Here is a 72,089-nt window from a genome sequence, read left to right as displayed (position 1 = left end):
ATAAATAAATAAATACAAAAAAAAAAGAAATGAATTGTAATCTGTAATGAAAAGGTGATGGAAGTGAACAGTACACAGGAAGAAGTAAGTCATCTTAGAATTTTCTAAGTGATGAGCAACATGACTGGGTAAATTATAAGTGAGAAAATATCTTGATAATGTCTTTGCCCTACAATAGTGTCTTTGCCCTGACTCCTCTGGCTTCAGATAGAAAACTCCTGTTTCTTTCACCTGTGACATAAGGGTGCCTGTAAAGAAACTCAAGTTTCTTTAAACACATTTCAAATGTCATTCTGATCAAATCATTGTTATTAGATGTGAGTTCTTTGATCCTCCAGTCTCTACCCCACCTTCTCAGGCCTCAGCTTTCATTCTTGGCTGTAGTGGGATTTCCTTTTTTTGTTTTTGGATTATTTTTCATCCGTTTGTTTTGCTTTTGTTTTGAGGCCACACCGAGTGCTGCTCAGAGTTTACTCTTGGCTCTGTGATCAAGGTGATTCCTGGTCCTGATGGAGCTCCGGGTACCAAATGCAGTGCTATTGTTTGAACTTGGGTCTGTGACATGCAAGCCAAGTGACTTACCATCTGCATTACCTGTATTATTTCTCTGGCTTAGGATTCCTGTTTTTAATCTCTACCACAGAGCCCCCTGCCTATAAAATCTCAATCTAAGTGTCTAATTGTATCACTGTCTTCCTGTTGTTCATCAATTGCCTCGAGCATAACCCCAGTAATGTCTCCTTCATCCTAGCCCTGAGATTTTAAAAAGTACCACATTTGAGGCTCTTTCAGAGTCAGGTGAATGAGACCCATATTTGTTACTGGTTTTTGGCATATTGAATATGCCACGGGAAGTTTACCAGTCTCTCCCATGTGGACAGGATACTTTTGGTAGCCTGCCAGGTTCTCCAGAGTAAGAATTAGATGATAAGATGTCGCTTCTGGGAGCAGGGTTTTATAGTCTCTGGGTCTTGGCCAGAGACTATTGATGGGATTACACTATTGATAGGGCCCGGGGCAGTTGGTGAGTGTAATGTCTACATACTGGAAGATGGGAGGTCTGGGTGGAGGAGGCCACAGTCCCAATCTGAGCAGACTTGGAGATCTATGCCTCGGGTCCCGCACACCTGGGTTCCTCGACTGGTTCCTTCATGCATGAGGCTCATCCGAATGTGTGAAGAGTGGTCTTAAGCATGGCTGTGGCTGGAACCGGAGGCCTTCAGCTGCCGGGGCTCTGCTCAGGGTGGGGAGGGAAACTCAACAAACTCTTATTGTAATTGATCAAATCAATCTAGATATCTACAAAAGAACTTAAAACATAACCGTGAACTCAAAGTTTCTGCTTCATATTTTACTTTTTCTATATTTTCTAATTAAATAAATGATACCACTATTCATTTATTTTTGTTGGGAAATGAGTTACTTGAAACTCTTCCCCCTTTTGTGTTACCTATTGCTATCACTGACAACATTCAAAACTATCTGTTTACCCCTCTGCTTAAAATACTCAGGGAGTTACCAATATGATGCTGTAAACTCTACTTGGATTAGAAACCTCCTGAAGCCTTGGTGTTCACTATTCCATCCTGCTTCATCTCCTATCTAAGCTCTAGAACACAAGAGATAGTTGTGGTGCCCTATACAGATCATGCCTTTTTTTGTCTTGCTGTGGAACTTAGCAAGTCCATAGTGAAGCCTCTCCAACAGTCATTCTGCTCTTTCCAAGTGACCTGCAGGGTCACTAAACTGGCACGAGCCCCCATCAGTTCACATGATGTAGATAACTGCCCTCAGAGTCACAATTAAAACTAAGTTCCTGATGTAGCTTCCCTTTCATGTTCAGGAGCTTTATTCTGGAGACCCTATAGATAAGACCATGGCAGAGCTTACTGAAGCTCCTCTATTTTTGTTTGGCTTGGGGCCATATCAAGTGATGCTCAGGGGTTACTCCTGAATCTGCACTCAAGAATTGCTCCTTTTGGGTTCATGTCTAATGGTAATTGATGAAATTGATCTAGAAATCTACAAAAAACCTCAAAATATAATGGTGAACTCACAACGTCTACTACATATTTTACTTTTCCTATATTTTCTAATTGAATAAATGACACCACTACCCATTTATTTTTCTTGGTAAATAAGAATTACTTGAATCTCTTCCCCATTTTTTGTTACCTATTTCTATCACTAACCACCATTCAAAACTATCTCATTAACCCTCTGCTCAATATTCTCAGTGACTTACCAATAAGAGTGCTAGGAATCAAACCTGAGTCAGACGAATGAGAAGCAAATGCCCTCCCTGCTGCATTATGTCCTTGACCCAGAAGCAACTTGAGTTTTTGAGTTTTAAACACATTCATCTTGTAAATAAGATACAAGAACCATTCATTTTGCCTGGGAAATTAAAAGCACTTTACCTACCATGGTCTCTAAGATATGAGTTCCTGCCACTCTCTTTTTCTCTGGATCTTGACTTAACCTTTGTGGTCTCCAAGGCATATGATAAACTTCCTCCAGGATCTGTGAGAAACAAATCTTTCTATTTTACCTCTTGCAACTTTTTTTTCTGGACAAGGTTTCACTGTCCAAAGTCTACAGTCTCTAAATTACAAATGCTAACAAAGTCACAACATTCTTCTGCAATAATTTTCCAGAAATAAATTTATCCCACCCACTGCTACACACTTAACTTTCAATGCTGCCTAAAAGTAGATTCCAAGATGGAAAAGTTGTGAGTTGTTTATACTGAAAAGTTCCTGCAGGATGAACACCTGTAGAGAAGTTCAGACAAAGGTTTGGGCAGAGATGAGTAGAACTACTCAACTCTACTCTAGCTCTGGAGTGAGAATGGACTTTTATCACTTTTCTGCCTTCAGGCCAGACAAAAAGAGCTTTTAATTATGCTCTTTCCTCATTAACAAGTGTGTGAATGCCAACAAGGAAGCTTTCTTATGATAAAGGAAAGTTCTTGGAATACTTCCAGTATCTAGGGAAGATGCCTTAATCCAGAAGGGAAATCTTTCAGAATTCACTACAGCATCTATTACATGTGACATCAATTTACTAACATCTCTTAAGACTAAGCCACTTGACTCCCTCACAAATTAAGAAGACATCGCAGGCATTGTCTAGATCCCAAATAAGGTCATTATCCCGAATGGTCTGATAAGCTTTCTGCCTAGCTCCACAATACTACCCCATCACACTGTAAATATTTGCACTTTTTTCCATCTCTTGCTACAATATTAACTTTGAGGTCAAAAAGTTTTTCTTGTTCATCTTAACATTTCAAAGTTCTCAACACAGAGCCAACTATATAGCACAGAATCTGTATATACAACTGAACAAAAAAAATGGGTTATGTACTTGATCTTAATCTATAAATTATCCGGTCATCTAATGAAACAGTTTTATGTTTTAGGCTTGACCAATGTGTTGTTACCATGAGTGTCATAGTATACTAAAATATGCTAATATTTACTTTTTATTTTTTAATAAAACAGCCAAATGCACTCAAGGCAATTGGAATTATAATGTGGCTTTCATCTTTATTTCCAGTGTTCATTTGTGTGGTAAAACCAAATTGTAGTTGATTTATTTTGCAGTTATGATAAACAACATTTAATGAATGTGGTGACTGCACATTTTTCATTGTCTTATTTTTCCATAAAATTCTTATGAGTTTTATGGGAAAGTATCATGTAGGAGAGCATCAGCTTTTCCTACTATCACAGTGATGATTCCAAAAGTGTGAAGAATGCTGCAAAAGTACATCTATTTTAGCCAGCATTTTCAATGCTCTACTATTCACAACCTACACAGAAGCACAGAAATTTTCATTCTTTTTTGCTTCCACCAATGGATATGTGATCCAGCAAGGACTAAAAGATTAAGATATCACCAGAAAGCCAAGAAGAAGAAACTGCTTTAGGAGCTCAATAATAGCCTTTTTTATTTTCCCAAAGACACAGAGATGGAGAGACAAGGGTAAGACAAAGTTGTGCTTTTTTTCCAAAACAAATACTGAAAGGTATACTTTGTGTAACAAATGTACCTGGAAGTACACTGAATTTTAAGAAAGAAGTACTTTCCTTGAAATGGAAAGTATGCTTTCTCCAGAGTTTCTGAGCTTTCAGATGCTTTTGTCTTTTCTGGCAAATGGCATCCACATCTCACACTAAATGGGCAATGACACCCCCAGTTAGTTTCTTATCAACTAATGGTATAAATCCAAAAAAAGACAGAAAGATCTAAATTTAAATGGCTCAAGCCATTATTAAGTACCTTGCTTCTCCGAGATAAAAAAAAATGAAATGATTGAGAGCTCTCAAATGGAACTAATGAAATCAGGATCTTACTTCTGATTTTGTCACTAACTGGCTGTGATGTGTGAAAATTTTTCATTATTTTTTTTAGAACTCATGTCCCAAAGGTTAGGGAGGTTGTGTAGGGGTTAAGTTTCTTCCCTTGAACACGGTTGACTCCTGTTAGGTTCTAACACTGAATATGGTTCTCCAAGAACCATGAGGAAGGATCCTAAGCACAGAACCAGGAATAAGTTCTGTGCATTGCTGTTTATGGTCCAATCTCCATCATAATTATTGTCATCATCAACTTCAGATTCCTTATAAAGTTAGAGGACTGAACTACAAGCCAAAAGAGACTTTTCATTTCAAGACAGATTGTGAAGTACGCCTTGAATGCAAACCACTTGAGCTCAAAGACAGATGAATCCCTTTTCACTCTCTAAACATGGACAAATCACATGACCAATGAGGTATCATTTCTCCCATGTAATTTTTGTCTTAACTATCTTATTCATGTATTATAAAAAACATCTTGATATAAGAAAAGAATTAAAGCATCCTTAGCCTACTATAGCCATTACATAACATTTTAATTAAATTATAATTGAGAAAGCACATTGTAATCTGTTGGGCTGGAGCAATAGCACAGCAGGTAGGGCGTTTGCCTTGCACGCAGCCAACATGGCTGACCCAAGTTCGATTCCTCCGCCCCTCTTGGAGAGCCCGGCAAGGTACTGAGAGTATCTCGACTGCTTGGCAAAGCCTGGCAAACTCCGTGTGAAGTATTCTATTTGCCAAACACAGTAACAATAAGTCTCATGACGGAGATGTTACTGGGCCTGCTCAAGCAAATCGATGAACAATGGGAGGACTGACTGTGATTGTAATCTGTTAAATCCCTTTCTACTATAGATCATATCAGACCTTTACTTTTCTCTAACTTAAGAAATTTGCAAACTGTATTTTGATATCATACTTTTAAATGGTAAAAGAGAATTATTCAAACGTAGATTCTGCTAATACATTCTACCAATATAAGGAGTTGTAGTCTCTGAAATGATCATACTGGATGGATCACATAACTAGGTTATCTTTTCACATTAGCAACTTGAGAAGTTGCCGGTCTTAGCTTGACTTTTCTGAAAAAACTTTCTATTTCCATGGGAACAATACCAATAAGTTGACCAATATTTTTTATAGGTGCTTGATTGCTTATTTTACAATGCTTATACTTATATATCTTGCTTTCACCTATTCTCCCCCCAAATTAATAACAGTGGAATAATATCAATTTCTTGATTATATCCTTTAACTGTAATACAAACAGCATCTATGAAATTGCATTACTGGAAAAAATATGTAGAATCCATGGTAGCCAATTGCTAACAGGTCTGCTAGTATGCCTTGTGGTTTTTTTTTTCCTTCTAAAATTACATGCCTATTGCTCATGTTGTTGTTCTTTTATTCTAAAAGGTTAAACTTTTTGCTTCCCTTAAAATGTTATGTGTCATTCTTTGAAAATCAAATTAGAAATATGCTGAATTTAGGATTTTAGTTCTCTGTACCTTGCCTGGAGAAAGAAGACAGTCACTCTTTGCATTTTGTTCTCTCACTGAAAGGAAGCTTTTAGGAACAATAGCATCTACTTTTATAAATGAGGGAGTTATTTCCAACCTGGGGCTTATGTGTTTGAGAAAAAGCCAAAAATTCATGGTTTCTCATGGAGTTTGCTCTGAGACCTAAAACTGAAGGACAGGAAAAAGGAACAAAAGAGAACTTTAGCAACTGATTATGCTCTAGAGAAAAAAAAATCCTAAACTGGCCTTTTAAAAGTGATTTCAAATCTCTCCAAATAACAAATGTTTTTCAAGTGGCATGTAAGAACCTGTTGGATTCAGACAGGCATCCAAAGAACCCTCTGGGCTGAAACAGACAGGGGTACTGGTTTCAACTCGTCCTGTTTGTGAACATTTCAAAACATATCTTCAGAAATAATGGCATATTTTAGCAAGCACTACCATTCTCTTTTGTGAAACTATTAAGTTTTTATAAGGCATGTACATATTCCCTGAATTAATAATATGCTATTTTTCAAAGTCAAAAGTCTTGTTAATGTACATGAAATTCTGTTTTCTCTTGCAATAAATACATCCTGGATGCTTCCCAGAATTCCCTTGCAAACATATCTTTTCTAATTACCCTTACTATAGAATCAGTGTCTTAGCCAATTTGATGTAAAGAGAAGAAGCTGCTATTATTTCAAGGGTGGGATGATAGGAACTATTGGCCTTTGCTTTAAGATACTCCAATGTTTGTGAATACCAACTTCAGCTGGAGTATGGCTCGTTACTTTTCTCCCCCCACCCCCGTAAAATTGGAATTAACTCTAGTTTACATAAAATGTTTAGAAGCTCGGGCATTATAACATAGAATTATATAATATTTATGTTAAGACAATCTGAAACTCTGGTCCATATGTGTTATTTTACAGTAGGAAAAGTGAACTATAAATAAATTAAAATTTTATAGCATAGTGAAGGATAATATATGGAACTCTGGTGTCCGGATTTATTTTTCCATAATGTTTTCATTGTCATCTTTTCACCCATACCCTGATACTTATCACACAGTTTAATTATGTGTTCTAATTTTGTCTTACATTTTTTTCAGGCAAAACTAAGTTTCTGTGTCTAATACAATTAATCCATTAGCTCTGATTATACCATCTATCTAATTGACAGAAACACTAAAAGAGTAGTTGTATGATATAGCCAATAACTTCATGTTAATATCATTATAAACATTATTGTTTCCTCATTGTTCAAAACATCAACAGAGGATTACCACCATTTCAAATAACTGTTGATTTCCGGATTTGGTCTAATGGATACAAGAATGGGTAATCTAGTAACTACTAGGTTTATAAAAATTGAGTGACTATGTGAACCAGACAACAGAGGTCCAGATACATAGGCAAAACAAGATGATCAGAGAGACAGTACACGTGTAAAGTCCATGCCTTACATGCAACCAGCCTTGGTTTTATTCTCAGCACTACCTGGTCCACCAAGCATCATTGACTGCAGCACTGGAGGTCCATAAGCACCACCAGGATACAGCTCTGAAAGCCTGTAAACACTGTCAGAGTGGACCCAGTAATCCCAGGCACTACAGGATCTGAGCAGCACAACATCCTTTGGACCTTGCATAGATCTGCTGACCTAGTTGAGTCATGAGGAGGGACTCCTCGGGCACCTCAGCACCACTTTAGAGAGCCTACCGGCTCCTCAATAATCACAAAATAATAATAATAATAATAATAATAATAATAATAATAATAATAATAACAGTAATAGGGCTGGAGCGATAGCACAGCGGTAGGGCGTTTGCCTTGCACGCAGCCAACATGGCCGACCCGAGTTCGATTCCTCCGCCCCTCTTGGAGAGCTCGGCAAGCTTCCGAGAGTATCTTGCCCATACAGCAGAGCCTGACAAGCTATCCGTGATGTATTCAATATGCCAAACAGAGTAACAACAAAAATCTCCAATGGAGACGTTACTGGGCCTGCTCGAGCATATCGATGAACAACAGGAGGACAGTGGACAGTGGACAATAACAATAATAATAATCACTCTATCACTGTAATCCCATTGCTCATTGGTTTGATCAAGCGGGCACCAGTAACGTCTCCATTGTAAGACTTGTTACTGTTTTTGGCATATCAAATACACCACAGGGAGCTTGCCAGTCTCTCCCATGCGGGCGAGATACTCTTGGTAGCTTGTTAGGCTCTCTGAGGGGGACAGATGGCTAGAACCCTGGTCAGCCACATGCAAGGCAAATGCCCTACCAATAATAATAATAATTATAATTATAATTATACAGGGAAATAAAAAGAAAATATGACTTTTGTCATTTTTTCTTTGAAGAAGATACTAGTCAATCTTCAAAGTTCTCTGTCAACCCCTATCTCTTGTCCAAGTTTCTGAATGATTTTACACAATAAACATTGACAGGTCATATACAGCAAATACCCAAAACCACAACCACAACTCAGAAATTCTGTAACGTAAGGATTTAAGAACCTGAAAGGCATTCCATAAATTGATTATTCCTTCTCTTTACAAATCAACAACAGCATCTTAAAATAAGAAAGAAACTAGAAGTATTTATTCATTTATTTATTGTGATGAGGGTTAATGGAAAACTGAAGCATTCTGAAGAGAGATCACTGCCAATCACATAGTATTTATTCCACTACCCTCAGAAGCTGAGGCACCAACCTTCTTTTTATTTTGTCCTGGTACAGATAACCAGAATATGTCTAGGTTTGCAGGATCACGTGCCCTATCAAATGATGAGTACTTCCACCTATGAATACCCTGATAACCACCACACTACAGCCAATGTCAATTATTTGCAACCAGAAACTTATGGTTGCCACCCAGACCTGCTTAAAATGCTAGGCACTCCATCTTTTGAATACCCTAGACAGTCCTGGGAATGTTTAATCTTGATGCTAGAGCGACTACTAAGCAGCTGATTAAACACACTCCTGATTATTGCCCAGGTTGCTTGAACTGGGAGTGAAGGTTGAGGCAAGGCATTATCAATGGTAAATTTCTGGTTGCAGCCACGGCTGTGACCATAATCCTGCACACATGCCCTGTAGAGCACTAGATAAAGGAGCAATAGATAAACTTCAGCATTCTTCAGGATGAAGCAACAGTCTGGAAAAAACAAACCAAACAAACAAACAAAAATTACAACACAATAAAGTTTCAGAAGCAAACCAAAGAATACTTTTATTAATATTTCTAACAATAGCACTGTAGCACTGTCCTCCCGTTGTTCATAGATTAGCTTGAGCAGGCACCAGTAATGTCTCCATTGTAAGACTTGTTGTTACTGTTTTTGGCATATTGAATATGCCTTGGGGAGCTTGTAAGGCTCTGCCATGTGGGCGGGATAGTCTCAATAGCTTGCCAGGCTCTTCGAGAGGGACGAAACAATTGAACCCTGGTCAGCCGTGTGCAAGGCAAATACCCTACCCATTGTGCTATCACTGCAGCCCATTGTTTTTTTAATTTTATTGAATCGCTGTGAGATAGTTACAAACTTTCATATTTGGGTTACAATCACAGAATGATCAAACACCCATCCCTCCAGCAGTGCACATTCCCCACAAACAATATCCCCGGTATACCCACACTTTCCTACCGTCCCCCTGCCTCCATGGAAGACATGATTCCCCATAATCTCTCTCTACTTTTGGGCATTATGGTTTGCAATACAGACCCTGAGATGTTATCATGTTTGGTCCTTTATCTACTTTCTGCACACATTTCCCATTCTGACTGTTTCATTCAGTCATCGCTTTCTTAGTGATCTCTTCTCTATTTCAGCTGCCTTTCCCCCTTTACTCATGAGGCAGCCTTCCAGCTATGGAGCAATCGATTTGTCCTGTATATCTACTATCCTTAGGTGTCAGCCTCATGTTATGTTGTTTTATACTCCACAAATGAGTGCAGTCCTTCTGTCTGTCCCCCTCTTTCTGACTCATTTCACTTAGCATGATACTCTCCATGTCTATCCATTTATAAGCAATGTTCATGACTTCATCTCTCCTGACAGTTGCATAGTATTTCATTGTGTAGCTGTACCAAACTTTCTTTAACCAGTCATCTCTTCTAGGGTACTTAGGTTGTTTCCAGATTTTGGCTATTGTGAACAGTGCTCCAGCCCATTTCTAACAATAAACATTGAAATGAGACCAGTGGTAGGGAATTTCAACAAAGAAAGAGAAAGTATTAAAAACAGTTTATTTAAAATTTAAATAGAGATACTAGAGCTAAGGAATACAGTAGCTTAATTGAAAAAAAAGGTGGGAGAAGGGAGGTCTCAATAGTAGAACAGAAAAAATGAAAAACATGATTAATTACTGAACTTAAAGCTAATGGACACTATATAAAAGAACCAGTACGAAGATTAAACAATTAAAAACAATGAAGATAACATAAGAACAAGAGGAATAGCATTAACATCATGAAGATTTAAGAATAAGGAGAGAGACCACAGCAATAGTACAGTGGGTAGGGCATTTGCCTTTCTTGGGGACAACCTGGATTACATCCTGGGAACTCATATAGTCCCCATAGCCCCACTGGGGGTAATTCCTGAGTGCAAAGCCAGGAGTACCTTGGGACCTTGGGGGAAAAAAAGACAAAAAACATTAAAAAAATGAAAGAAGGAAAAAGCGATAAATACCAGAATTCTTATCTAAAGTTTTAATAGATAAGTACTTTACAAAGTAAAGTTATCCCCAGATCCAGGAAGTATTGTGTTCCAAATAAAACAAACACAAACTGATGTACACCAGGCCACATTAAAATTAAAGTTGCAAAGCTCAAAGATAAAGTCAGAATATTTCTCAAAAACAAAACTAAAGTTGGACCACAGGGAATCCCCCACAAAACTATTAACAATTCTCCCAACAGCAACTCCATAGGGACAAGAGTGAGGCATACAGTGATGACTGGGAAAGATCTCCAAACTTGACCATTCTACCTAAATAGGTTTTCACTCATATTTGAAACAGTACTACAGAGATTTACTATCAAGTAGCAGTGAAAATAATTTATGGCAATGAAACCAGCCATCCATAAAATAATAAAGGTGTCTCTATAAAAGGAAATGGTGTCCTACTAGCATATACCAAGATACTAGGTATATTACTATGCATTATATAATTTATATATTATGTGTGTTTTATATTTTTATAGATTTAAAATGCATAAAATACATGAAAGTTTATATATGATCTTTTACAAAATATCAAAGGGAGCTGGGAGATTGTCAAAACCAGTAATGTTCACATGATCAGGGACCTAACCATATATGATGCAAGGGATAAAGACAACTTTAGCCAAATATGTATATATATATATATATATATATATACATACATTTTAATGCATATAAAATGGTAGTTACTATCAAATAATTTGACTAAAGTTTCTGAATTCACCAATCAAAAGGAATAGAGAGACAATGGACAAGGAAACAATACCCAATCTTCTTACCTTTAAAAGATATCCACTAAGGGACCAAAAATAAAATTAAATACAGAGTACAAGGTTTGTGAACAGTTATATATGAAAACAAAATGTATGAAGGCATATTTTTCATGAGATAAGATAAAACAAATATTTTATTAAAAATAGTAATGAGAGGAAGAGATTGACATGAAGGCATCAGATGATCATGAAGATTTAACACTTGTTAATATATATGCCAAATACAGTAACAACCAAGTCTCACAATGGAGACGTTACTGGGCCCACTCGAGAAAATCGATGAACAATGGGAGGACAGTGACAGTGACAATATATGTGCAGAAAAGAAGTATGAAAATATATAAAACTTTAACATACCTAAAAACAAAGTCAACAAGAATTAAAATCAACAGTATGAGAATAATTTTGCTGGAGGACACTATTTTGGAGGAAACTTTCCATGTTTCTTGGAGATACTCAGCTTGTCAGTGCTCTATTGTGAAATTGTCAGTCTGTGCCAGGCACTGCCTGTCTGTGCCAACCTGTGCCAGGTGGTGTCAGCCAGTGCCAGTATGTGCCATTCATAGCAATGTACTACTTTGTGTGAAGCAAAATTTTTCTTTGTCCGCTATCCCTGAGATGAAAATCAACCTGGAGGATAATGTTTTGTTCAGTATTTCTTATATTATTGCTCCTTCCAATATCTAATTAGTCAACAAAAAAATGAAACAATAGCAACAACAAAAAGCTGAGCATTGTAAGAAGATATCTAAAGTGATAAAAAAAAAAGTTTAGAAGTGCTAGAGCAATAGCAGGTAAGTTGCTTGTCTTGCATGAAGCTGACCCGGGATTGATCTTACTCACTTACTCAATATGGCCCACCAGGCACTGTGAGGGATGATCCCTGAGTTCACAGCCAGGAATAAGCCCTAAGTACTGCAGAGTGTGGCTCCCAAACACAATAATAATAATAATAATAATAATAATAATAATTAATAATAATAAATTTTTAAAGATTAGAATATTAAGCTCTTCACAACTCCCAGGATAAAGAGGTGCCTCTTGATATCTTCCTGCACAAAATATGCTCAGTCACTCTTGCAGAATAAATGTTAGAATAAATAAGGGAGATGCTAAGAATCAACAAATTTGACGTCTCATCTTCATCCACAGAAATACAGTTCTGAGGAGATAGCTCAAAGGGCTGCCTAAAGCAATTGAATATGATAGTTCCATAGATCTGCAATACCCATAGTCCCCAAAAGACCCTCAAAAGCTCATATAAAAACCAAAAATAGGACCTGGAAGATAGTTTAGCAAGCAAGGCTCTTGTCTTGTATGCAGCCAAGCCTGTTTTCATCCTTGGGTATTCATATGCTTTGCTGACCAATGCCAGAAGTGACCCTGAGCACAGAGAGGAGTAAGCTCTGGGCAATGCCCGGTTATGCCCCAAAGCCAAACAGTAACTGCAAAAATAAAAACAATTGAAGTTCTCATTTCTAGAGTAAATAAAATAAAGACAGATGACCAAGCTTGCAAGCATTTTTCCACCACTGTCTTTATATTGGTAGAGTAAAGTTATGGAGTGGTCCCATTTATGTTTAAAACTATCCATAGGGAAATGCTTGTAGGTGTGGTGTGGGAATGTTGTACCTATAAGATAAAAAATATTTATACTCTGCAAACCATTGCTCTTTCAATAAAACAATCAATGACAACAAAAAGTAATGAAAAGAAAAATAATCTTTCTCTAATTCATATAATAAATCATGTGTAAAACGCAAAAAACAAACAAACAAAAAAACCCAGAAAATCAAATGCAGTTGTTTAACAGGTGTTAATCTCAAAAAGTTCTCCCTGAATTATTTGCCAAGATACAATTCTTTGTTTTACAAAACAATGATTACAGAACCTATTAGGCAGATTAAAGTTTTTCAGATTAAAAAAAAGTGTGAAGCTATTTCAATGAAAATTTGAATGATTTCCCCTTATACTAAAGACTTGAAACATCAGTGCCCCTGAATTCTAAGGTTCCTCTGATCTCACCTCTGTTCATTTATTTGTTAATTTATTTATTGGGGGGGTCACACCCAGCAATGCTCAGGGTTTAATTCTGGCTCTTTACTCAGGAATTACTCCTGGCAGTGTTGAAGGATCATATGGTGGTACCAGGGATCAAATCTGGGTTGGAAGTATGTAAGACAAGTGACCTACCCACTGTATTATCTCTCCAGCCCACATCTCTATATTTAGATATCAAAGCAAATCCTACATCTAGAACACACACAACAAACAGTCATTGAAACAGATAACAACTCACTCCAATAAAATAATTTTTGACGTGTCTTTAGCATCATTTTATCATATTAGAGTGTACCTAGTCTTAGTAAAATCATCTATTTTTCTCCTTGCCCCATATGTTAAAAGGAACAATTATTATTATTCATATATGCATATCTAAAAACAAAATTTTCTTTTTTTTTGTTTTTGTTTTTGGGTCACACCCGCGGTTATTCTTGTCTCTGCACTCAGGAATTACCCCTGGCAGTGCTCAGGGAGCCATATGGGATGATGGGAATCGAACCGTGGTCGCGGTCAGCCGCGTGCAAGGCAAACGCCTTGCCCACTATACCATTGCTCCAGCCCCCCAAATATTTAAATTTGAGTAGCAACTCATCTTTTATTCATTATTGGTTTTGTTGGTTTTTTGTTGTTGTTGTTGTTGTTGTTGTTGTTTGGGAGAGGGAACTCAGGAGACCTGAGGTACTCATCAGAGATTACTGGCACACTGAGATTATGGTTTAAGAAAAGGGCCCACGGATGTGTTGGTGCTCAGATTTCCAGGCAGTGTTTGGGAAACAAGGTGGGGCTGGAGATGGAACTCGGATGAGCAGCATACTAGGCATGTGCTTTAACCACTGTACTGTACCTTCGGAGTCTCAATTCATTTCTTCATTTTATAATGAAGATGATGAGAAAGGTAAAAATCTCTAAATATAAAAATAAATAATACTATTATAAAACAATTTGATTGATAAAATCAAATGAGCTCTAGTGCATGGATTTCCTTTACTTTTGACCTTTCATTTCTTCTCCTCTCTCTGAAAAAAAGAAAAAAAATACTCACATTCTCCTTAGGTTTCATATCTTCTCCAATAAAATGTATTTGTTTCACTATTTGTCTTCACCTGAAATTCTTTTCTTCTGATGAAAGAAAAAAGCACCTAAACCGGGTAGAGATTGGAACTTACTGTCGTTTCCCGCAAAGAACTTAACTTTGCTCAATCCTGTGAACCAAATTACCCCATGACCTGGGTAGTAAAACCAGTTTCCATACCATGTAGGTACTGTGAGTCTCAAACTCAGTCGGATGACTGCCTTGATGGAAATTGTCCTACTCCTGTGCTTACTTATGTAGCAAATTTCCAGTCTCATCTTCACAAGGAGCTCAGCCCCCATTCATAAGAGTTGCCACTCCAGAAAAAAAAATGTGTATATGTGTTTCTGTGTGTGTGTGTCTGTGTGTGTGTTTGTATGTGAGCATGTGCATGGGTGCAGATGGGTGTGAGCCTATTCCTGTGCTTGACATGAATTTTTGTCTCACTAAAAAACTACTGCACATTGCACTCCAAGCAAGTTTGTTTTGAAACAATAAAATTAAAGGCAGAGGTAAAAATATATGTATATGAAAAATAACAGACTGTTACTTTGTATATACACACTGTTGAAAGGTTAAAATTTCATTATACAATAGCAATTGACACTAAAAGATGTAAACCAGTACTCTATAAATCTAGAAGTGACAGTCTTGGCTCCTACCAGCAACAAAAGTAAAGATTTTGATGATACAATATTGGTCAGAAGACTCTGGCCATTCTTCGTTATAGTATGTTCCTGTAGCTATCAGAAAAATTGGCATCATCACAGCTCAGACTTCAGAGCTCAACTCTGCTCACACTGCCAGGAAGTGGAGAAACACAAGTAGAAAACAAAGAACTATTTTGCAGGCAGAGGTTGCAAGTTACAATGGTTTTGAAAATTTTGCAAGAAACTACCAAACAGAATTGGAAATCTTTTTAGTAATACAATTGATAGTTGGAAAGTATCATCACTTGCACAAAATGTAAATGTAGTCTCATACACCACTTTAACCTTTAACATATTAGCTTTAGATAATCTCATTTTCTTGTTTGTCCCACTGATCACTCCCATATAATAAGGATACCAAAAAATTAAATACACATTTCAGTAGATCATATAATTTAGTCACACTAATCATATATTTTCTGTTTTTAAATTAATCTTATAAAAATCGCCCCCCGCTTTTTTTTTTGTACATGAAAAGTACTCCATTAAGGATGCAGAATTCTCATGGATAGGTTACAGATCACAATAATTCTTTAATAATTCCTTGATATCAGAACATTCCATAAGACTTTGTACATATCCCTGTCACCTGTCACTGTCTTCCCATTGTTCATGGATATGCTTGAGCGGGCCCAGTAACGTCTCCATTGTGACAATTGTTACTGTGTTTGGCATATCGAATACGTCACGGGTAGCTTGCCAGGCTTTGCGGTGCAGGTGAGATGCTCTCGGTAGCCTGCAGGGCTCTCCGAGAGTGGAAGAGGAATCGAACTCGGGTTGGCCATGTTGGCCACTTGCAAGGCAAACATCCTACCCACTGTGCTACTGCTCCAGCCCTTGTATATATCAATACTTAATATTTTGACATCAGTAGAATCTTTCAGATATGAGATTAGGGCAGGAGCAATAGTGCAGCTGGGCACCAAGTGATGCATTAGCCTCACACATGACTGACTCAGGTTGAATCCCGGGTTTGATCGCCAGCATTACATAAGGTCTCTCAAGGATGGCCAGGACTAGTTCGTGAGTGCAGAGTCAGAAATAACTCCTAAGCTTTCTGAGTGTGGTTCAAAGACAAAAATAAATATATAGATAAAAATAAATAGTTTGTATATAGTTTATTTCCAAGGATTTGAATAATATACCTGTCCACTGCACTCCCGTTGTTCATCGATATGCTCGGGCAGGCCCAGTAATGTCTCCATTGTGACAATTGTTACTGTTTTTGGCATATTGAATACGTCACGGGTAGCTTGCCAGGCTTTACCGTGCAGGAGCGATACTCTCAGTAAGCTTGCCGGGCTCTCCAAGAGGGGTGGAGGAATCGAACTCGGGTCGGCCATGTTGGCTGTGTGCAAGGCAAATGCCCTACCGCTGTGCTATCGCTCCAGCCCTGAATAATTGCTGGAGCGACAGCACAGCGGGTAGGGTGTTTGCCTTGTAAGCCGCCAACACAGCCGACCAGAGTTCGATTCCTCTGCCCCTCTCGGAGAGCCTGGCAAGCTACCGAAAGTACCTCGCCTGCACGGCAGAGCCTGGCAAGCTACCCGTGACGTATTCAATATGCCAAACACAGTAACGATTGTCACAATGGAGACTTTACTGGGACTGCTCAAATAATATACCATGATAGGAAAATAACCAAATATATGGATAGACTTCCTTGTAAAGCTTGAAGTAATACACTACCGGAGGGGCCAGAACAATACTACAATGGGTAGGGCACTTGCCTTGCACATAGCTGACTCAAGCTCAATTGCCAATACCCTGTATATTATGCTGAAATTTCTAGGCATGATCCTTGAGCACAGAGTCTGGAGCAAACCCTGAGCACCACTGGGTGTGCCCTAAAACAAAACAAATAAGTGAAAAGAAAAAAATATATATGTATATATACTTCCTTGTTTTACTTACAATACTTCAGATTTCATGATTTAATTTGTCCATATTAATTTAGATTCCTATGCCAAGGATAAGCGGTATTCATATTATTGACTTCCTTGACATACATTTCTTTTTTTCTTTTTGGGTCACACCCAGTGATGCTCAGGAGTTACTCCTGGCCTTTTACTTAGAAATTACTCTTGGTGTTGCTCGGAGGACCATATGGGATGCTGGAATAGAAAATGTGGTCGGCGGCATCCAAGACAAACACCCTACCCTCTGTGCTATCGCTCCAGTCCCGAGTTACACATTTTGTTCTTTTGCCCTCCTACAATTGTTAATAAGTAGAATTAATCACCATTAAAGGAATGTGTATTATTAAAAGTTTTTGAGAAAAAAATAGATGTTTTCACTCTCCAAACACTCAAAATATCAAACCATAATACCATTCATGATAATTATTGTTGGTATAAAGTCTTCAGAAGAAATTATATTCCAATAATTAGGACTTATGTGATCTACAAGTGATCTACAATGTGATCCATGCACTTAGCCTCCTGGAAATTACATTTTGTGCTTTTGAGAACCTCTCTCATTTTTAATAATTCCTTTTGTTTTTTCTACTTAATGCTAGAAGAATTTATAGTCCTCATGTTTGATATCTTCTATAACTCAGCTATTATATTTTCTATGCATAAATAATTATAAGAAATCATCCTACCTTTATTAATATTTTTCAGAGTCAAGATATTTCTAAAAGGTAACATTATGATTTTAGGGTATTTTTTTTTCCACCCTACTTTTGGAGTAAAAAAAAAATGACTGCTTTGATATAAGTTCAGTTACAAAAACTCCCTATTAGGTGAGAGTCAATTTCAATGACTGAAATTTCTGAACATTATAAGATACTTGATTCTAATATTTATAATGTGAAATGCATACAACATAGTCTAGGTCTAAGTTCCTATGTCATTATGCAAGGCACAAAGTCTTTCTCCAACTCCAACAGCCACTTTATGATTTTAGGGATCATTCTGGAGAGAGTATGTACAATCGATGCTAAGCCTAAATCACAGAAAGGTAGATGTTGCCAATTTCTTATGTTGGAATCCAGACATAGACAAAACATTCACATTTTGTAACCTCACATTTCTTATCTGAGACATCATATAATATTGTAAAAGAACATTTGAATTTGCAGTGTCTTTGCTGTCACTTATAAAAATACTTCATGATTGCCTTTGTATACTTTGAATCATCAACAAAAAAAATTGCTAGGGGCTCTTATGAAAGGTGGCAAGACCACAAAGTTTTGGGAAAGAAAGATTCAAGGCATGAACATACCCAAACAAGATGAGAAGGCAGAAAGTTGATCAAATAGAGCAATTATTTGATTGCTAAAAATGCACTTAATATAATTTTATTAACCCAATATTAAAAATGAGGAAATTATCCCCTCTTTAACATGGCTGTAAGCATTCATGAGATAAAATAGAACAAGGTGATTTACAAAATTGGTCATATACATCTTTACCAGCTATTTGCTTTTGCTAAGACTTGATCCTGTAAACATTCCCTCAAATATAAACAATAAGATTCTTGATATTCATGTCCTCCCATTGTTCATCGATTTGCTCAAAGGGGCCCAGTAACGTCTCCATTTTGAGACTTGTTGTTACTGTGTTTTTGCATATTGAATACGGCATGGGTAGCTTACCAGGCTTTTCCGTGAGGGCGAGATACTCTTGGTAGCTTGCTGTGCTCTTTGAGAGGGGTGGAGGAATCAAATCCGGCTCAGCCAGGCTGACTGCGTGCTAGGCAAATGCCCTACCCTGTGTTATCGCTCCAGCACGATATTCATTATTATCTAAATTATTAAACTGGTCTTTCTGTTTTCCAACATAGATTTCTTATACTTTCTTTCAGAAAAAAGAAAAAAAAACAAGCTACCTGTATATTTGTAGTTTTTAATCATCGGGAAGAATTTTAGGAGCTCGGAATAATGTAGAACAAACACCACACAGATCACACTACTGGTAAGCTGAAGTGCCTCAAATTCAGAAAATAAGCCAAGTACTCTCATAACATCAAGGGTCAATTTTTACATAAATTTTAATTAGGCTGAGCCTTGTAAACTACACATTGAATGCAAATTCCAAATTAACTGAACTGTCAGAACTATTTACCATCCTAAGAATGCTTTGTAGAGAGCACTGTTGTATAAAAATAGCTTTGTCTTATATATATATATATATATATATATATATACATTTAAAACCTGAAAGATCCTGGAATGGCATTTCTTTCCAAAAGAGTAGCCATATTTGAATTTTCTTAGCAGCTTGCTGAGAGAGTGCAAAGCTAACAAGAATCAAAACAGACTCTTTACATAGTTTGTTTGGGTCTAGAGGAAATCTGTCCATGAGCTTTTGTGATGGGGCCAACATGTCAGCATATGCCTGACTACAGTGAGTTTATCTTTCAATTGATTTAGTCCATTCTGGAAAAATCAGGATGATGCAAGACTGTGGCACTCAACCAAGTGCTTTTTCTTTTCATTGACAGAGGAGATGGAAATGTCCTTATTCTTAGACATCAGTTGATCATATAATAGTGTCAGAAACTTCGTTTAAATTCAATTTTTGCTGTTTGTTTCATGCTCTCAAGTACTATTAACATATGGCTATATTTTGTAACAGCAATTTTTGTCAATAATAAAGAAATGGGATAGATCCATAATTCTGTTGCTTTGGGGCTTTCACACAATTTCCTGGAGCATATGGTTTGCTAATGGTGTCTGAAATAAGGCTTTGGCCTTCTAGAAATGCTTGAAATTGAGCATCAAAGGTGGAGGGCATAATTCTGAAGTATTTAGGGAAATAATTTAATCCTTGATGTTGTAAAAAAATTTGTCTCCTATTTAACTGTGTTCTATACTTACATTCATATATAGTTAGAGTATGTACTGATGTTAAATTGAGATTATGAAACTTGGCAGAGATGGAGTAAGGTTTTTTTTCTTTATGATATTTTTATAATTTCACCATATTATTCATGAAGGTGTATCTAGAAAACATGACAGAAGGTGACAGAAAGCTACAGACCATACCAAACTAGGTAGTACCTGTGCCCACCAGCCTGTCTGATTCACATAGACAGCGATTAAATAGTGTTAGGGTCACAAAAATTATGTGGGTTGAGGGCAGCTGAAGTTTTGCCAAAATTAAGAGATGCTAAACTACTGAATGCTAATGCAAGGTTGTAAAAATGTCACCTGCATTTTTTCTATCCACAAGTCTGGTGAACCTGCTGATAATGTGGTAATACAGCCAATGAACAAATATATGAAGACCAAGGTACACACACACACTCACATACACAGAGTGAGAATGAGTGAGTGTGAGAGAGAATATATTTATATAATTATGTTTAGTTACAGAAAGAGAATTTTAAAATCATAAATATTAAGCATCTAGCCAATCTGTGGACTTATCCTCCATTTACTTAAGTATGAATGATTTTAAGCATCTGAATAAAATGTATATTGTTTTTAATTCTTCCTTTCTTAATTATCCTTGAATATGGTTGACTAGTCTACTCAGAATAGGTTTATTCCACACTTATACAGCAAAATAACGGAAAAAATGATGCCTGTAGAGAACATGCCAGTCAGGCTGGTTATCTAGAAAACAATTATCTATGCCAGGCCCATTGCTATCAGTAGAGTCCCTTCCCCCTTTTTCCTCCTTCTTCTCACTCTTCATTGCCACAATGCTATGCCTGATCACCAAGAGAAAGGAGGTGATCATCTGACAGAAACTCTCGTAATTGATCTGCCGTTAGTTCTGGGAAACTTTGGTCTCCACACCATGTTCTCTGCTTACTCCTCAGAGTTTCCTTCATATCTTCTTTACCTCTCAGTCATATTTGCTATCAACTCCCCACAAGATATAGTCAGATCTATCAACTCTCTGATTCTTCTCCCCTAACATTCTAAGAGAATTTCTGTCTGCCAAAGAGATGAGGTGTAAGCTATATAACATGTTCAAGACCTGTAAATGTAGCTGATATGTGGCCATGCGGAGATGTACAGGTAAATTAGAAATAGGGCTTAATAAGATAGACTTTGATCACTTCCCAGTGATAAAAACATGCATATTTTAATTTTATTACTATTGATGTGATATGGTTTATGCAAGCATTAGCACTGTAGCACTGTCCTCCCATTGTTCATGGATTTGCTTAGGTGGGCACCAGTAACGTGTCCATCGTGAGACTTGTTATGCTTTTTGGCACACAAAGTTACAGTACCCCATCAACACCAGTATCAAAACCATATACTGCTGTGTCAATATTGTTCTCTCCTTCCTTTGTGTCACACCTACCTTAGTAACCTCAGTTCTGTTACAGGAGTCCAAGGGTATTTCTTTTCCACTGGCCACTGACCATTCCTCCCCTTTTTTTTTAACATAACGTAGGAATGAGATCATCCTTTGTTCTTCTGCCTCTAACTTACTTCACTTACCATAACACCTTCTATTTAAGTTGCAGTAAAAGGTAAGATTTCATTTTTCCTAAAAGCTAAAAAACATTTTATTATAATGTATATATATTACAGCATCTTTTTCTACTCATTAGATTTGGCTATTATAAATAACACTACAATGAACATAAGTGTGTATGTATCTTTTGAAATTATTTTTTTTATTCCTAGCAGATAGGTCAAGGAGGCTAATGTCTGCGTAATATGGAAATTCTATTTTACTTGTTAGTTTGCATTGTCAGCGGGCTACAACCCAATAAGGAATTTCTACTAGCTGTGTGCTCAGGGGTCAATCCTGGACATGTTGTTGGACTATATGCAGTGTATCAAGTCATTATCCACCAAAATTAAAGCAAGTGTCATATCTCATATCCTGGGGCTGGAGCAATAGCACAGCGGGGCTTTTGCCTTGCATGCAGGCAGCCCGGCCAAGCCCCTCTGGGAGAGCCTGGCAAGCTACCCAGAGTATTCAATATGCCAAACACAGTAACAACAAGTCTCAAAAAATTGGAGACATTACTGGGCCCGTTCAAGCAAATTGATGAACAGTGGGAGGACAGTGTTTTGTTTATTATGTCTCCAGTACTGGAATTTCTGTTTTAACTTGAGAACTCTCCAGAGGGCTCCTCCACAGGGCTAAATAAGATGACAATTCCAGTAACAGCAGAAAGGGGTTCCTTTTTTTCAACATACCTGCCAGCATCAGTTGTTTCTGCACTTTTTGATATAGAAAGTTCTCATTGGTATAAAATTTATCTCTCATTTTGGTTTGCATTTCCCTAGTCATCAGTGCTGTTGAGTACTTCTTCGTAAATTTAGTGGTAATCCCTATCCTCTATTTAATGAGATGTCTGTTTATACTTTTTAGTGAAGTAAGAGGGTTTTTATTTATTTATTTATTTAATTGAACAAAGTTTACTTAAATGTGATCAGGGAAAGAAGAAATATGTGGGGCCAGAGAAACCGTAGAGCAGACAGGATCTTTGCCTTGCATGCAGCTCACCCAGGTTCAATTTATGGCATCCCGCAGAGTCCCTGAAAACTCTAGCCACCAAGAGTAATTTCTGAGCACAGAGGCAGGAGCAACCAATGAGCATTGTCAGGTGTGGCCCAAAAACCAGAGGAAGGAAGGAAGAGATGAAGGGAGGAAGGAGGGAAGGAAGGAGGGAAGGAGGGAAGGAGGGAAGGAAGGAAGGAAGGAAGGAAGGAAGGAAGGAAGGGAGGGAGGGAGGGAGGGAGGGAGGGAGGGAGGGAGGGAGGGGGAGAAGAAGAGAGGATGGAAGGGAGGGAAGAAGGAGGGAAGAAGAGAGGGAAAAAGGAGAGAGGGAGGGAGGAGTGAGGGAGGGAGGGGAAAGGTGGGAGGGAGGGAGAGAGGGGTGAGGGAGAGAGGGAGGGAGGGAGGGAGGGAGGGAGGAAGGAAGGAAGGAAGGAAGGAAGGAAGGAAGGAAGGAAGGAAGGAAGGAAGGAAGGAAGAGAGAAGAATTTGTGTTCAAGGAAGAACAAGGGCTTTTCCAGGGTAGAAAAACTGTTCTTCCTATTTTATTTTTAATGTATTGGTGGTGGTGATGTTGAGGTCTGTGAGAACATTATATAACTTGGTTATTTTCTTTTGACTGATGTATATTGTGTACATAATTTTTCCCAAACAAAAGATATCTGTTCTAACCAAACTTTCTTTTGCAGCATAGGAATATTTTATCTTAATGTAATCCAATTAATCTCATTTTGCTTTTGTTTTCTCTGATGATGGAATAAAATTATCAAATACACCTCTGAAGTCAATATCATGGAGGGTTCTGCCAATGTTTTTCTTAATGACTTTTATTGATTTAAGTGTTGATTACCAAGAATTTAATGAATATTGATCATTTTTGTGTGTAAAGCATAAAGTGGGTCCAGTTTTATTTTTTCATGTGTCTAATAAGCTTTTCCTACACTATTCATTGAAGAGGATTTTCTTTCTCTGCTTAATACCTCCTTTGTCATAAATTAATCACCGAAACATATGAGGGTTTATATCCAGGTTATCCATCCTATACCTTTGTTCTGAGAGTCTGTTTTTATTCCAGTGTGACTCTTCTTTTGATAAATATAGCTCTATAGTATATTTTAAAGTCAGGAAATGCAATGCTTCCTATTTTCTTTGTTCTAAGAATTGTTTTGGCTATTCAATCAGTTTTATGAGTCCATGTAAGTTTTAGTTGTATTTGTTCTATGTTTTTGAGGAATGTTATTGGAATTTTGATAGAGTTTACCCTAAACCTATATAAAGCTTTGGGTAGGATGTGTTTTGTTTTTGTTTTTCTGCTTGTTTCCTTTATTTTTTGGGCCACAACTGGGTTTGTTCAGGGATCACACCTGGAAGGCTTGGGAACTTATTTGCAGTGCTGGGGATTGAACACAGATGAGTCACATACAAGCTAACTCTTTATCCACTTTACTATCTTACCTGACCCTAAGGTAATCATTTTAACAATGTTAACTCTATTGCATTCATATTTTTCCCCATTCTCTTGTGTTGTTGTCTTCTATTTCTTTTAATGGGTTTTACAGTTCTTGATGTGTAAGTCTTTATTTTTTCAAGTTGATCCCTGTGTACTTAATGTTTTGGGACACTACATTAAATGATATTTTTTTCTGGTCGTGTCAAATAATAGAGATGAAAGATGCCCTTAGTGACTTGATATTCCTATTAGAGAGAAGGTTTTTGGCTTTTTATCATTGTGTATGATGTTGTCTGTGAGTTTGTTATATATGGCCTTTACCATGTTGAGATAAATTACTTCTACATTCATTTTGATTACAGTTTTTTATAATAAATAGTATTAAATTTTATTAAAAACACTAAGCAACTACTGATATAGTCATATCATTTTATCTTTGTTTTTGTTGATGTATCACATTATTTTATCTGCATGTCTTGAACTACCCTTTCAATCCTGGAATCAATCCCACTTAATTTTGGAATATTATACTTTTAACGCATTGTTGGACTGGTTTACGAGATTTTTAAAAATTCTTAGCATTTATATTTATCAGAGATACATCTATTTTTTAAGTTTTTTTAAACAAATTTTTATTGAGATTCATTGACTTTTTTGTTTTTTATTTTTGTGTCCCATTATTCTGTGGTTAGGGCTTTTTTCTGGCTATGTACTCACTATTTATTTAGACTCCTAAATAGTAGACCAGAGGAACATATGTGATGTTGGAATAGAATTTGTGTCAGCTGAATGCAAAGTAAGCACTCTCCTTTCTGCACTGTATCCTGGTTCTAATTTATGAGTTTTTAAAATTTATTACAGTTATAGCAATATATTTACAAAGGTGTTAACACTTATGGTCTTGATGTGAATATAATTTTATTATACAATAATATCTTTTCTGATATTGATATTAGAATGATGTTGATATGAAAGAATCTATTAGAAAGAATTCCTTTCTTTTCCATTTTCTGGAAGAACTTGAGAACTATGCATAGTAGATCTTGTTTGAAGGTTGGTAGAACTCATTAATAACCTGATTGGAGAAGGACTTTGCTTTTATTCTGGAGAATTTTTCATTGCTGTTTTGATTTTCTTGTTATTCAGGTTTTTATTTCCTCCTGATTTGGTCATGTGATAATTCAGGTTTTTTTTCCCCGGCTAATCCAGTTTAGTTGCTTAAAGATGTTCAAAGTAATCACTTATGACCTTTGTATTTTTGAATTGTCTTTTGTAGCTCCCTTTATCTTGTTTCAGTTTATTAGCTTTTTAAAACTTCTTTCTATCTGTGATCTGACTAAGTGTTAACTGTTTCTTAGAAAACACAACTCTTGATTTCATTGACTTTTTGTATTGTTTCATTGATTTCTGTAGCTTTTATTTTCTTTTTTTTTTTCCCCCTTTATTTTATTTTATTTTTTTTAAAGTTGTAGATTTACAATTTTTTGTGCTTTGGTTTCAATTATACAATGATCAGATACCCATCCCTCCACCAGTGCCCATTTTCCACCACCATGGATAATATCCCTCCCACCCCCATCCCCCCATCCCCCCGTCTCTGTGGCAGGGCAATCCCCTGTGTTCTCTCTCTCCTTTTGGGTGTTGTGGTCTGCAAAAGAGGCATTGAGTGGCAAACATGTTCAGTCCATAGTCTACTTTCGACATGCATCTCCCCTCCTGGGAGGATCCTCCAAACATCCTTTATTTGGTGCTCCCTTCTCTATCTGAATAGCCCTTTCCTCTAGGATACCCGGCTGGCCTCTAAGTTATGGAGTAATCCTCCTGGTGCTGATCTCAGCTATTCTTGGGTATTAATCTCATACTTTGTTACTTTACATCCCCCAGATGAATGCAATCTTTCTATGTCTATCCCTCTCTTTCTGACTCATTTTGCTTAGCATGATACTTTCCATATTGTACCACTTGTATGTAAATTTCATGACTTCATCTTTTCTAAGAGCTACATAGTACTCCATTGTGTAGATGTACCAAAGTTTCTTTAACCAGTCATCTGTTCTTGGGCATTCAGGTTTCTTCCAGTTTCTGGCTATTGTAAAGAGGGCTGCAATGAACAAACAAGTGCAGATGTCACTTTGACTATACATTTTTGCCTCTCTGGGATATATTCCCAGGAGTGGTATTGCTGGGTCAAATGGGAGCTCAATTTCTAATTTTTTGAGAATCGTCCATACTGTTTTCCAGAAGGGCTGAACCAGTGGACATTCCCACCAACAGTGAAGGAGTGTCCCTTTCTCGCCACATCCACGCCAGCATCGGTTGCTTTTGTTCTTTTGAATTTGGGCCAGTCTCTGAGGTGTGAGATGGTATCTCATTGTGGTTTTGATCTGCATCTCCCTGATGATTAATGATGTAGAGCATTTTCTCATGTGCTTTTTTGCCATTCGGATTTCTTCTTTGAGAAAGTTTCTGTTCATTTCATTGCCCCATTTTTGGATGGGGTTGGCTGTTTTCTTCTTGTGGAGTTTAACCAGTATTTTGTATATCCTGGATATCAACCCCTTGTCAGATGTGTATTCGGTGAATATCCTTTCCCATTCTGTAGACTGTCTTTGTATTTTGGTCACTGTTTCTTTGGAGGTACAGAAGCTTCTTAGTTTAAGATAGTCCCATTTATCTATCTCTGTTTTCACTTGCTCGGCCAGTGGCGTGGCATCTTTGAAGATACCATTAGCTTCAATGTCATGGAGGGTTTTGCCAACTTTATCTTCAATGTACCTTATGGTTTCTGGTCTGATGTTGAGGTCTTTAATCCATTTTGATCTTACTTTTGTACATGGTGTTAGGCAGAGTTCTGAGCCTATTTTTTTGCATGTAGCCGTCCAGTGATGCCAACACAATTTATTAAAGAGGCTTTCCTTACTCCACTTCACATTACTTGCACCTTTATCAAAGATTAGATGAGCATATGATTGAGGAGAGATGTCAGTGTATTCAACCCTGTTCCATTGGTCTGCAGTTCTGCCTTTGTTCCAGTACCATGCTGTTTTAATTATTACTGCTTTGTAGTACAGTTTGAAGTTCGGGAGGTTGATTCCTCCCATTTTCTTTTTCCCAAGAATTGCTTTAGCTATTCGTGGGGGCTTATTGTTCCATATAAATTTCAAGAGTGTTTGCTCCATTTCTTTGAAGAATGTCATGGGTATCCTTATAGGGATTGCATTGAATTTATACAATGCTTTCGGTAGTATTGCCATTTTGACAATGTTAAGTCTCCCGACCCATGAGCAGGAGATATCTTTCCATTTCCTCATGTCCTCTTTTATTTCCTGAAGTAGCGTTTTGTAGTTTTCTTTGTACAGGTCCTTTACTTCCTTAGTTAAGCTGATTCCTAGGTACTTGATTTTCTGGGGCACAATTGTGAATGGGATTGTTTTTTTCATGTTGCTTTCTTCTCTCTCACTGTTTGCGTATAGGAAAGCCATGGACTTTTGGGTATTGATTTTATAACCTGCAACTTTACTATACGAGTCTATTGTTTCTAAGAGTTTTTTGGTGGAAGTTATTGGGTTCTCTAAGTAGAGTATCATATCATCTGCGAATAGTGAGAGCTTGATTTCTTCCTTTCCTACCTGAATGCCCTTAATATCTTTTTCCTGCCTAATCGCTATTGCAAGTACTTCCAGTTCTATATTGAACAGCAGTGGAGAGAGTGGGCATCCCTGTCTCGTCCCTGATCTTAGAGGGAAGGCTCTCAGTTTTTCCCCATTGAGGATGATGCTTGCTGTAGGCTTGTGGTAGATGGCTTTAACTATGTTGAGGAAGGTCCCCTCTATACCCATTTTGGCTAGGGTTTTCATCATAAAGGGGTGCTGGATCTTATCAAATGCTTTCTCTGCATCTATTGATATGATCATATGCTTTTTATCTTTTCTTTTGTTGATATGGTGGATTATGTTGATTGATTTCCGAATGTTGAACCATCCTTGCATCCCTGGGATGAATCCTACTTGGTCATGGTGTATGATCTTTTTGATGAGTAGTTGGATTCTATTTGCTAGTAGTTTGTTGAGGATCTTTGCATCTGTGTTCATCAGGGATATCGGCCTGTAATTCTCTTTCTTTGTGGTATCTCTGTCTGCTTTTGGTATCAGTGTGATATTTGCTTCGTAGAAACTGTTTGGAAGTGTTTTTGATATTTCAATTTCGTGGAAAAGCTTAAAGAGTATTGGGAGTAAGTCCTCTTTAAAGATTTGGAAGAATTCACTAGTGAATCCATCCGGGCCAGGACTTTTGTGCTTGGGGAGACTTTTTATTACCATTTCAATTTCCTTGATGGTGATAGGTCTGTTCAGGTATTCCAGGTCTTCTTGGTTCAGCCTTGGGAGTCTGTAGGAGTCTAGGAATTTATCCATTTCCTCGAGGTTGATGTTCCGTGGCATAAAGCTTCTCAAAGTACTCCCTGAGGATCCTCTGAATTTCTGTGGTTTCTGTTGTAATGACCCCCTTTTCATTTCTGATTCGGTTGATTAGGGTTTTCTCTCTCCCTTTCTTTGTGAGTTTTGCTAGAGGCTTATCGATCTTGTTAATTTTCTCAAAGAACCAGCTCTTGGTTTCATTGATCTTTCGGATTGTTTTTTGGGTTTCCATCTCGTTAATCTCTGCTCTGAGTTTTATTATTTCCTTTCTCCTGTTCGGGTTGTGCTCCTTTTTTTGGTCCTTCTCCAAGCTCTTAAGCTGTGAGGTTAGGTTACTTATGTGTGCTCGCTCCTCCTTCCTGAGGAATGCTTGTAGAGCTATAAACTTTCCTCTTAACACAGACTTTGCTGTGTCCCATAAGTTTTGGTAACTCGTGTTCTCATTTTCATTCGTTTCTAGGAATCTTTTGATTTCCTCTTTGATTTCCTGTCTAATCCACTCGTTGTTCAATAGTGCACTGTTTAATTTCCAGGTGTTTGATTTAGTTTTCTGTTTTTGTGTGTGATTTACTTCTAATTTCAGCGCATTATGGTCTGAGAAGATTGTTGATACAATCTCTACCTTCTTAATTTTATGGAGGCATGTTTTGTGGCTCAGCATGTGGTCTATCTTGGAGAATGTTCCATGTACGCTTGAGAAGAATGTGTATTCAGCTTTTTGTGGATGAAGTGTCCTGTATATATCTACTAAGTCCCTTTCTTCCATTGTTTCCCTCAAATGAAGTATGTCCTTGCTAAGCTTGAGTCTGGTTGATCTATCAAGAGGTGACAAAGCAGTGTTGAAGTCTCCCACTAGTATTGTGTTGCTATTGATGTCTTTTTCCAAATCTATGAGTAGTTGTTTTAAGTACTTTGCTGGTCTCTCATTAGGTGCATATACATTTATTATTGTAAGTTCTTCCTGTTGTACAGATCCTCTGATCAATAAGTAATGGCCTTCACTGTCTCTTATGACCTTCCTCACTCTGAAATCAATGTGGTCTGATATAAGGATGGCTACCCCAGATTTTTTATGGGAGCTGTTTGCCTGTCGGATTGTTTTCCAGCCTTTGACTCTGAGTCTGTGTTTGCTTTGACTATTGAGATGCGTTTCTTGCAGGCAGCAGAATGTTGGGTTCAATTTTCTAATCCATCCTGCCACTCTATGTCTTTTAATTGGTGCATTTAGCCCATTTACATTGAGAGAGATTATTGTTATGGGATTTTGTCCCATTGTTATGTTAAAATTGGGTGTATTTGAGGGGCCTTTCTTGCCTTAAAGTAGCCCATTTAGTTGTTCTTGTAACCATGGTTTTGAGTCTATGAAGTTCCTGAGCTGTTGTTTGTCTGTGAAACTGTGTGTTGTTCCTTCTATTATGAATGAGAGTCTTGCTGGGAAAAGTATTTTGGGGGAGGCATTTATTTCATTGAGTTTTTTTACTATGTCCCACCACTGTTTTCGGGCCATGAGGGTTTCATCAGAAAAATCAGCTGTGAATTTTAAGGATGCTCCTTTGTAAGAGATTTCTTTCTTCGATCTTGCTGCTTTCAGAATTTTGTCTCTGTCTAAGGTTTTGGTCATTTTGATCAGAATGTGTCTTGGGGTATTTTTATTCGGATTTCTTCTAGCTGGTACCCTTCGGGCCTCCTGAATGTGGTCACAAGTTTTCTTCAGCTCTGGAAATGTTGTAGCAATGATGTCTTTGACAGTTTCTTCTTCATCGAGGTTTTCTTCCTGTCCCTCTGGGACTCCAATAATTCTTATGTTACCCCTCTTGGCTTCATCACGATCTTCTCTTGCCATCTGTTCCCGAATTGTGAGTCTCTTTTCCATTTTCTGCTCTTTTCGGGAGAGTCTCTGAACTTCATCTTCGAGCTCACTGATTCTGTTCTCAGCCGCTGTTACTCTGCTGCTGAGGCCTTCCACTGAGCTTTTCAATTCGCCTACGAGATTTTTCAGGTCTGACATTTCTGATTGCATTTTCCTCATTTCTGCCTTAAGATCCTCTTGTCTTCTATTGGCATTGCTTTCCATTGTTTCTTTTAATTCCCTAAGCATCCTAAGTAGCTCCCTTCTGAATTCCTTGTCAGAGAGGTTGTCTAACACTACAGTACTGTTGGTGTCATCTGGGCTAGACTCTTCAATATGAATGTTTGGTGGGCTTTTGCGTTGCTTTACCATTGTGAGAGGTGTGGTTTAGTCCTTCACGTTCAGTGTTACTATTCTGCTTGATATGCAGTGTGAGTTAAGATAGGCTTATGAGTTATTGGCAACTGTATTTCTAGTGGCTGAGCTAAAATAGAGAAGTTTCCATCTAAGAAGTTAGCTTATGGTTCCTATGGCATATGTAGTGGGAAAATATTTCGCGGCTGCGTTAGCGGCCGCGGCTCCGGAAAGAGTCCCTGGCACTGGGCGAGGAGTTGGGAATGTCTCCTGTTTGGAATTGGAGCCGTTCAGCTTTGTTGCCCAGAGCTGGGCCTCTGTGCCCGTCCCACGCGGATCAGGGGTTGAAAACCGGCTGTCTCGGGGCTGTTTCTAGCTGCGCGTGCCCAGAGAGGAACCCAGGCCCTTGGGGGCGGGCTGTACCTGTTGGAATTGGAGCCGTTCAGCTTTGTTGCCCAGAGCTGGGCCTCTGTGCCCGTCCCACGCGGATCAGGGGTTGAAAACCGGCTGTCTCGGGGCTGTTTCTAGCTGCGCGTGCCCAGAGAGGAACCCAGGCCCTTGGGGGCGGGCTGTACCTGTTGGAATTGGAGCCGTTCAGCTTTGTTGCCCAGAGCTGGGCCTCTGTGCCCGTCCCACGCGGCTCAGGGGTTGAAAACCGGCTGTCTCGGGGCTGTTTCTAGCTGCGCGTGCCCAGAGAGGAACCCAGGCCCTTGGGGGCGGGCTGTACCTGTTGGAATTGTAGCTTTTATTTTCATTCTCACTTTTTAATGTTTCCCTCTTTCTAATTATTTTGAGTTTCATTTGTTAATTTTTCTCTAGCTTATCTTCATCTAAGATTAGGTTATTCTCAATTTTACTGATGTAAGCCTGTGCTGCTATCAACTTCCATCTTAACGATTCTTTTGCTGTGTCCCAGAGGTTGTGTTTTTATTCATGTTCATACAAAAATCTTCTACTTTTCCTTTGATTTCCTGTTTGTCCCAATAGTAGTTCAATAATATAATGTGTACTCATCAAATGGTTTAGTATTTTTGTTTTATGTATTTCTGTCTTTAAAATATTTTGTTCTGAATAGAAACTTGGTATGCTTTCCATTTTCTTGACATTATGAACATTTATTTTGATCTATCTGGACATGGCTTCATGTATAGTGGAAAATAATGTATTTAACATGTCTGCTAATCCCAGTTCTTCAAATCCTGATTTAGAGCTATCATTTCTTTGTTAATATTCTGCTGGGTTGAACTGTCCAGTGATGAGAGTTAAAAAATAAATAAAAATATTATTTTTAATATTTAAAATATTTTAATATATTTTGAAATTATTTACTAAAATAGATTCATTATAATTCTACTATGAGGATTTTGAGTGTTTTTTTGAAATTTATATGTTTCTATTCTATATTTCCATGTTGACCCCAAACTTTTGTTTAAAGACTACCTTCGGTTTGCTTCTTTTTACTACTTTATTTTTTTATTTCTTATTTGAGGTTACTATGTGGTTTAAGTCTGAAGTTCTAAGATTACTTTCCTCTTTAAATTACTTACATGTAGTTTGGTGCTGTGGCCTTCCAGAAAGAACTCAGTGGGCCCAGGACAACTTCACCAACAGTTAAACCAACCAGGCTCATGTTAATACCTGTCAAGGCAATACAGTCTGGGTCCAGCAGTGCTCCCCAGGGCTATCACAGTGGTATTGCTTAGGGGGTCTCTAAGACTATACTCAGGACAGATACATGGAAAACGTAAGCTCCTGATCCCTGAGAGATATCCCCAGTACTACTCCTTTAAATTTAAAGCAAGCAATTTCAAGTTTGTTCAGTCTGAGATTTCCCTCTTTTACTCTTCCCCCTGTTTCATGTACTTTATACACCTTACTGCCTCCAATAGGACCTTCAACCCCTTTATAGATTATTTAGTATTCCTTGCAGAACTGGTTTAGACAATGAAAGCCTTTAATTATAATTTCTCTGAAAATGTTCTGAATCATTCCTTCAAATCTAAAGGATTATATTACAGGATAGACGATTCTTAGGAGTTCTTAACATTCAAACTACTGAGTATATCATATCATTCCCTTCTGCTTGTAGAGTTACAGTTGACAAACCTGATGTGTTTTGTGGGGGTTCTATTTTGTATGTGTCCGCTTTTCTACATTGCTTTTGGGAGTCTCTCTTTGTCTTTGGTTCTCAGCTTTTGAATTATAGTGTATCCAATTGTTCTAATGTTTGGGTTTATTTCATTTGAAATTTTCTGGGCTTCCTGGATCAGGGTATATATCTCCATTTTCCTCCGCAGATTAGAAAATTTATAGCTAGTATTTATTCTATAATCAATTATTCCCTTTTTTCTCTCCTAAAATATCTAAATTATGAATTTTTTGCTCTTACTGATGCCCCATAAATATATTTTCATGATTTTTTTCCTTTATTTTCTCCTTTTCATTTATTTATTTTTATTAGTGAAAAGCCATGAGGTATTGTTGTAGACTTACAAACTTTTGTGCTTGGGTTTCAGTTATTCAATGATTGAGTAGCCATCCCTCCACCAGTGCCCATTCTCCACCAGCAATAAACACAGTAGCCTTCCCACCCCACCCACCTCTGTGGCAGGGAATTCCCTTTTTCTCTCTCTTTCCTTTAGGGTGTTGTGGTTTGCAATAGAGGTATTGAGTAACTGTCATGTTCGGTCTATAGTCTACTTTCAGCATCTCGCATTACAAGCTAATCCTCCAGACACCCTTTACTTGGTGTTCCCTTCTCTATCTGAGCTGCTTTCCCCCCCCCAGGATGTGCTGCAGACTTCCAAGCCGTGGAGCAGACCTCCTGGTACTTATCTCCAATGATATTTGGGTGTTCAACTCCGATTCTGTTACTTTATATTCCCCAAATGAGTGCAGTCTTTCCATTTCTGTCCATCTCTTTCTGGCTCATTTCACGTAGCATGATACTATCCACGTAGAACCCTTTGTATGTAAATTTTATGACTTCATCTTTTCTAAAAGCTCCATAGTATTCTATTGCATAGGTGTACCAAAGTTTCTTTAATCAATCATCTATTCTCGGGCACTCAGGTTTTTTCCAAATTTTGGCTATTGTGAACAGTGCAACAATGAACATATGAGTGCAGATGTTATTTCGACTGTACTTTTTTTGCCTCTCCGGGATATATTCTCAGGAGTGGTATTGCTGGGTCAAACGGGAGCTCAATTTCTAATTTTTTGAGAATAGTTCATACTGTTTTCCAAAAGGGCTGAACTAGTTGGCATTCCAACCAGCAGTGAAGGAGAATCCCTTTCTCTCCATATTTCTTTTCCCCTTTTGGATATGGGCCAGTCTCTTTGGTGTGAAATGATATCTCATTGTTATTTTTATCTGCATCTCTCTGATGATTAGTGATTTAGAGCATTTCCTCATGTGCCCTTTAGCAATTCAGATTTCTTCTTTGACAAAGTTTCTGTTCATTTCTTCACCCCATTTTTTGATGAGGTTAGATGTTTTCTTCTTATGGAGTTCAACCAGTGCTTTGTATATGCTAGATATCAACCCCTTATTGGATGGGTATTGGGTAAATATAACTAACCATTCTGTAGACTGTCTTTGTATTTTGTTCAGTGTTTCTTTTGAGGTGCAGAAACTTTACTATACAAGTCTATTTTTTCTAGGAGTTTCTTGGTAGAGGTTTTAGTGTTCTCTTAGTATAGTATCATATCATCTGTGAATAGTGAGAGATTGGTTTCTTCCTTTCCTACCTGAATGCCCTTAATATCTTTTTTCTTGCCTAACCACTATTGCAAGAACTTCCAGTACTATATTGAAAAGCAGTGAAGAGAGTGGGCATCTTTGTCTTGTCCCTGATCTTAGAGGGAAGGCTCTTAGATTTTCCCTATTCAGGATGAGGCTTGCCATAGGCTTGTGGTAGATGGCTTTAACAATATTGATTAAAGTCCCTTCTATACCCATTTTTGTGAGGGTTTTCAATATAAACTGGTGCTAGATCTTGTCAAATGCTTTCTCTGCATCTATTAAAATGATCATATGGTTTCTATCTTTTTTTTGTTGATATGATGGATTATGTTGATAGATTTCTGAACGTTAAACCATCCTTTTATCCCTGGGATGAATCCCACTTGGTCATGCTGTATGATCTTTTTGATGAGTTATTGAATTCTATTCGTTAGTATTTTGTTGAGAATCTCCGCATCCATGTTTATCAAGGATATCGGCCTGTAGTTTTCTTTTCTTGTGGTATCTTTGTTTCCTTTTGGTATTAGAGAGTTATGGACTTAATAGAAACTGTTTGGGAGAGTTTCTGTTTCTTCAATTTCCTGGAAAAGCTTAAGAAGAACTGGTATTAGGTCCTCTTTAAATGTTTAGAAAAATTTAGTGAATGCATCTGGACTGGGTTTTTGTTTTTGGAAATACTTTTGATTACAGTTTCAATATCCTCGATATTAATAGGTATATTCAGGTATTCCAGATCTTCTTGGTTCAAGTTTGGGAGATTATAGGAATCCAGAACTTTATCCATTTCTGCTAGGTTCTCTTGTTTTGTGGCATACAGACTTTAAAGTAGTCTCTGATGATCTTAATTTCTTTGGTTTCTTTTGTGATGTCCCACTTTTCATTTCTGATTCGGTTTATTAGGCTTCTCTCTCATTTTTTGTGACTTTGACTAGTAATTTATCAGTTTTGTTTATTTTTACGAAGAACCAGCTCTTGGTTTCATTGATCTTTCAGATTGTTTTTTGGGTTTCCATGTCATTGATTTCTGCTCTAAGTTTTATAATCTCTTTTCTTCTTCCTGCTTTGGGCTCCTTTTGTCGGTTCTTTTCCAAGATCTTAATCTGTGAATTCAAGTTGTTTATGTGGGCCCTTTTTTTTCCTTCCTGAGAAATGCTTGCAGAGCGGTAAATTTTCCCCTTAACACAGCTTTAGTTGCGTCCCACAGGTTCTGGTAGCTCGTGTCTTCATTCTCATATCCCTTGATTAATAAAAAATGGTCATCACCGTCCCTTCTAATCTTTTTCAATCTGAAATCTATGTTATCCAATACTAGTAATGCCACCCCAGCTTTTCTGAGGGGGTTGTTTGCTTGCAGGATTGTTTTCCATCCTTTTACTTTGAGTCTGTGTTTGTTCTGACTGTTCAGATGTGTTTCTTGTAGGCAGCAGAATGTTGGGTTCTGTTTCTGAATCCATTTTGCCATTCTGTGTCTCTTAATCCGTGCATTTAGACCATTGACATTGAGAGAGATTATTGTTATGGAGTTTTGTGTCATCTTTCTGTAAGGGTTTGTTGTGCTTGTAGGATTTTGTCTTGTCTTACAGTAGCCCCTTTAGCCCTTCTTTTAGGTTTGGTTTTGAGTCTATGAATTTCCTGAGCTTTTTATTATCCACAAAATAGTGTACCCTGCCTTAGAGTGAGAGAAAGTTTAGATGGGTAATGTATTCTTGGTGAAGCGTTCATTTCAGTGAGTTTTTTCACTATATCCCACCAGTGGAGGTTTTCCTCTGATAGGTCTGCTGTGAATCTAAGGGGTGCTCCTTTGTATGTGATTTCGTTCTTTGACCTTGCTGCTTACAGTATTGTGTCTTTATCTGTGGCATCCATCATTTTAATATATCTTGGAGTGTTTTTTGTTAGTTTCTCTTTTAGCTGGCTCTTTGAATCTGGATGACTGCATCCTCCAGCTCTGGTAACTTTTCAGCACTGATTTATTTAATTGTGTCTTTTTCATTGGGATTGCTTCCCTGACCCTCTGGTACTCCCAATGATTCGAATGTTGGTCCTCTTAAAATCATTCCCTAGGACTCTGATTTGCTCTAGAGCTATTTTGAGGTCTCTTCCCATCGTTTGTTTTTGCCTGTAGGCTTCCTGAAGCTCATCTTCAAGCTCAATGATTCTTTCTTCAGCTGTAGCCATTCTACTGTTGAGGGCACACACTGAGTTTTTCTATTTAATTTACGGAATCCTTTATTCTTGACATTCTGTGTGTAGCTTTCCTATTGCTGCTCTCATTTCTTCCTGTATTTTCTCGATTGTCTGATCCATAGTTTCTTTCATGTCCTTCTTCAACTTACAGGATATCTGTCCCACCATTTCTTTGAGTTCATTGAACATCTTCATTACTTCATGTCTGAATTCTTTATCGGAGAGCTCACAATTGTGAGTAAGCATATTGAGGCTTCTGGACTCTTTTCATCATCCTCTCCTCGTGGTGGGGGTTTGCACTGTTTCTTCATGTTGTGGTGGTGGTATGGAGACCAAAATGTGACATCAGATTGTTGGGTATGGGTAATATAACTGCGCCAAGTGAGCAGCAGCAAGCCCCAAATTAGGCCACGCCCACTTCTGCAGAGGCCACACCCCCTATGGGTACCTGGTGTGTGGGGGGATGCAGACCTGGGAGAGGGAGAAAACCAGGCTCAACATAGGGATGGACAGGAAGTTGTTTGGGGACTGTGGCGCCCCAGGGTTCAAGAGGACACATGAGGTGTGGGTGTGGCAAGGAGGTGGCCTCCCAAGGTTCAATTATTCACTGACCTGGGAGAGGGTGGAAACCGGGTGTGGTGTTGGGACAGACAGGGAGGTGCTCGGAAAGGGTTCAAGAGCTATTCTCTCCTTTTTATGTGATTTTGTCTACCGCGTTCTTTGAGTCATAGCACAGCAGGTAGGACATTTGCCTTATACGCTGCCGACAAGGCTTACCCAGGTTCTATTCCTCTGCCCCTCTCAGAGAGCCTGGAAAGCTACCAAGAGTATCTTGCCTGCACGGCAAAGCCTGACAAGCTCTCCGTGGCATATTCAATATGCCAAACACAGAAACAACAAGTCTCACAATGGAGATGTTACTGGGCCTGCTCAAGCAAATCGATGAACAATGGGAGGACAGTGCTACAGTGCTACAGTTCAGTGTTCTTGGAGTCATAGCTTCATTTCTTAGTTTCTTTTCTGTTGCCCAGTTCCATTATTTCTTTGTTTTCTTTTAGCTCAGCCTCTTTGGACTTTAGTTCATTTTTGTTTTGAATTTTTTAAATATGCTAACATATAACTTAACTGTGCTTACTGGTGGCCTATTCCACTGAGTTTTTATTTTTTAATAAAGTTTATTAAAAAATAAAAAATAAAGTTTATCTTTAAACACTGATAGGACTATCATTTGGAAGTTTGATTGGAAAAGTTTTTGTGAAATCAAAGTCCTTTCCTGATTGCCTGTCCACATTTGCTGATCAGTGTAAATTCCTCCAATTCTTCATTATGCCTAATGCTATGTGAGGGCCAGGGGTGGAAATCTAAGTATAATCTGGCCTGAGAAATGACGGCGATTCATGCTTATCAAATCAAATCAGTGTCCATGGCTCTGAGATTGTGTAATCCTGAATGCTTGCTGAGACTTGTGATCACACATGGCCTGAAGCAGCTACTATGCCAAGGTCTAGTAGATTTCATCTCTGACCTCTCCCGAGTAGCTGCTGTCTGGCCATAGATACAAAGGCAAAGTATGACTAACTTGAGCAGTGACCAGAGATCATAGTCACATATGGCTCTTGGAGCTAGACTGTATATCACAAATGTCCCAGGGTGCCTGAGCAGTATTGAATAAACCTAGAAGAAAGTTGGGGGCTTTATATACCAGAACTTAGCAATGGCATATCCCTGTGTTTACACAAGTCTAGGTAGATATATCACTCTTGCAGTAACCCAGAATTAATAAGCAGAAATCACATCAGTCACTGAACTTACCTTCTTAATTTGATTTGCTAGAATAAATAAATAAAAGAAAAAGGGGAAGGAACATGTCTAGCATCAAGGTGTGAACCTGCCTTACTTGTCTAAGCAGGTATCCACCAGCAGAGAGCTTGATAGTTTGACCTGAGATGGGCCAGGCTACTTCCAGAATAGTTGCCAACAGTGAAGCAGAAGCATTGTCTGGTTCTGACACTGGCTCTGACTCAAACTTGCATTTCTAAGTCATTTGTTTTCAAATTCATGGATGTGAAAACAGAGTTTAGAATTAAGAAGTCTGGACACACAGTGCATCTTATGCCTATTTCCCTGTACCTTATAGCATATAGCTGAATTTTAGTTTTGGATCACTAGAGTTAACACAGCCATGTCCCATAATCCCCTGTCCTGTATCTCAGCTGACACAGGGATGTTTTGAGGCACAGCGGGATTCTTCTTCTTGGGAAATTGAAGGGAATGGGGAGGGGAGGGTCTGATGACTGTGTTTAGCAGCCATTTTCTGAACTCAGGCAGGAAGCTGTATTTAGATCACTTTTTGGTACAGATACTTTTCTTAATGGTAGGAGAACACTGGATAGACTCCCTCTTGTTGCCTATCTTGAGTTTTATTCAGTGGGAAAAAATTGAATTGTTATCCTATCGAATACAAAACACAATATCATACAAAATCACTATAAGGGCTGGAAAGATAGTGCAGGAGTGAAGGTCTTACATGTAGGTAACTTGAGTTTAATCCCTGACACCATGTAGTCCCTCAAGCACAGAGCTGGGAGTACATCTAAGCATCACTGAGTGTGGCCCAAAGAGTCCCCACAACAGATCAAAAACAATACCATTATAAAATAAAAATGAGAAGAATAAACAATATCTGATGAATATTTACAAAAGAAAGATACCATCACAAGTTATGTGGATAAAGATTTTGCAGACAAAAATAGTTTTATGGGTGGGTAAAATATGCATTGCCTAGAAGGAGGCAGGACATAGTAAATATAAAAGTTTTATCTGGATTATGCTAAATTGATCTTTCTGAAAATATGCATTTGGGGTAAAGTAGTAATTTATGAGTGTGGAAAAGCAGAGTAGAAACCTATTATAAAAGCCTTTGAGCTAAGATTGGTAAATTTGTAATATATTCTTCAGAACCAGTTTCCAGTGCTTCTAGAATCAGCTTTGGGTCCTATTTGCTCTCTTTATCCATCTGCCTCATGGTGAAGGGGTGCCTGCATCTGTTCTGAGTCTCTTGTCAATTTCTCCATGAGGCAGATGGTCTATTTCTGTTTCCAGACTTTGCCAGATCCCCCTGAGTTTTTCATCTTTTATCCCTGGGGATTTATTGCCAGTGCAGCAACAGATACCATGTAACAGATGAGTTTAGAGAACCAGTTTTAATAGATGTATTCCAATACATTATCTAATGTCCTTTACCATAGCAGAATCTTCTGATTTTAAGATACCAAAGATAAGGTGTTACATTGGGATTGAATCAAGTTTATTTTAGTGATGTTCCTTTGCATTCATTTATTTTTCCACTCTAAAATTACTTGACTCAAAAATGTATCCTCTTGACTGGACCAAGAGAGATTGAAATTATGAGATTAAATGGTCCAGTATTTGAAATGGGAGTCTGGTGGCCTATTATACAATCCCATAAAGTCCTAAATCAAGTACTATCAATTTCAGCCTCTAAGTGTTTTTATCTTTCTCTTTAACCATGACCAAAGCAATATGATTACTTTGTCTTCCACGGGCCAGCTAAAGCTAGGGTTTCCTCTTGTCTCTCCACATATCAAGCTTTTATCATATCTCATACCATACAGTAGGTTGTGTCTCATAAGTACATCACATAAAAAAGTCATCAGGTTTCTTTAAGTGACACAGCAACAAACTCTTTGGGCCTCTAACCAATCATAAACTACATGGCTATAGTCACTAGCCAAGACTAATCACTAACCAAGAACCTATCAAAACTGGACTAAATATATATTAATTCTCTATTAGAAAAGAAAGCAAATCCTAGAATTATATCCCCAAAGGTAGAAAATTCTTAAAGTCATATATATAAATAAAAATAATCCGTGTAGTTAGTACCCAGTATTAATTTTTTTTCAATTGTAGATGCACCCACTGCTCAACTACTGAGCATAATAATCAGCCTCTTATTTTGCATTTCAAGTCTAACAATTACTAAATTTCACTTGCTTTAGAAGTATCACATTGGTCTGAAAACACTAGTTTCTGACTGATGTCACAAAACATATTACTTTCCATTTGGAATGGAATTTTTGCTGGTAACAAGGCACAGGGGTTTCAATTCTTGTAGCTGAATTTTGAGAACAAATTATGTATCTCAAAATTTTTCTCCATAACTCCAAGCTTCAGCTTTCTCTTTACTGGTGGTTTCAGCTGGAAACAGAGCTAAGAATGATGGGGAATAAAAAAAGGAATGGGAAGAGAGAGAGGGGCATTGTATTTAAAATAAAATCTGTGCTCATATACAAATGAGGCTATCATCTTTGGGAAAAGATGAATGCTTAATCATGTTTAAAGCTTAGAATCCTTCTGCTTTCAGAATTCAATAAGATATACACCCATTTTTTTAAAGCTATTGAAAATCTTATTTCAAACACCTAACTAAGGAACCAGTCTCCTAACATACTATAATACTATTTTAAAAACATATTAAAAGATTGATAAGTAGCCCTGCCAGGTCAACCTTTATACACTCAATCTGAGATCAACTACATGTCTTATTTTACATTCAATATATTGAATCGCTCATTTTTCATTTAAAAAGTTTTTGGTGAAGTGAGTGCTGACTTAGAGTTAAAAAAGAAAAAAATTGAAAACGAGTAGTCATTGGTTATTTTTTTTTGCTGAAAATGGGATCAAGCACAGAGAATGTGTTATACTATGTAAAAGTTTTACATTGAATAGAGATCAAGAGTTATTCTCTTTCCAGTCTTCGGATTCTACTGAGGAGTATATAAAAAGAATTTAAGGGGAGGAGGAAGAAGAAAAGTATAACTGAGAAAAAGTGAACTAATAAACATTATATCCTAAATTTTTACACACAACCACAGTGTTTAGAATGAAAATGGTAGTTACATTTGAGTCCCTTAACTTAAATTTCTTGGTCACCCAAATTTGGCTGAGAACTATGCAGAAGTATTTCTGACTATTTAATCATCCAAGGCAACATTTATCAATATCTAGAAGTAGTCTCTGGAGAGCAATATGAATCCTTTGCTTACCAGAAGCAAGGAAGTTTTGGTTTCATCTTTGCCAGACTCCAAGATCTTCTTTTCTTACATGTCTTTTATTCTGACTTCAATAAAAATGCTTCATATGTTAATCCTGGCTTAATGTTTGAAAATTTTGCATCCTGGTTTAATCTTAGTCTTCTTTATCTCTTTTTCTGTTTGTTTGTTTGTGTTTTTTGGACCAAATTAAACTGTGCTTAGAGGTTACTCCTGGCATGTTTACTGAGGATTGCCCCTTGCGGTGTTCTAAGATGTAGTCCTGGGAATGGAACCCAGGCTTCTCACATGGAAAACATGTGTATTAACTCTTTGATACATCTCTATTAGTTTTTTTCATTGAAAAAACAGTTAAAATACTATACATACCTTAGGTCTAATGCCTTTTTAAATCAACATCTGTCGATATTTTGTTTGCCACCAAAAATTAAGTTTACATTCTTCACTATGGAATTGATCCCTTTCACCATTTTAACCAACCAACTTCCTTATTCCTTCTAAAAACCACTGCTTTATTATTACAGTCTGAAAATTTGCTTTGTTTCATATGAAAATAATACTGTCACTTTTGTTTGCTTGTGAAAGTAGAAATGAAGGGAGTAAATAATAGGTTTCATACTTTTTTTTCATACTGGGGAAAACAAAATTTACAAGGACAAGGTAGACTAGGATTTAGTAAGAACTACTATAGAAATTTGCTCTAAATTTAATTGTAGTATGTGAATACTAAATATATTTGACATGATACTTTTTGTGTTTCTGAACAACTAAAGTCTAATTTATGATGGTGGTCCTTCACAAAACCTTGCACTCTGCATTATGTTAAAGAGTTCATACCTTATAAAATAGATACTGAGATCATAGTTCTGAAAGTCAGGATATTATGTCTCTAAGAAGCTAAACCAGCAGAAAAAAATGCCCTTGCTCTTGTCATGGTACATTTTTAGAACTAAGCAGCTGATTTTATTTTCTAATGAAAAAATCTGTGAGTAAATTTTAATTGTGCTATGAGAGGAAAAAACATTTGCAATTGAATCCAATTGCAACTCATTTGTGATTGAAATTTGGTATTTAATATTGATGGGTTTATACTATTTTCTTTTTGCTGTCTACAGAGAATTTGATATGTTCAACATATTGAACATAAAATACATAAATACCCATTGTTTCTTTACTTTAGAAATATGAAATAGAATTAATATCATAAATATAAGATCATCATTTGTTAAGAGTATTTTCAGTAATAACATGATTATGCATAAATGATGAGCACCTGAAACTCCATAAAAAGACATTACACAGCATTTAACAGATACTGCAAATGAAAAGCTGTGTTACCTTAAGTTAATGAATCCTTCTATATTCCAAACTTATTGCTGGGAAATCTTAAAAATTTATGATTTTGATATAATTTAACAATAATTAGACATAGTATTTGATATAACAGCTAAGTAGTTCAATGTCCAACTTTAAACATTATTGGGGACTGACAAAAATATTGTTTTCTCAATTGTTCCTGCACCATTTTACTCCAAGTTTATGACCTCACAGAATGGGGTGTTCTATATTTATATTTAGAAATTATACTTAGTGTATGTAAAGGAGGGAAATTAAAGTGTAATTGTAAAGAATCACAACCACAGTCAGCAACCAAAAGGCATAGTTGAGTATTTATATAAAAATTATAAATGTATTAATCAAGTATCAAAACTATTCTCAATAATCCTTATTAATTGGTTGTGTAAATAGTTATTTTTACCCAGTTAATTGAGTAAAATGCTAACTTTACCTAATTCACTTAAATCCGGATTTTTAAGTGATAGCAGGCTAGCATAATCATACATGGTTTAAAGACAGAAAACACCAAAAATACATAAACCAAAATTTTAATAATTATTTATATAGTTTGGGCCTTATAATGTTTTTCCTTATATTTTATCCACTTTCCAATTTGTATAAAGGTTATATTTTATTTGATGGATCAGTGGGGGTGGGTTAGAACCACCCCTGGCTATGATCAGGGATTTGCTCCTGGGACTGTTCTCAGGGAGACTTCTGGCGATGCTCAGGAAACCATATGTCATGCTGGGGATTGAAATAGGTCAGCTTCCTACAAGGCAAGCATTTAGCCCCTAATCTTCTGTCCTATCTTTCTGGCAGCATTAAAATTAAATTAAAATTGAAAGTACATGGAGATATTTTCAGAATCAATATTTCTTAATACTTTATTGTATACAAATTAAGTTCATAACAAAACATAAAGGTGAGGATGTCTTCCAGGAATCCATATATTATGACTCATCTACTTGTAATTCTACAGCAAATGCCATAGAGGAGAAAGACAGTGGAAACCAATGGGAAAATATATGTCTAATTATGACTTTATACCAACAAAGCTTAAGTCACATATACTGTATTCTCTCTAACGCTAGAATGTTTTGCTTGCCAAAGTTCATTCCATAAGAATTGCTTCATTTCACTCCAGTGTTCTAAGGCATTCCCTAGTGCCCATGATTCAGTTAAGAGAAATGACTTTTTTCAAAGCTCTTCCAGCAACCTCTGCCACAAAGACCTTCAGATCGGATCATTTGCTCTTGGGAACAATATTCCCATAATATTTTGGCATTTAAGACATTGAAATAAATGTATTTTGCAAATCTAAAATTTACTGAGTCCCAACATTAAGTCTCTGAGGGTAACTTCCACAAAACAAGATGACAGGTTTTTAAGCCTCATTTTAAAACACACACATTTTTTTTAAACATTATTGCCAGGTTTGGATTAGCAATGTTCTTTTTTGTGCAGCTGTTTTTTAGACAAGAAACTAGAGTTGGGCTTATAAACTGAAGGTGACAGGGACGAGCATAGACTGTACCTTAAAAACCTGAAACATTTAAGAAAAAATTGGATAGAAAGGTGAATAAATCTAATATTTCAAATTCAAATATTGAGGGAACTTAATATTAGCACTGGAAAGGGCCAAAGGCAGAGTCTAAATTCAGATGCAACAAATCCAATACTCCAGAACAAAGCTATTATGAGATTAAAAAAATTAATAGAAGAAATAGTGCTAGTGAAGTAGCACTTGGCTATAAATTCAAGGATATTTGATATGGGAGGTCTCATTTATGAGATAGAAAATATGAGAAGTCAAGATAAAAAAGGCCAGCATACAATATGCAATATTTGAACCACTTAACTAGTTCTCAATAGCTCAGAACTTGAATATACTCAATTCTGAATGTAATTAATGTTTTAATATCTTACAAAATTCATTTCACTACTAAAGGGAATGACTTGCTACTTAGCTTTATATACAGTATGTTGCTTATTTACTAAGTCAATAAGTAGAACGCCAAGCACAGCGTAAAACAAGTTTTCTCCATTCTAGTAAGAATGAATTTCATTACCATCAATGAATAAGGCTGGCCGATATAAATAAGGATTTACATCACTCTGTGACAAGGATTTACATCACTATGTGACAAAACAGTTTATGCATTTGATTTAATAATCGACATCCCCCAAATACCATTTATAGTTAAAATAAACTGTAACCTTCTTAAGTTATGATTTTAAATAACTCACTTGTAATTTTTTAAATTGATTTACTTTTGTTTACGGCCATATCTGGCGGCACTCAAGGTACTTTTGATTACCAGCACCGTGCGGTTCTGGGATAGAAACTAGGGTTTCTGCTTACAAAACATGCACTCTAGCATATTTAGCCTCTTCTCCAGTACCTTTTCGTTAATTAAAAAAATTTACATGTGGGCCAACATACAGCAAAGGGGGTAAAGAACTTGTGGCACACACAACCAATCCCGTTCGATCCCTGGAACCATGTGATCCTCTGAGAGGCACCAAGTGTGATCCTGAGCATAGACCCATAAGGAAGACCTACGGCTGCTAAGTGTAGAGTGTTGCTTAAGCACCAATACCCACTAAAAAGTTTTGCGTATGTCATTTTTTGTGAAGGTAAAATGAAAAACACTAAAAGGAAAAGGTATATAATATATATATACACACACATATATATGAGAGAGATGTTGCCTTCAAATGAATGTTAAATATATTTTATATTGATAATAGCAATGGCCAGTTGGATAATAGCCTTGCAGTTGGATGACCTCACTACCATTGCAGTTTCCTTCTTCATTGTCTGATGAAGTTTCCTCTACACTAGAAATACAGAACACCTTACAAAAGTAATCCATCCTAGTAGTAGAACCAATGCTGTCACTGCTTGTCACTGCTTCTTACATTATAAAAGAGTAGTTCATCTGATAGTTCTTGAATGTTGATAATAATTACTTACATGTATATGCCCACATTATACTAAATATTTAATGGGCATTTCACTCTGTTTCTCAAACACAGAATCTAGTTCCACAGAAGGACAAATGGCTGATGAAAAGGCAAGTCAATATTGGCTTTTAAGATGAGACATGTTTAACTGTAAGAATGTATGTCTACAGTCAAAGGTATTGCTTGAGGGTGGTTTGGACATTCAGCTGTCCCAAAGCTAGTGAAAGATATTCCTCCAGGCACTGTCAGTTGATGAGAGAAGGAAACACATATCCTTCTAAATGGAACTTGGTGTAGAGAAATATTTCAGAACAGTAATGAACATGAGAGACTGAAAAGCAGAGAGAAAGATTGAAGAAAATAATAACCTCATATCTAAAACATTTTGGGAAAGTAAAATACATCTTTCTGGTTAGTTTCATTCAGAGCCAACACTAACACCTCTTCTATCTTTCATCATTTTTTGTATCTTCTTTCTGCTTGAAGTCCAATAAATTGCTAATGTGTTCCTTTTCTTTATTTGTACAAGACATTTTAAAAAATTTATGTGAAATACCTTTCAGATGCTGAAATCCATTTTTCCTTTAGTTTTGTGTGCTTGAGTCCACTCTAAGGGCAAGGAGTATCACAATGTGGCTTGACAAGATCAAACAGCAGCCTTTGTCACAGGGCTGCACAGGCAACAGTGTGGCTATGGAGTCAGGGCATTTTATATGTAAAACTCCTTGAACAGAAATAATACAAAGATAGTAGAATATCTGCAATTTGATACACCTCATTATCATATATAGTTAAATCAGGTCTATGCAAATTAAAATATGAGAACTTGATTCTCAAAAGATTTAAAATCCAAATGATTCCAGAAAAGGTTGGACTTATCAACTATATTCTCATTAGATGGGTTGACTTTAATTATGATTAACCAGTAATCAAGAATTGTAGGTCTGTGTTTTTGGCTCTATCCGGGGCACAGAGTAGGAATGAGTGCTTAAAGATAAGGGAATAGTCATCAGAAGACACATTTCTGAATTCTGTTGGACATTCTCACTGAACAACAATCACAAGTTGCTGAGTAATACTCACTTTTTAGAAAGGGAGTGTGAATTTCATTTTGTCAAGATCAACATAACCATACCCTAGACTCTTTAAATTTAAATTACCTCCTTATCACTGTTTGAGTTTACAACTCTTGGCATATATACTCTGACATAAAATTCATGAAATTCACAGGGTTTGAAAGTGGTAAACACCTGAAGAATTAAATAACTGTGTACTTGTAGCACAGATGTGAGAAACTAAATACAACCTACCTTCAAATGAATAATTGTCTTTAAAATATTCCGGAATATTCTAGATCTTGGTTTGGCAACTCATTTGAATCAATTTCATTGTCTGCTGGGATGAAAGGATACATTGTATTTTAATTCATTTGCATGTTGAAATCATAATACCCTGGGCATGTTTGAATTGTGAATACTATAAAACTGAGGGCCAATTCCCACAAGACATTACATTTAGTAGTTGGTATTTGATCTATTAGGTTCTATAGCTTTCATCTATTCTGCATTGATCCTTCTATAAAACCTGCTTTGTCTTCCAAAGCAAGTTGCAGTTTGCATTATTTCCATTAGATGGCGCAGAAGATTTTTAAGGTGCCAAACAAACAGTTGATTTAGGAGAGATCTGTGTGTGATCAGCTATTTGTAAACATCAGCGATTTCATATCTACAACTTTTATAGTCGGAATTTAATTTAAAGTATTTCCAGGGAGGAGTCATTTTGTTACACACGATTCTTTTTTTTTCCCCACTTAATACATTTATAAGATTTGAGACCATTTGCTCTGTAACTGAGCTCTGTTGTTTCTGGGTTTTTAGTCCTTTTCCTTAGCAGATTTTAGAGGAAAAAAGCAGTAACACTAAGAACTGCAACGTGTTTTAGAAAAAGAAACCCTTTTACTCAAATTTTTGAAACTCAACGTTTCAAACCTAATCCCACAACATTAATTAGAACTTCTAAAATCTGGGCAATGGCGTACCATTACCAGAGTTTATTACCAGTTCATTTGTGATTGTTTTTGTCCAACTGCATTATAGTTATTCCAATTTGTTTCCTTTTGTTAACTTAGGATATGAAATCGGCTTCAAAAATTCAAATTTAGTCAGTCAATCCCAGTCAATCATTCTGATCATTAAACATCTTCATTTCTGTTTCTCGAGATTTCTTCCTGGTCTTGGAATGGTTTGGATATTGTTTTAGGTTCTAGGAATAACTGCAGCAAATCAGTGTAATGAGAACTTAAAGAATTCAGCTGACCTTTGCAATTGATTTTAATCCATATGTGGAAAAATATGAATCTGAGTCTGAAATATTAAGATGTCTTTTGACCTGCCTTGAATATCCTTAATTCTTCAATTCACATGTGTTGAAAGATTTGAAGAAGTCTCACAACACTTCATTATTTGACCAAAACAAAAGCTCAGTGTTTTATATAAACAAGAAGAAAATTTCTTCTAGATAAGGCAGGTCAAAGCATTTGAAAGAGTATCTGTTAAACTGGTAGTAAAAGTGCACGTACAATATTCATAATTTGTTCATGCTATTTAATGTCTGATAATTAATCTTTTCCTTAAGTGGCCCACTCCTTTTATCTTTTTCTATACCACACATAAATGCTTCAAAGTTACATCTATCTTACACAGCTTGAACTTAACTTTAAGTTAAGTTGGCATGGTACTAAATTACATGGCATTACATGGCAATGATAACTAAAACCTGGAAAGCTGCAGCCTTATATATTTGCTGTGGGGAAGAAGACACAGAAAGCAAATGGATATTCTGAAGAAATTATGGCAGGTGGACTACATTTAATTATGGATCCTTTCTATCCTCCATGAGGTATCATGTTGGTGAAGAGTGCAAAATTGTAATATATTGCTAGGTAATTTGTTTCAATAAAAATTAGATAGTTGCTATGTGAATTGAGGACACAAAGTAAAATCTACGCAACTTGGAAAAACATTACAGTAAACAATAAGCCATTGTTTCAGAGAATGTCTTGGATATAGAACAACTAAAAGAAAAAGGACTACTGGCTTAACTAAGGTGGATAGCACAAGATTGGAAAAACAGAGGGAGCAAACACCCTGACATCTTTAATTGGGTAAAACTGTGGATATGAGAAATCTTAGATGGTGCTAATGGAAGATTTCATGTAGCAAATTAGGGTAGCTGATCAATTTAAAAGGACTCAAATTCTGCATTTAAACAATAAAACTATAACTAGAAAAAATATTATGATATTTTTCCTGATGACCTTGGTTCAGTTTTTGTGTTGATTAATATTGAGTTAAAATTTATCTACTGGCCATGGAGGTAGCTCAACAGAAGCAGGCTTATGTCACATGGGTGGGGGCCCTGGGTTCTATTTACAACACCATCATCATCTTCATCATCATTATCAAAACAACAGAATTCATTTTACCAAAATTTTCATTTATTGCTTCTGATTATAGTCACATAGAGATATAAAAATAGACATACAATATGGTAGCTCTCTACTTTTTAGAAAACAATTGGCATTTTGCATGTTTTTCTTTTATTGTCATTTTTACCTCCTCAAATCCATATACGCACATACACATAGCTTTAAGTCCTAAGTTTTCTGAAAACCCGATTGTATTGCATAGCATGTACATTCTGACTGTGTCTAATTTTCTTCAATTTTTCATTTTTGATTGTATAAACACTTGACTGTTGTAATTTTATATTTGCAACTTGACATATTGGCTCAAAATTTGATAATTCATGTTCACTTCTAAACAATGAAAGCTGTGCACTTGATAGTGTGACAATATCACTAACATTTCAAACAAATGAAATTTCAAAAATTGAAACTTATGATTTTTAAAGAATGTATAAGAAGTAAAAAAACATGAATATTAACACAATAATAAATGAAAAGTGTGACATTAAATGATTATTTGGATTTTGTAGACTATTCTTTATTTCAGTATTTTAATTTGTATTTGTATTTTAAAAGAAGGTGTCTGATTACATCAACAAAATCAGAGATTGCTTTACACTCCATTCTAAATGATTTAAGGGAATCGGTTAAATTTCAATTCCGAGTAGAGGAATTAAAAAAGAAGAATGTGACAGTCTTGGGAGAAAGGATTTACCTCTCTCTTGAATGATGAAAGTCTTTTGGTAGCAAAATGTATTGTGATCAACCCATACTGAATTTGATTTATGGTATGAATTGTCTTGTACAGCACAGAAGATATATTTGGATTGATGGTGGTCACATTGTCATTTCTGATGTCACTTGTGAGTCTGGTTAAAAAGTGAAAAGGGGCCCACACAGTGATAGTACAGTGGGTAGGGTGTTTGCCTTGCATGAGACTTTGTTCGGTTCCCGGAGCATCTCCAAGAGTAATTCCTAAGTGCAGAGCCAGGAGTAATCACTGAGTAGTGCCAGGTGTGACTGAATAGCCAAAAAAAACAAACAAAAAAAAACCCAAAAAACTGGGGCTAGAGAGATAGCACAGCGGGCAGGGAATTTGCCTTGCACACAGACAACCCAGGTTCGATTTCCAGCATCCCATATGGTTCCCCGAGCACCGCCAGAAGTAACTCCTGAGTGCAGAGCCAGGAGTAACCCCTGTGCATTGCCGGGTGTGATCCAAAAAAAAAAAATAGCTCAAGTTCTGAGGGAAGGGCCTTATTATCTATCAATACATTATAACTTTATACTTTTCACCAACAAGCTACCTCATAAAGGAAAGAAAGGATCCAGAATTAAATGGACCCTTTTTATCCTCTCTGAGTGTAAAAACTTGATTCTGTTATTGACAACAGCACAGTTTTACTGAGTATGGAAAACTGTTTTCTGAGGAAAGCTTGTCAAAGAAGGCATAAATGGAATGGAAGACAAAGAGTGATGTAAGATATTGCTAATCAAGTCAAAAGCAGAGTTTTCTGATTTGATTAAATAAAATGACCACTCCCCCCAAAAAGGGTAAAACAAAAACATTTTTCTTTTAGTTTTCTGGGCATACTGGTAGTGTATAAGGCAGTGTACTCCTAGTTCTGTGCTTAGGGCTCACTCCTGGTGGTGCTTCGAGGATCGTATATGGTGCCGGGAATCTAACCCAGGTTGGTTGTGTGCAAAGCAAGTGCCTTGACCACAGTACCATCTCCCCAGCCCAGAAAAACTCAATCTTGAGGCTGCGACATAAATTAGCATCGCAAAGATCCTCAGGAAATTGCTCCAAGCAACCTTGGCTAAGAGAAAGTTTCTAGGCTTACATGGCCAATATCATGATTTATCTTGCTAGCAGAGTTTGAGATTTCAAGGGGGAAGCAGAGAAGTTTTAAAACAGAAAATCATATGGGATGACCCTCAAGATCCCTTGACTTGAACATCAGTTAGCTGCCTGCAAGTTTAGCCACTGCTGTTGTGCTCCCATTAGATTAGAATTCATTTTAGTTACCTAGAAGAACATAGAACCACACCAATTGCTATTTTTTACATCCCTGACAAATAGTTTCAATTTGGTGTGTGGGGGTAGTCATATATCACTTTTTTTCCATTGACTAAAACATAAATATGGTTTTTCTATGAAAACTGAAATTTGTTCCTAAACTCTTAAAGATTCTTTTTCTATATTTTTATGCTTTTGTGATCTCCATTATTGTAGATAGCATTACTAAAATTTTAAATTGTCATTAAATCTTAGCATGAAAAAGTTTGTACTCAAACATTTAAAGTTTCTTTCTAATTAGTGCAAAATAAAATTTACTACATACCCTATTAAAATTTTAGGTAATATTTAATATTTGAAGAGTCTTTTTGTGTAAACATTCATTGTTTAAAATTTATTAACATGATTATCTTAAATAATCTTATTATTAGTTTTCAAACCTTTGATTTTGCTAAAATTACAAACGTAATAATTTAGATGTATGTTAAAAATTCTAACCAAGTAAATTTGTGATTGATTACAGAAAACCAGTGTTTACAAAAGCAATAATATCACAAACTTAATATTTACTTAATATATACACTTTCAAATCACTACTGTTATGGTATGATAACTATGTGCTCTTTTGTTATCATTATTACTATTACTTTTAGGGCTATGATTATGTTATAGGTTCTAGTTATTGATTATACTTCTCTAAAGCTAAAAATATATATATCAAATATCTTTATGAAGTATAAGTGTTTTTGCAATGTTCTTACAGAAACAAAGGTAAAACAGGAATACAATTTCAACCTTAGGTGGCTAAAATAACCTTTGGTACTGACTATAAATTTGCTCTCCTCTCTTTATATCTTCTGATACAGGTATAATGAAAGAAAATTTAATTATAGAATAAAATGAAATTTTTTGAATATATATGATCTGATCAATTGTTGAAAAACTTTCCATATGGTTATTATTTGAGATTACTGGTACTTATTTTGTCCTTCTTAATTATAATTTTCTACATATATTTTAGTTGGGGTGACCTCCCGTACTATGCTCAGGAGTTTCAAGATGATACTCCCAACAATACTCAGTCACATGTACAGGAGCATTTAAAGTCAGAACTGGGGATGAAAAAGTCCTTAAGTAGAAAATTGTAACTTATTGGGCTTTACTATGAATCAGACTTATTTTCATAATATAACTTTCTCTTACTATAAAATTAAACCATGCATTACAATATACATATTTTTTTCTCATGATTATGGATTTTCACTGTAGTTGTATATAGTTCATATACAAACATTTAAATATTCTCATGAAGTATTATTGGCAATGAAAGAAAAAGGTTTGGTCACAAATAGGTTTGACCTAGTGATAAAGCTTGCCTAGACCTGCATATGATAGTTCTATCTGAGTGATATGACACAGATTTCTCAATTCATATCCTTCAGGGCAAATTGTCAGGGAGATGTGCAGGAGATTGAGATTATATTTTGTTTTTATTTTCAACTAGCACTAGTGTAACTGAGATTTTTCAGTCACCATGTTTTGGTAAAATATTTCATAATGTTAGACATAGAAATAGATTGAAAAATATAGTTTCAGGACAAATACCAGTGTAGAGAATGAACTGAATAACTTAGAACATAAGAGACAACGTATGGAGGTTCACCCCCCAAATGCACAGTAGTATGAGAGCTCATTCTCTTTAAAAATTCACCTTCACCTCTCATTGACTTTCTCTGAACAACTTCTTAAGAACTAATGCTGTCCTGTAGCACAGTCTTCCCATTGTTCATCGATTTGCTGAAGTGGGCACGAGTAACATCTCCTTTGTGAGTCTTGCTACTGTTTTCGAATACGCCATGGGGAGCTTGTCAGGCTCTGCCCTGCGGGCGGGATACTCTTGGTAGCTTGCTGGGCTCTACGAGAGGGATGGAGGAATCAAACCCAGTAGGCCATGTGCAAGCAAACGCCCTACCCACTGTGCTATCTCTCCAGCCCAAGAACTAACACAGAAAGAAAAAGAGTTTGCTACTTAGAAACAAATCATGATCAGACCAAAAAGTGAGATATACCAAAGAGAAGGAACAAAAGAATCTTTGGAGATGCTCAGTAGCCCACAGCAATGTTTGCTCAGAGAAAACTGAATTTGTTGGCACATTACAACCTAAACTCAGACCGAGGAAAACTAAGGTTTTTAGCCTGGGAAACACTATGAAATATGTGGTTTTATTCTTTCTTCTCCTCTTCCCTTTACCTTCTACAGTTTAGGGATGTTTTAATTGAGATGTTCTAATAGAAAATCCAATCAGATTTTATGGTTAAAAAAAATAAAGCAACAATGGAGACATACTGACTCATCTAATTAGAATTCAGGGTAGAATAGAATTCATTCAGAGACAGTTGATTCTAAGGAGGATATTTTTGCATTTTTGCTGTCTCCAAGTTTTTTGATGTTGGCTCAAATCTCAAGTAAATGCTCAATTCCTAATTCCAAGGTAACTGTCATCAACAACTCTGGCTGTTAGCTTTTTAAATTTGTGTCTTTTAGAAGATACTAGCATTTTCAGCAAAATCCTATTTTCTCTGATTAGACCAACTTAAAACACAGACCAGTGTTCTCAGACTAGGCAACATAATGCAATGAGTTTTTTGAGTTAGATCTAAATTTTATACTCATTTCTAAACAATTTACCATGGATATAAAGATGATATTCTTAATTTGGCCTAATGCAATTAGTCTCCATTTCTAGAAATGGGATGATTCAGACTTACTCAAATAATATGACTAAAAACTAGGAAAAGGAGAAAAAGTATGTGTGTGTGTGTGTGTGTGTGTGTGTGTGTTTGTTTGTTTTGGTGCATGGAGGGTGGTGTTATAAGAAACAAAGACTAGGAAAGAATATCAGGCATAAACTAGAAATCGTCATCCTATCACTTGGAACCCTAATACTTGACATCAGGTATCTAGTCAGAATCCCATTTTCTTCAATAGATAGATCTTTGATTGATGTAGACTAGTTTAATTTGAAAGTAACATAGAAATCACTTGAGGACATACCTGAAAAAATTTTTTGAGAGATAAAAAAATTTAGGAGCTAAGCTGGCTAACAATAAATTGTTAAAATCTTGATGTTCTAGCTCTTCAGTGTTGTCTTAACATATTATCCCAATCTAAGGAGTTTGAAAAAAAACATTAATTTATTGGCTCATAATCTCTGTAGATTAAAATTTTGTCACAGATAAAATTTGATTCTCTGTTACAATATCAGCATAAAATCGAGTTATGTCAGGATTATAGTTTGTATCTAGATAGTTTGTATCTAGAGCCCAGGCTATTTTACAAACAACAGAAGTACAGAAGCCATCAAAATAAACAAAGAAAGTTTTCTTATGTTTCCATAAACATTGGCAGTTCAAGTGTTTTCTTATGCAAATATCAGTTTGGTAAAAACCAATAGTCTTTTTCTGCGTCTGAAAGCATGTTTGTATTGTGAAATTGTTAAAATATCTTGTGTTAGAAAGCTCATGATTTGAAGTAACTAAGATAAAAGAAGAATTGAAATTAAGCCAAAGAAGATTTTCTTTTGTTTCATAAAAATGAATGGTTCAAATGTTTTATGCTGAATAGCAATGTACATATTTGTATCTGCATTGGATTATTAGAATATTTCATCCAGAAAATCTTGAGTTGAAATAATTGTACATGAAAATAGGTTCAAAGAGTGATGTTTAGCTTAAAACATGAGTTTCTAAAAACTGGTTGCAGAACTTATCCTACCAGAGTTTTATTTGATCTCTGAGACTTTTGGTGACTAAAATTTCTAGAGCTACTTAACAAAGAGTTAAAATGGGTTAATCTCAGATGTCAGTTCGATAGACTGAAGCCATAGCATTGTGTCTTGGTAAAATTTTTAAGAATATCAGACACTTCTGCTGGAATTTCAGACCAGCTTTATTCAGGCCTTAATATCCAAGAGGCTAACAACAACTCCTTTGGCTTTAATGGTTTCTGAGAATGGAGAATTTCATGGACAATGTGCGAAAATAACTAGTCAACCTTTTCTGACTATATCGTTATTCAGTCTGTCCAGTATGTTAAAATGCTTGCTATTATTATGATAACTTTATATTTCATGCAAAGTTTTGTCACCAGGTATCAAGCTAGTCCTGACCTTCAGAATTTTGTACACAAGTATGAAATCCTTACTGTTTCATGGTAATCTATGAGTGTTTTAATCTTTTTATATTTGTGTTTTCCTAGAAATCAGAATTATAAAGATGTCTCCTGGTTAATTTCTAATGCGAAGTGAATTTTTCCCAGTGGATGTATGTTGTATGAACTTTAATTGTGAGCATCTTTAAAGCTTTTTGAATATCTATAGGACAGATGTAATGCTTTTGGAATGGTACTGCAAAGTAGTTTTGTCATTGTTAAATGAGATGACTAGCAACTTGTGTCCAAACGTGGGAAATCATGAAGTACTAAGTTCAGTAAAATAAGGAATCTAAACTTGTGGGATAACTATAAGGAATATAGATGTGTGTCTTAAGTCAGAAAGATAATGGATGCAGATATCATCAGTGGGAAAAAAAGAATCTTGTTAAAGTGAAATTGGTTTTGAAATGAAATAAAGGAAAGTTACAGAAACTCTTTAAATTACATCTGCAGAATTGTTCTAGTACCCTTTTTTTTTCCTTTTTGGGTCATGCCTGGCGGTGCACAGGGGTTACTCCTGCCTCATGCACTCAGGAATTACTCCTGGCAGTGCTTGGGAGATCATACAGGATGCTGGGAACTGAACTCGGGTCGGCCATGTGCAAGGCAAATGCCCTACCCGCTGTGCTATCATTCCAGCCTGTTCTAGTACCTTTTTGGCAAGATCTATGGAAAAGATATTGCATGGATTATCTGGACCCCTGACATAGTACTCTTAGATAATGGTAAGTCAAAGTTTTCAACATGGGATTGAATGAATTAAATATTACTTCAAATTGTATACTTTACCTCTACAGATTTTAGTTTCTTTTGACTAGTACCCACACAAACAGTTGTATTGCATCTCATTGTGAGCAAGCTGAAATGTTTGCTTTTCTCTTCTTCATACCTTCAGTATGTTTTTGATGCTTCGCGGCACTATGTTGGTTGGCATAAATCCAGATAAGTTTTTCCTTTCTGTAATAAGGCCTATCCCTCATGCAGACAGAAAAAAACAGCTCTGGGACCCCAAAGCCCATTTTCAGGGAAACACTCAATGTATTGGTCTAAATAACAGGAGGTAGTATTTAACAGGTACTGTTTCAAGTACCCTACAAACTTCAGGGAGACTCTAGAGGCATGCGGGCAAAAGGAAAGACTGGAAATTACCTCTGATATGGAAAAGGAGGAATCTGGAAATCTGCTATGACTGACGTGGCCTTGGCCCTACTCTCAGCATCAAGAAAAAGCCTAGAAATTAGGATCTTCTTTTAAGCTTATTGTTAAATAACAGAATTTTTTCTTGAATTTGTAGAACTGAGGTTCCTGTTTCCTTGATACTGAATCCCCTTCACCTCAAAATATGAATGAAATAGAATGAATTCATTTTATGCTCTACTCCTGGTCTCAAGTATTTAAGTTTGGGCCCTCTCGAATAAACAATATTGTTATTTTAAAGTCAACTCTTGAGAGTTGACTAAAAAATTGCTATATTTACAAACTCCCATTGTCATTCAACACAACCACAGGCAAACTCTAGGAGGTAAAGACTGTGGGGAAAGGAAGCAAAATTTGACCCCACACACTGGATATTTTGTTCTCTGCAGTTGTGAAACCAAGTGAAAGTAAGGGAGCGCACATTAGGGAAAATCTGAGTGTGGGTTCATCAGTTTTCACGCTTTGGTGAATAACATCCTTATAGCTACTGATATATGTACATACAGATGTAAATTACAGAAAGATAAAAGATGCTGAGACTTTTCATTTGTTCTGATTTAAGCTTCCAAAACCTCTCTTCTGCAGACTAGGAATCAGTAATAAGGACAACTTTGAAAGAATCTGCCTGCATTTATCCTGTGTTGCTTTTTTGTCAGACAGTACAAAGAAAATTAAGGTTTTTCTTCTTTGCTATACATATAATACTCAGAAGTGAAAGCTTAATTAACTTGTCAGAATCATGGCATCTCTTTTCTTGAACTGCTGTGTGCACCTTCCCAAAAGATTTGAAAAAGGAAGGATAAGCCTTTCTTACACCTTAGCTGGAGGAACTGCACATCCACAGTAATCTTGCCCTCTACTATGGTTCCCTGTCATTATCAGTGGTACTTTCATCCATCTGGGTGAGCACAATGCTTTCACCATTTGTCAGGAACTGTCTACAGGGCAGAACACCAATTGTTTCATAAGGCAGGGCCCATCAGGTTGCAAAGAGGAAGCAAAGCAGAACAGCTAATTACCGTGTACCAAATTCATCTTTTTTAGGAAGACAAAAAAATTAAAAGAAGCAAAGTATTTGACAATTCTGGTGTTGCCTGTAAGTTAATTTTCACTTTCTCGCAGTTGACTTCTTAGTATTCTACTGTCTCAGAAAGTGATGCTTCCAGAAGCATCTCAAATATTGGACCAGATTCTCTCAGTGTGTAAGCTTTCCCCTGAGTCTAAATTATTTACCTTTGAAAGCTGCATAAACTCTTTCTGGAGGCTAAGAGACTGAGTATAAATTGTTTCTTTAGCTTTACTGCAGGTCTAGGGATTTGAGGTATTTCTATAATGAAAAAGATTGACAACTTGCTTTTCAGGCTTTGATAGTCACTTTCCTAGCCCCAACCCACACCAGAACTAAACTTTTGCAGGAACTATTTCCTGATACAACCCCAGAGCTCTCCCTGATAACTCTTTTTTTTTTCTCTAGAGTACCATGGATCAGATTTTCCCTATTTAAAATCTATGTAGCAACATATGTATCATTTCTAAAATTCCGATGCTACTTTTATCAGGGGGTTCTCTCTTTCCATCTGAACCACAGAATGCATAGGAGCAGAGACCACACTTTTAATGACACCTAAAAAACATTGACTCCTAAAAAATAGACAAGTTAAGCATGCTTATGCCCGGCCATTGGGAATGGTAGAAGGATGGAGGAAACTAAACCAATACACAATGATGGAGGAAAGGGACCTGCTGCTCTTCTGGAGCAAGCATGAAAAAGGAAGGATATACTTATATCGGATCCTAAAGCCAAACGGTACCAAGATACCCACTCCACGCAGTCTGGAAACCATGTAGGGCACTCCATGCAGCCTATCCTGGAAGTGACTATGGGAATTCCCCTAATGTAGGGCAGTACACAGGGAAGGGGACACTTTGGGAATTGATTGACTTAGAAGCATTGGACCTAAAATTAATTACTCTTAATTGTTCCCCTCAATCCGTAGGTTTTCTTCTCTTTCATTTTAATCTTGGGGATTGTTAAACATGATCCCCTACCCAGAGAATGAGTTGCCAGCCACAGGTACCACCGAGATTGATAGCTGTTGCATCCACAGGGTTAAGTGTGTCCTGGATGATAACCAGTTATGATCCAGAGACTCATAAATAAATCTCGAAAAAGAGGCATAAGCTGCAGAGATGCCTCCAGATTCTGCACCAGGCTGAGTCTCATCTGGGGCACCCAGGAAAGGGGCAGGAGAGCCCAGTACCGACCTAAACAAAGCGCAGCAGCAGAAACTCTCCAAAGTCTAATATCATGCTCATAGTTGGAATATACAGGCTTGGGATGAGCCTTATGAATCTGTTGCAAAACTCAAGTATGCGGGTTTTGTGACTGAAATCTCCAGGCTGTCATGGAGTTGGGATGGGCTACTCTCCATGCCCTCCCCATCTTTCTGTTATTCCAAGAGTCTGGAATTCACGTCCATTAACTGCCTCTGGCACCATATATGATCATTAACTACCCATAATCCAGAGACTCAAATAAATCTGAAAGATATCAATGATCTGTAGAGATGCCTCTGGACCCCAAAGTCACCATCTAGTTAAACATTTAACTCTAGGTGTATCACCCCATTCATGCATGCAGCTTCACAGAATCTCAAACTCTACACCACTGATATACTAGTATACACCACATTTGATGGGATATAAAGCAGAAAGCAACCAATTTTGATTAAGAAAATATTAACACACAAGTCTTAACCTATAACACGTATTAGTAATCTCTTATACAAAAACTTATACGTTTGTGATTACAGAGTGAGATACAACAATCTTCATGCACTTTCTTCTAAGAAAATATTTCTTGATAATATATAGTAAATTATTCATGACAAGCTATATAAAAAATTACATAGGGCCTTCTATTGGGACAAGTTTGGGTGGTGGTTGGGAAAATTGGAAATAATGGTAGTGGGAAGGTGAAATGGTGGTGGGATTGGTTTTGGAATATTGAATTAATAAATCATCATGAAAAACTTTATAAAAGTAAAATTTAAAAAAAAAGTGTGTTCTGGATGCTGGCATCCTCAAAAATACCCCACTGCAGAAACTCCTCCAGTACACACAGGTTAGGTTTTGAAAGACCAGCTATATATTCATATATTATGTGTGGTAGTTCCCAAAAACTACTATGTACTGGGCATAGATTTTCATCTTTTGCTATAATGCAAAGTGGACACCTCCCTTGACCCTAGAATTTTATTTTCCACATTATTTCATTTATCTGTGAAAATTTTAAGTGAACGTTTTAAACTATATGGGCTTCATCTAGTTTAAAACATTATAATTCCAGGTGTTAATACAAATGAATTATTTCCAAATTTATTATTTATCTTCTCTGCACCAATATGACATAATTTTATTGTCATTTGGCCATTCAACAGTATTTTGTGCTTGTGACACACACAACCCTTGGTGACATTCAACAGCATTCAGTTTGTTCAGGAATCTGAGATATGTGGGCATTTCTAAATTGGATTATCTGGGTAGAGTTTGCTCATATGTTTGCAATTTCAAGGGAAGCTGACCAGTTTATCAAGGCCTCTGTTAAATTATTTGACTTCCTTCCACTGTATCTCTTACTTTAGAATATGCAGGTCTGGGATGAGATTCTGATGGTGGAATCAAACACTTAGGATATAGAACAAAAACCATGCGTTTCTTGAGACTCAAACACAAAACTGACACATTATTTCTGCCAAATACTACTAACCAAAGATATCTGTGAGTCCACGTCATGTTCAAAGGTTAAAGAGAGTGAGAAAAAGAGAGAGAGAAATGGCATCAACTGATAAAAGATGCTGTAACTCAGGGGAAAGCTATGAGAGGAATAATAATTGTGGTCATTTGTGCAAGGAGATACTTACAAAAATCTTGTCATTTGTGTGGGTATTTTTAAACATTCTTGAAGAAATCCAAGCACATTTTCTTTTACTATATCAAATGAAGTAGATAATATTTCAAATACATAAATTGTGATAACTGAATAAAAATATAAAAATATGCCAGGAACTGACTCAGTGGACAATATTAGTTACAATTTCTTTGTTTTCTAAATATATCCCCAGAACTCATGAATATGAACATGGTAAGATTTTAATAAAAGAGAAAAAAAATTGTTCCTTATTTACTTGTTTTTGAAGCTAATGTAGTAAAAGCATTATGTCAAGAAATTTAAAATGCTTTTTATTAGAAAGTACTCATTTTATTTTCCCAACTAAAACTAATATTACCTCAGCCCATCTTGGTTTTCAGTGAGCTCTGGGACTAACTACATAGTTCTACCTGCTAATAAACTCCAGAGCTTAATAGAGCTACTCTATTTAATTGCAGACTCATAGTTTCTCTATTCCTTGTACTTTGTTCAGATATTATATTCTTTATTCATATTATTTTTAAAATTATGAAAATATTAAATTACTCAATGCCACTCAATTTCTAAACATGTAACTAGGGCTGGAGCGATAGCACAGCAGTAGGGTGTTTGCTTTGCACGCAGCAAGCCTGGCTGAGCCAGTTTAGATTTCTCCGCCCCTCTCGGAGAGCCCAGCAAGCTACCAAGAGTATCTCACACACAACGACAAAGACTGGCAAGCTATCCGTGATGTATTCAATACGCCAAACACAGTAACAACAAGTCTCAAAATGGAGACGCTACTGGGCCTGCTCGAACAAATTGATGAACAACGGGAGGACAGTGTTTGTTTGTTTGGCAGTGTTTGTAACTAATTAGGTTTTTCAGGAAAATAGAAATAGCAGAAAAAATATGTACATATTATTCAAGTTTCTTAAGTATGTCAATACCAGATATCATGACTGTTTTGGGCGAGCATCTTTTTCTTCCTTCCTTCCTTCCTTCCTTCCTTCCTTCCTTCCTTCCTTCCTTCCTTCCTTCCTTCTTTCCTTCCTTCCTCTCTCCCTCCCTCCTTCCCTCCCTCCTTCCCTCCCTCCCTCTCTCTCTCTCTTTCTTTCTTTCTTTCTTTCTTTCTTTCTTTCTTTCTTTCTTTCTTCCTTTCTTTCTTTCTCTCTTTCTTTCTATCCTTTATTTTTTTTAACAAGCATGGTCCCCGTAGAAGAAAACCTTTCACTATAGAGTAAGAAGTGCATATACCACCTACACTGTAATTTATAAAGACATAATCTTTCAACTTACTGACACTCTTACTAATTGCACTACAGGGAAATTCACAAAACAATTTTATTGCTTTTAAAATGCCCACCTGGTAGCTTATGTTCTTATAAAGATCTCTATCCTTGTAAACAAGAATGAAATGTGACCCATCCACACCAGGTGTGATCCTAAAGAATAGTGTTTCCCAGATTCCTTCTAAAAAGTTCCTTATGGGAATGAGTGTTAACAAAAAGCACCTTTCTTTATACCACAGTAAAAGTTCTATTATGCATGGCAAGCAAATAGCTTTACCAGTTAGACAAAACTCTGATTGATTAAGAGAATTCACAATGCCCCAGGTGGTCTTCACCTCACAGATCTCCTACTTTTAACTCCTAAGACTTATATGTGAAATAAAGGACAGTGATAAATCACCTACATTAGTAGAAACCCTCTAGGGAGAGTTCTAACTTTTTTTCTGAAACTGCAGGAGGAATAAAATAACACATCCAGCAGTGACTATCATAGTTTAGCTGGTTTCTTCCTGTTGCTTTGATAACCATGTCAAATAGCTAACAATGTATACTATATGACAGGGTGGGATTGTTGTGACATATAAGCACAAGTTAAGGTCTCTTTCAATGACTAGCTTTGAGCTCAGACAATTCATCAACTGTCTCAACTCAAGGATTTCTAAAAGAAGGCAATGAAATGTCCTCTACCTACTTCAGAAGTATATAAACTTGAAATAAGGGAATAAATGCTTCAATGTTACAAAGTTGTTATAATATTTAAAATATCTCCACAACCTTTAAGTGGAAGATAGAACAATTTGGTGGAAAAAGCAGGCATCCAAGTTTCTAATACCAGATCTGTTCCAAATTATCAGGATACTGTTAGACAAGTCATTTAACCAAGAGTCCAAAGTATGCTCATCAGGTCACCCATAAGATTATGGTAAGGAATAAAATGAGGAGCAGAAAACACAAGTAGAAAAAGCAGTCTTTGCCCTGAAGGAGTATACAAACAGTGAGAAAGATGTAGGTATGAAGAGATGAAGATAAGAGAATCTGATGGATTAGAAAGGGCACTATGTTCTCTGTTGAAGAATGTGGAGAAAGACTGACTCATGGTGCCTAAGTTAAGTGAATTCCATAGAGAAGGTGACATTTTAGCTGGGCCTTGAAGGATGAGTGGGCAATTTTCAGACAGCAAGGAGGGAAGATAGGTAATGGGGCTGAGAAGGGTGAGTTGTAAAGTATCTTTCATATCATGTTAAGGAGTATAAACACAAGAGGGTAGGAGATAGCACAAACACATATCGATAATACAGAATAGCCAGCTATATATTTAAAACTGAATCATCTGCCTTTTCACTGACACAGTAACAGAAGCAGGTTCTAGAGCCTCCTCTCCTTTTTCCAACAAATTATCTTCTTTCCTCTTACAAGATTTTATGTTCTCAGAAGAAGCATGCTAATGCCAATATTTATATTTGACTTATATGAATAAATGGAATCAAGGTGGTGTGAAGACGATGGCACTGAAGGTGTTTAAAGCAATGTTCTTCAATCTTCATGCTACTTATTCAACTATTACACGCACCTACCCCTCAACACACACATTGCTTTAATCGGATTTCTCATGCTTACATTCTCATTCTGACTTTAAGTAATTTAAATTTCAGTCGCTAGGCATTTGGGCTTTGGTATGGCTTATCCATCCACTGACGTTCAATATCTTGTTTTCTGCTTTGATCGTTGTTTTACATTTCTATCTTGTTTTTCTCACTGAAAAATAGCAACATACTTTCTTCCAAATAGTATTGCCAAATATTAATGTTTCTAAGATTTATGCTACCAATCGGGCTGGAGTGATAGCACAGTGGTAGGGCGTTTGCCTTGCACGCAGCCAACATGGCCGACTCGAGTTCGATTCCTCCGCCCCTCTCGGAGAGCCTGGCAAGCTACCCGCGACGTACTTGATATGCCAAACACAGTAACAACAAGTCTCATGATGGAGACGTTACTGGGCCCGCTTGAGCAAATCAACGAACAACGGGAGGACCGTGACCATGACCATGATTCTACCAATCATAACTCTGTCTCTTTCAATTGTCAAGAAAATCTTGGACTGTTGTCTGAATCTCTGCAACCTAGGCTTGTTTCTCTTCTAGAGCAGGCTAGTTTCTAGGACCTCAGGTGGGTTTATCCTCATAATATGCTTTATTCCATCAGCTTGGTATAGTTTCGGTCTTGAAATCTTCAGTTCCGTCTTTCTTCTTTCCAGTTAGCTATGCTCTGCCAGGTCAAGGCACAAGATATGACGTCCAACACTTGGGGAATTAAAAATTACCTCTTATAATGAGTGAGAAATATTTCAAACTCAGACACTTAGAACTCCTAATAAAATATTTTGGTAGGAAATTGATAAAAATAATTATTATATACATTTGTACATGTGATATTTGATTTCCATGGTATAGTCTACCACATAAAAAGGAATTCAGAGTTAGAGGTAATTGATGCATCACATTAAAACCATTGATGGATTTCAATTACTCTTTCAATATATAATTATTAGGTCTTTTCATCTCTATAGGTAGAAAAAGTGTAGAGTACAAATAATGGAAAAAAACTCCTTTTTTTTTGTATTGGCTAAGACCACTTAACCAATTCTCAATCACATGTCAATCCAAAAGCCAATAAAAATAATAGTTTATTAAAACCAAGATATAAACCAAGATATGGGACCACTACATGTAATAGCAAATGCAATGACTACTGTTCAGATTTAGGGTGGGATTTATTGTCCAGATATTTTTCACACCAATTTAAAGATATGTGAACACCCAAGAGAACAAATAGAGATAAAAAATGTTAATAGAAATAAGGATCTAGAGACATGTTCAAACTTTAAAATCAGTAATTATAGTGATTTTATTAAATGCTTATAGAAACAAAAATAAAAGTAGATAGAAAATCTGCTAATTATTCCCTAATACCTGATTATTACCCAAGTATCATGAACTCAGAGTTTCTAAATCTGAACTCATTACCTTCATTGCGGATCAGATAACTCCTCTTTTTATCTCTATGTCCATTGGAATTACCTCTCTCCACCCATTTGCCCCAAGACTTAATCATACCACATTCCTCTTTGATTACCAAACTTTATCTTCTCTCATCACCATACCAACTGTGATCTGAATTATTCTATGCATCAAATAAAACAAAAATTGGAATCACCTAAATTTGTTGCTAACAAATATTTAAGTGTCAGGTCACTTTTTCCACCCAACTCAAACTGAGATGCTTGTCTATTACTCTCTAAAGTTCATAACCTTTTTACACATTTTTTGATCTGCCTATAGATTATTTTTTCTATCTGAAAGTTTAAGGTAGCAGATCCAGAAAACACTAAGCAAGCACTACCTTCTTTATTATGAATTCAAAGATCTCACCATATAATTTCAAAATAGCACTTCACTTGATCACTTAATCACTTGACATCCCGTGACTCATCGATTTGCTCGACCTAGTGCCAGTACATCTCCATTCGTCCCTGCCACGTGCTAGTGTAGCCCGATGGTGTATACTCGCTCCAGGAACACGAAGAGCCTCAAACCATTTGTTCATGGTCTTGATGAAGAAGTCTGATCATTTCATAGGTGGGCAACCATGTGATCTTTTGATGTCCCATGGAATCCAGTCAGTAACAGCTCTAGTCCAGCAGTACTCTCCAAATCTCATTATGTGTCCAGCCCATCTGATTTTCGATGCCTTGGCAAATAAGACCGCATCCCTGATTCTTGATTGTTGATGATGGTCAGAACTCTGGATTCCTTCTCTCACTTGAGTAAAGCATGATACTCCAAGCATACTTCTTTCGATTCCTCTTTGGGAAACCCAAATAGCATTCTCATCCTGGTTTCGTAGGGCCCGGGCCCAGAAAGGTATATGTTAATGCAGGAAGAATGGTGGAGTCGAAGATATGTGCCCAGAGCTGGAGATCCTTTGTCCTCTTAGCTGTTTCTTTGAAGCTCATTATAGCACTTAAAAGTAAGTAAATTACCATTACTTATCTGTCATTCTATCCATTGTGCTTCAAGTGGCACAATGGATAGAATGACAGATAAAGGTCCAACTGATAGCCATATCTATGTCACAATTGTTTCTCCAGGGCAATCTTGCCTGGATTTATGTACTAATAATCAGAAATCTAGCTATCACTGAATTTCTCTGGATCCCCAAATTTTATTGAAGCTCCCTTTGCTTAGTTGTAATGTGTGCATGATCTCAGAAACAGCCTGCTACATGAAAACAAGATCTATTTTCCATTCAACCTCTTGGCTAACCCAGCTATTGAGATATTGCCCAATCAGGCCACTGATACTGTGTTTTCACACTGCTGATGATGCCCACAGATGTCACATCTGTTTGTCTTCCCCTGTGCCAATTTGCTTTTCCACTTCTGCTTCACCAAAGTTGCTATCTGTTACCCGGAACACTATCTACTCTTCTGGTACCTGTTCAAAATTAGTTCCTTGTAGTTATCTACATTTGTTAATTCAACTTCTCTTGTCTCATCTCCAGGAAGTACTTCAGTAACAGGCACACGAGAGACCAAGTAAATCAGAACAGTCATTTGCTGAGAGAGACTACTGTAAACTAGAAGGCTGTGAGTCAGAGCTACCGTTTTTCTTGTCATGTGAAAATAATACGCTTACAACTGAAGAAACACAAATAAGGTGAGTATATTTTAATTTTAATTTAATTTTTATCCTCCCAAACAGAGCTCATAAGGCCTGAGGCTTCTCCATGCTATTCTCAGCAGACTTCTGTATTAAATCTCAGTAGAGCTTAAAGAATGAAGCAGTGCTCCTGAAATATGATAAGGAAGTCAATAAATTTCCTTTTCATTTAAGCTGGAGTCTGATTTCTAATACATGAAATTAAAATAATTCTAAAAACATCTAATGATATCTTATTATCATTATAATGATAATGCAGAATGTGTCTGCATTATGTGACTTATATGCAGAATGCAGAATGTGTCTCCTAAGGAAGAGGCAGATTTGAATTGCTAGAGCTGAGCCACTGAACTACTTTATGCCCTCCTTCCTTTTTTTTTTGACAGATCTGACATTTTCCTTCCCTTCCTTATTATCATCTAAGGGTCCAATCTACAACTCATGAGTCTTAATCTACCATGATCTGGTGTTCTATATCTGGTTGTTTTATTTTAGTTCTTAGAGGATGAATGGTTGGTTTAACTTTCTTAAACCATGTTCAAAGACTGCAGGTCAGAACATTTTTCTGGAACGGTCAAAATAATGGTATATGTCTTATAACCAAAACTGTCTTTTCATACTATGTCTATACCAGTGCAAACGTGGTATGAAGATGGATGAGCATTACTGTGTTCCAATAAAACTTGATTTATGGAAAATGAAATTTGATTATTATAGAATGTTGTCACAAAATTTCCATCACTTTTCAATTCTCCCTTGATTTGATATTCCTTTGATTTTTCCAACTAATAAAAATGCAATAATGTTCTAAACCATAGCACTTTTAGACACCCATTACTAGTCACTAAATTCCCTCCTTTTCTCCCAAAGTCATCCTTTTCCTTTCCCATTCTTGATTAACTCCCTTTACAAGAATTCAGATAAAAACCACAAACCCTCCGAATCTATTCCCAGATCTATCCTTGCAATATATGTTACATGTGCTTCATGTAAAAGAATATTAAACACAAATTTGTTGAATGGATAAATGAAACAGAGTTAGCAAAGGAAATGAAAAAAAAAACAAGCAAATTCCTGATCCTCTAATTAAACAATGCTTCGGCATAATTTTATGCAGCATAATTTTATTAGCAAAATAAAAGAGCTATTAAAACAATACTGGAGATCACCCAAAACTGTAATCTCAAGGGAAAACTTCTCTTTAGCCAGATAGAAGTGTCAAACGTGTATGCTGAAGAAAAATATTGGTCATCTAGACCCCTATATTTTAGTTGTTTCTTTCTTTTTTTTTCTTCTTGGTTTTGTTTTATGGGTTTCAGGGTCATACTCTGAAGTGCTCAAGGACTACTCCTGGATCTGTGCTCAAGGATGAAACCTGAAAGTGCTCAGGAGACTCATCACGCATATGTGGTGATAGGCACTGAACCAGAATCAGCTGCATGCAAGTCAAGGACATTAACCAATGTACTGTCTCTTTAACGCTACACCCCTATACTTTGAATGTGATCTCTGAGAGCTTATTCTGGAGAAGACACAACTTTTAAAACATGGACTCATTTATCAATTTCAATTAAAGTTTTCTTATCTTCAAACATTATCATAATTACCAAATCAATTTCCCTATAGAGTTTAAGCATTCATATAGGAAAATAAGTAACTTTTCAAAATCTTATGTTGTTACAGAGTAAATGGTAGCATTATATTTCCAAGTAGGAGAAAAGGGCAAGAATTTCACTCCCTTTCCTAAACTCTGAATACCTTTGTGAACATGCTACCTCAGCCAGTAGTCGTATAGGCAAAATAAGGTTCTATAAGTATAAGCAAACCTCTAAGGATGTCTAGATAGTTAAACAATTACAGTTCTAAGAGACTGGTAAACAGAAACTGGCACTCAAGAATGAGATTCTTGGGACTTACAACATCAACAATGGTGGAGAATCTAGCTTCATTTTCTATGAAGCAGAGACTCGGGTAATAATGTATCTGGCATTCTTTTACCATGATCTATACTTAGGGCTGGAGTGATAGCACAGCGGTAGGGTGTTTGCCTTGTGCACAGCTGGCCAGGCCGAACCGGGTTCGATTCCTCTGCCCCTCTCGAAGAGCCTGGCAGGCTGCCGAGAGTATCTCACCTGCCTGGCAAAGCCTGGCAAGCTACCCGTGAGGTATTCAATATGCCAAACACAGTAACAACAAGTCTCATGATGGAGATGTTACTGGGCCTGCTTGAGCAAATCGATGAATAATGGGAGGACCGTGACCTATACTTGCCTTTGGTCTATCCTATCACCCTTTTCCCACTCCTCTTTCTCTCTCATTTCTTGATTCTTTCTCTTTCAAACATCATAAAAAATTGTTACTCTACACCCCTATATACCCACTTTTGAAATCTTCAGAATATTCTTTTTGAATACAAAAAATGATGATAAATAAAATAGTATAGTTTTCTACTGCCACATCATCATACATTTTTATATTGTGACAGGAAGGCATCAGCTATGGGTTAGGAGGTTTAGTCAGTATGTTTTATTTTGTTTACTTTAAGAGATACAATTTCAAATGCTTTTTTTTTCTCTTTGATTTCTACTCCCTGATATTATTCTTGTGACTGTGTTCATTACATGGCAAAAGGGATTCTGCATATACTATTTTGGTTATTTAATCAAATGGATTTACAACAAGAAGATATTTTTATATTTTTTAACAGAGCCCATGGGCAGAAAATTAAATGAGAGCTTTGAAGGATGAAAAGACACAATAGAGGGGTTGGAGCAATAGCACAGCGGGTATGGCGTTTGCCTTGTACACGGCCAACCCGTGTTCGATCCCTGGCATTCCATATGACCCAAGCACCGCCAGAAGTAATTCCTGAGTTCAGAGCCAGGAGTGACCCCTGAGATTGCTAGGTGTGACCCAAAAGGCAAACACACACACACACACACACACACACACAATAGAGTCTCACTGTGTATTCCAGGATGGACATACACATTTTAGAACTGCAAGGGACTTTGGAAGAGAAAGACCTCTGACTGACAGCAAGAAAAGAATGGAAAACTTATCTGTACAATGGACTGAATTTTACCAAAAATGAATTAAGTTTAGAAATGGGGTTTTCCTTTGGGTCACCAGGTAACCCAGACCAGCTAGCACCTTGATATCAGCCTTGTGAGACGCTAGATAGAGAACAGAGCTGAGTCTGGACCAATTTCTGAATTTTATAGAACTCTGAACTCATTCACACTGTTTCAAGTCACCACATTTGTTGATATTTTTTATGCAGCATAAAGAACTAATTTTAAAAGTAGTATCAATCAATAAAATGCAAAATGTCTCCATCTCCATATAGCTTAAGTCTATCAAAAAGAACAATAATACAAATATATCAAAAATAAATTACAAAGCGTTTCAAAGTTGATAAGTGTCAGGAAAGTAAGAAAATATATGTACAATATAGGTAAGTAATAGTACAGGAAAACAAAATGAGAGATGATATAGAGAAGTCACAAAGCTAATTTGACAGGATAGTAATTTGAAGTGGTTTAACAAGTGAGAAGGGCCTTATTGAGGAAGTTGTATTTGAGCAAAGAGTCTAAACGATGGACATGGGAGTCTCCCGGTGGACGATTCCACAACGAAATAGACCACATCATATTCAATCGACGGTTTTGCCTGACTGATGTCGCTGTTGTCCCAAAATTTCGAACGGGATCGGACCACCGTCTCCTTTGTGCAAAATTCTACTTCACAGAGCGGGGAGAAAGGGCTGCAAAGTTCAAAAAGAGAACTCCCAGAACAACCACCAACTGGGAACTCTTTGGTACTATTGCGGCAACATGGGAAGATGCCATTGTTGACAACATTGACGAGGAATACGATCGACTGGTTCAGCACCTCCATGAATGTGCGAGGAACGCCAAGAGAGAGATAGCCACAAAAAGTCGCCTATCTTCGAAAACTCTTGAGCTAATTCGCCAGCGTGGTTTGGCGCATGCCTCAGGCAACCGCAAGCTAACGTCCGAGCTTGCAAAGCAGTGCAGAGATGCGATCAAGGAAGACCTCAAAGAGAGAAGAGCAGAAGTACTGGTAGATGCGGCAGAAGCCGGGAAAAGTATTCGTAACGCCCGCCTGTCCTTCGCCAACTATAAGACCAAGATGACTGCCCTCCGACGTCCTGATGGATCCATCACATCCTCCAGAACGGCAATGGAGAAGATTATCCATGACTTCTACTCAAATCTCTTCGATAGCCATGTCCACTTGCCGACATACCAAATTCCACAGGATGGGTATGTCGTTCCTAACGTTCTCCCTTCCGAAATCCGACACGCCATTTCGTTGGTAAAGAAGCAAACAGCACCCGGCCCAGACAAGGTCAGACCTGAACACCTGAAGAACCTGCCGTCAGTACTCATCAATACACTGGCTTGGCTCTTCACTCGCTACCTGTCTGAATGCAAGGTTCAGTCCCAATGGAAAACCAGCAGGACCGTACTACTGTTCAAGAAGGGAGACATCCATGACATTGGCAACTATCGCCCGATCTGCCTATTGTCTGTCATCTACAAGCTGTTCACTCGAGTCATCCTGAATAGGATTGGCAGAACACTAGATGAAGGACAACCATGCGAGCAAGCAGGGTTCCGCAAAGGATTCAGCACCATCGACCATATCCACACGGTAACCAAGCTCATTGAGGTTTCTCGGGAGTTCAAGATGCCGCTCTGCTTAACGTTCATTGATTTAAAGAAGGCCTTTGATTCTGTTGAGATGGAAGCGGTCATTGAAGCCCTAGCCAATCAGGGCATTCAAGCCCAATACATCAGGATCCTCCGTGAGCTGTATTGCGGATTCACTACCAGGATCTCACCATTCTACAAAGAAGTGATCGTTGATGTCAAGAGAGGGGTGCGGCAGGGTGATACCATTTCACCGAAACTCTTCAGTGCCACCCTCGAGAACATCATGCGACGACTGGGATGGGAAGGAATGGGAGTGAAGATAGATGGTCGGCAACTACACCACCTCCGCTTTGCTGATGACATTGTTTTAATAACACCAAACATCAGCCAAGCGGCACAAATGCTAGCCGACTTTGACCGTGAGTGTGGAAAGGTAGGACTACAGCTGAATCTTACGAAGACAATGTTTATGAGAAACAGCCTTGTTCCTGACGCCCCATTCGCTCTCAATGGAACGACCATCTCCGAATGCAACAGCTATGTGTACCTAGGTC

Source organism: Sorex fumeus, unplaced genomic scaffold (assembly GCF_029834395.1).
Source record: "Sorex fumeus unplaced genomic scaffold, SorFum_2.1 ptg000035l, whole genome shotgun sequence".
Lineage (NCBI taxonomy): Eukaryota > Metazoa > Chordata > Mammalia > Eulipotyphla > Soricidae > Sorex > Sorex fumeus.
This window is presented reverse-complemented; position numbering follows the sequence as displayed.